Source organism: Camellia sinensis, chromosome 4, assembly GCF_055761805.1.
Source record: "Camellia sinensis isolate YWXY chromosome 4, ASM5576180v1, whole genome shotgun sequence".
In the NCBI taxonomy this organism is placed as follows: domain Eukaryota; kingdom Viridiplantae; phylum Streptophyta; class Magnoliopsida; order Ericales; family Theaceae; genus Camellia; species Camellia sinensis.
The window spans coordinates 65,737,718-65,794,566 of NC_138964.1; the positions used below are offsets into that span (position 1 = coordinate 65,737,718).

Consider the following 56,849-nt stretch of genomic DNA (forward strand, 5'->3'; position numbering starts at 1 on the left):
CGTCGCTTCCACGCTGGTTGAAGGTTCGCTAATGGAATACCTTGTGGAATTAACTCTGTTTATAAGTTGAAGGTAAAATACTTCAAATCTCCATCAATTATTTATTATTTAGTAGGAGAGATCAAGCCTCTACATCAACCAAAAAAAACCCCAAATCTAGAACAAAAATCACAACCTATTTACTCGTTTCCCAAAAATCAAACTCCTACAGCATTAAAAATCTCATTAATGTATTTTTTTTCCAAACATAACACTTCAATCAATATAACACACAAAAAACTCATTAATATACTTTTTCTAAACATAACACTCTAATATAACACTCCAATGTAACATCAGAAAATCACACTGATAGAAATCACTACAAGAAAATGCAGAAAATGGGGACTAAAAAAATTATTTTCGTCGCTGAAAGTGCCATTTTCGGCGACTAAAATGGAATTAGTAGCCAAAAGTGAAGACTTTTGGCGACTAAAACAATTTAGTAGCCAAATGTATAGTTATTGGCGACTAAAAATCAATTTAGTCGCCAATTATATGGGTTTTACCGACTAAAGGTTTTTTAGTAGCCAAAAGTGACGGTTTTTGGCGACTAAAATAATTTAATAGCCAAAAGTATAGGTTTTGGCGACTAAAAAACAGTTTGGTCGCCGATTATACGTGTTTTGGCGACTAAAAACAGTTTGGTCGCTGAAAGTGAAGCTTTTTGGCTATTAAAAAAAATTTAGTAGCTAAAAACAGGCAATTGGCGACTAAAATTCAGTTTAGTAGCCAAAAGGAGACGTTTTTGGCGACTAAAAACAGGTTTAGTCGCCAAAACTGTTTATGTTTAGGCGGAACTTATTTTTTTAGCGACTAATAGATAATTAGTAGCCCAAAATTACAGAATTGGCGACTAAATAATGGATTTAGTCGCCAAAAGTGGCCTCAATTTTTTTTTAGTAAATAATTTATTTTTTACATAAATTATATTGAATAAAAATAATTATATTTTTATATATAGTTTTATATTAATACGGGTCAATATATTATATAAATAATATATATTGCATATATATTCATGTGGTGTTGTAGTGGCATAGTGGAGGGAGTGTGTTGCAAAAGGTTTAGAATGTGGGACAGGTTGGCAGTTCGAGTCTTAGAAAAAGCAAAAAAGTTAGTATTTTTTTTTTTTCACGGAAGCACCTTTGGCAACTAAAATTATTAGTCGCCAAAAGTCTTTATTTTGGCGACTAAACGGTTTAGTCAGCGATTCAGTGAGTATTGGCGACCAAAGGATTAGTCGCTAAATGTATGATTTTCAAAAGTGTAAATCACTATTGGCGACTAAAACTTTGGTCGCTAAAGACCTGTTTTTTGCCGACTAAAAAAGTTTTAGTCGCCAATACCTCTGGCGACCATGTATTCGCGACAAAAGTGGCGACTAAAAATTTTAGTCGGGGAAACTAAAAAGTCGACTTTTGGCGACTAAAAATGAACTTTAAAGGTGATTTTTCAACACTCGACAGTTAATACTTCACTCACCAATCCCTCCAAAAAGAATCTTTTACACCTCATTTTTCCATTCTCATCCCAAAAACGAATCAAATAATTTGATAAATGAATCACAAAAGGACATTTCCTTAAACTCAAATGTCACTAAATCAAATAAATATTGCTTTCTAAAACAAAAACGACTAATTGGTTTATAAGAAAACTCTTAATATTAAATGGATTAACATTCTCCCATATGTGATTTATGGGTAAAATTTTCAATTATTTAACATATATTATTATTATTGATAAATTTTTGTTTTATTTTACACTGAAAATAAAATCTTACAATTCTCAATATAATTTTTATGATTCAATCCAAGGGCCTGTCACAATGATTCGATTTTAACAACGTTGGTCTACCGAGTTAACTAACCAGTGGTGTTACATACACCAATTAATATATCAATTAGTGTATCAACGTATACTAAGACATTGTCATTTTAAAATTATAGATTTCATCCATTATACAAATCATGAAGAATTAAAACCTCTAAAATTATATCAAATCATCTATTAATATACTAATTAATATATCAATTGATATATATAGTTTTGTTATTAACCAAAACGTGCTTCACTCATCAAGGAGCACTTCACCAATAAGGCCGGCATTGAGCAAGATATGACATGTAAAACACATTTGGAAAGATCCTCTTCATACTTTATGAAAAGCTCTATGGTGGAAAGATCCTCTTTAGTCTTCTTTTTATATTGGAGAATGTTATTTGAATATGTGATGTTTGTTACGGATCTAATTTTAATTATTTGGGTGGTTTATCTATTAAGTTATATTTAGTTAACATTTTTTAAATTTTAAATTGACTTGATAATTATAATCATATAATTTCTTTATATTTATCTTAAAAAACAGCTGTCATTCATTTTTTAAAAATAAATAAATATGAAAAAATTATTTAAATATGATCATTGGATTTTTTTTTTTCCAATGAGCGTTTCACACTCCATAATGTGAATAATGGAGAAAACTAGTATATTAGTATTATATTGATTAGGATGGCGTTTACAGTCCCTACTTTTTATTTTATTTTATTTATTTATTTTTTTTTATGGAATTCCATTTGTTTGAATCCGCGTTAATAAAATTTAAACATTGATAAAATTTCTAGGGACCCAACGTAATACCAAAACTATCCCACCTCTAAAACATTACACACTACTTAGCTGCACACCCCATAATAATTTGGACAATCACTAAAATATAATCTAACAAATTCGTTGATTTATAAATAAAGGGGATTTTGCCCTAAAATGTGAATATTTTGATTTAGTAAAGAGGAAATGAAAATGATATTGGGTTTTATGGAATTGGAATGATGATGATGATGAAGATTTTACTTTGAATTTAATGATTTCTACCTGTGAGACCATAAAATATCCTCTCACATGGATGTTGTGGAGATCCAACGAGGAGAAGAGCTTCACCCCTGTAGATCTGCAATGATGAACATAGTCGGTGCCACCCAACCGGGGTTGCCGGCCGGGGACTCTCCGATGATGAAGTCAGTCATTGAATCAAGGAAGAAATAGTATATGCATTTGAAGGGGTGTGTGTTTTGTAGAGAGAGAGGTGAGAAAATACCTTCCACTTGGGATGGCCCCTCCTTTATATAGATGGGGGTGTAATATTTGTTTGAATTGGACCCATTGTAGGCTTTGTTTGGGTTAGGCCCAATAAACTAGTACCTATAATTTTCTAGCTCCCACAATACCCCTTTGGGATGGACTTTCACCAATTTTCTCAATATATATATATATATATATATGGAAAACCAATGTCAAATCGTTTTTTTATAAGGCTTAAAATTGCACTCGAGTTAAGTGTTCAATTCATTCTCTTCCAAACTACAGTTGACAATGTATTAGAAGGAAAAGAAAAAATTACACTTGGCACCTCTTATCTATGCAACCAACGGCATTCAATAAAGTTGTTGAATTGTATATGTTTTTTTTAAACCTTGTTACATGATTATAGGATTAGACACAACTCTTTTACATTAGGTGATATTTAAATATTTTGGGTTTAAATTATAAATTTGGATAAGAATTTGAAAAAGAGAAGGAAAAATGTAAAAATAATGTGAGTAAAATTTAAACTATTTTTTCCCCCATAATATTGTATCTGATTCTATAACTAATTCTATACAGCTAGAAGTTTTCATTTTTATTTGAATCAGTTGAATAGGAAGCAATGTTAAATTTTAAGTTATTAAAATGTGGATTAGTTGGACAAGGAACTTGATGGAAACACCATGTGAAACTTCTTGCCCTTCGACATGGCAATAACTTGACCAATTATTAAGTGTGATAGACTCAACTCAAAATTGTAAATTCATCTAATTAAATTCATTTCAATTTTATTTAAATTCACTTAAAATAATAATTTAATCTAACAAATTGCATCTTATAAATCTAATAAAAAATTTATATCTTACTACTGTTGTATATTTGGTTTTTCTTTATTTATAAATTATGTCCTCTCTATTAAAAAATAAATAAATAATGTAAACCTTTCAATTTTTTGGATTGATTTATACGCAACTTCCATTACATCATAGTGATGTGATCATTCGCTTGGTGTGATTCCAAAAATGGAGTATGGAACTTCTTTTAAACTATTATTTTCGTAGAAATCTCAAAATTTTATTTCACGTGATTCCAAAATTGTAATACAAAATTTCTTTCAAACTATCACTTTATACATCTTAATATTTAAATGAAGGATGTTTATAAATTTTATACATCTTAATATTTAAATTTTAAATTTTTTTTCTGATTTGTATGCAATATTAATAATTAAATTTTTTTATGCAATATTAATAATTATTTTTTTTGTAAATAAATTATTAAGTGAATTAATGATTTTTAGTGATATGAGAAATATTTTTTGATGAACAATTTTGATAATTTTATTGTTGCATAGGAGAGTAGTTAGATTTTTTTTTTTTATACAGTTAAATTAAAAAATTAAACAAAGAGTAGTAATAATGAGAACTTTAAGTGTTTTTAACATTAAAAGCTGAAATTCTTACAGATGAGTATATCATTGCAAAAATATTTATTTTCTTGATATATTTTCATGATTTTTCTTGATTTGAATCTGACAAAGCTATGTGAGTTGATCAAGATTAGAACTGCTTTGTGGATGAAACCGTTATTAAAGGTGTTCAAATTTTCAGTTCCGGACTTTATTTTCAATCTGAGCCAGATTATGATGTGTTTGGGGAGTAGAGTTTTGATCTGAAGTTGGGGTGGTCACAATAGAGTTTTGATCTGAATGTGTGTTCAACCTGTTTCTCCGTTTTCTGTGTTTGTTGGTTTCCCACCAACATTTAAGGGGTGCTAGCATATGATCGAGTAGCCCTCGCGGTGCCAACCTTGTTGGGATAGCGTGGGTCTGCTGTGACGCTTTTTGCATTTTTCCTCTTTATTGATGTATCTTCTCTGGTTGCTTGAATATTCATCAATAAAATTCTTTTTTGGCTGATCAAAAAAAAAAAAAAAAAAAAAATGAGAAGGTAGTGGATGAGACAAATATTGAACAGGTCATGGTAGTGAAATTATTAAAACATCTTCCTCATTAATCAAACCATCGCAAAGTTTAGACCTACAATTGCAAACTCAACGTGCTTGCACCCACTGCTAGTAATAATATAAAATTTACTTGCATTGTTCTAGTAAATCAGATAAAATCAATTGGTTTACAAGAACATGATATATGTATATATATATATATATATATATATATCTTTGTATGATCAAAACCAAAAGATGTATAAATAATATAAATAAAAAAAAGAAAAGAAAAATAGAAAGAGTAGGGTTTGAGGTAGAGATGAGAAAGAAGATAAAACAATACATACTGAAGAACAAATAGAGCTCTGAAGAAGACAAGAGCATGGTGGAGAGTAGATCAACATCTAAAAAAATTAGAATAGTTTATCTGCTGCTGTTAAGGATCATGTAAATTCCATGAGGCTACCGATCCGAAACATCCATGGTATTTGATTAATAGTAGATTGTGGTGTTTCAAGGTGTTTGGTTATTTTAAGGTGTTTGATGTTTGAAAGTGTTTAAATTTTAAAATATGTCTGTGGTTGTCTGTGATTTTATTGATGTTTAATAAATTTAAGAGGGTAATTTTTCTAATTTCAGAATACGTAAAAAGTAAAAAACATGACAATTTGTCACACTTTTATAATAAAATAGACTTCGTATTGTCAAATACTTACGAATAATTACTTTTGTTAAAGATAATTATTAATTAGAAATTAATATAAACAAATGATATACACTGTCTATGTAGGCCGGTGATATAAAAATGTGAAAAAAAAAACAAGTGACATACGACAGTCTTTATTTAAGAATGTTACTTGAATTCACATTGTTTTTAAGAAAATTCTAGCATGTACCCACCTTTATATCATAACAAAAGCTGTACTAAACACCAAGTCTTCCTTGACGAGTGACAAGTTATGGAGTCGAGCTGTGTAAACATCAATGAAGACTGACTAGTCAAACTCACTTTACTTGTTTGTAGGCTTTGCATTTGCCTATAAAAGCATTTGGCCTCTCCCCTGTTAATAGTCAGCAAGCATTACAACCTTTGTTTTTGAATCTAGGAGCAAAGATGGTCTCTAACAATCAACTCTTTCACCTCTTTTTGTTTCTTTGTTTTTTCCAGATTACTTGTTTGCATGCCCAACTCTGCACTCAACAACAGACCTATGCATTGCTCCAATTTAAGCAACAATTTTCCTTCAATAAATTTGCTTCCTACACATTGGTCCGTGACAACGGTGTTTCCGTCACATACGTCGATCTCTGTGATTATTCTTACCCGAAGATGAAGTCGTGGAAGGAGGGTTCTGATTGTTGCTCATGGGATGGGGTCGAGTGTGACAACAACACAAGTCAAGTAATTGGCCTCGACCTCAGTTGCAGCAGGCTCAACGGCACCATCCAACCCAATAGCACCATCTTCTACTACTTTCCTCACCTCCAAAGCCTCAACCTTGCTTTCAATGACTTCGGTATGTCTCCAATCTCATCTGAATTTAGTCGGTTCACCAGACTGACACACCTCAACCTCTCATGGTCTAGTTTTTCTGGCAAAGTCCCTATAGAAGTCTCCTTTCTGAGCAAATTGGTCTCGCTTGATCTCTCTTCCAATGATGGTTTGAGGTTGGAAGAACCTGGATTTGATTTACTTGTTCAAAACGTAACCAAGGTAAGAGAACTTAATCTTCGAGGTGTTTACATATCTTCAGTAGTTTCGAATTCCTTGCTCAATCTGACTTCTTTAACACATCTCGATCTTATTTGGTGTGGATTGCTTGGAAAATTTCCTGACGGAATATTCCATTTACCACATCTGAATGAGCTTCGTATAGGTGAAAATACTGCTCTCACTGGTTATTTTCCCGAGTTTATAAACTCGAGCAGTCCTATCCAGTACTTGTACCTTACAGACACTAATTTCTCTGGAGAACTACCCGACTCAATTGGGAATTGGAAGTCTTTGAATATGTTGGATGCCAGTGGTTGTAAATTTTATGGATCCATCCCTACCTCGCTCGGAAACCTTACGGAAATGGCTTATTTAGACATCGGATATAACAATTTCACTGGCATGCTCCCATCTTCCCTTTCAAACCTTGGAAATCTCGTCTACTTGGGCGTTGGGGGTAATAATTTTGAAGGTAAAATCGCAGATTTTTTACCTAATGTAAAAAGTCTTCTTTATTTATATATTTTTTCAAATAACTTTGGCGGTCCATTCCCATCATTGCTTGCAAACCTAACATCACTTGTTAGCTTAGATTTGTCAAATAATCAGCTAGCGGGACCTGTTCCATTACAAATAATTGGACTTCCAAATCTAACATGGTTAAGTTTAGGTGACAACTTAATCAACGGTGCAATTCCATCTTGGGTCTTCAGCTTGCCAGCATTGGAATACTTTAACCTCAGTAATAACAAATTGACTGGCCATATAAAAGAGTTCAAATCCACTCATTTAACTGTAGTTGATTTGAGCAATAACAACCTACATGGTAGGTTTCCAAGTTCAACCTTCAAACTCGTAAACCTTACTAGTCTCATTCTTTCATCAAATAACTTCAGTGGTGAGCTAGACATGCTCTGTCATGCAGTTTCCCTTCAAGTTCTTCTCTTGTCTAGTAATAGCTTTAATGGTTCTATTCCACAATGTTTAGGAAACTTCAGCAGACATTTCTATGTGCTCGATCTGCAGAAGAATAATTTTTCTGGCACCATTCCTAATACATTTGTAAAGGGAAATTACTTTGAAACTATCAGCCTTTATGGAAATGGATTTGAGGGGGAAGTACCAAAATCTTTAGTCAATTGCAAAATGCTAAAAGTGCTAGATCTTGGATGTAACAAGTTCTCTGCTAAATTTCCATATTGGTTGGAAAAACTACAGTGGTTGCAAGTTCTAATATTGAGATCTAACAAATTCCATGGACACATGCCAACTTCCAAAGCCAAATTTCTCTTCCCTAACTTGCGAGTTATGGATTTGTCAGACAATTATTTTACTGGTCCATTGCCGAAAAATTATTTCAATAATTTCAATGCTATGATGAATGTCAACGAAGCCAGTTATAAATTGCAATACTTAAGCATGGCTGACAGTAATTACTATTGTTTGACTATAGTAATCAAAGGATCAACCATAGAAATGGTAAAAGTCCTAACCATTTTCACTGCAATTGATTTATCGAAAAACAATTTTGAAGGTGAGATTCCAGAGATCATTGGAAGGCTGAATTCAATCCGAGGGCTCAACTTATCCCACAACAACCTTATAGGTTGTATACCGGCATCTCTTGCTAATTTGACAACGCTTGAATGGTTAGATCTCTCTTCCAACAAATTCACTGGGGAGATTCCTCAACAACTAAGGAATTTGATATCCCTTGAAGTCTTGAACCTTTCGCAGAATCAACTAATAGGACCGATACCACAAGGCAACCAATTTGATACATTTTTAAATGATTCCTACATTGGCAACTTGGCATTATGTGGACCTCCATTGCTTAATACATGCAATCCAAGGACACCACAACCACCACCCTTGATGTTTCAACAAGAAGACAATACTTCAAGTGGATTCAATTGGGAAGTCATATTACCGGGTTATATATGTGGGCTTGTATGGGGACTTGTTATGGGATATCTTATGTTCTCTAGAGGAAAACCTCAATGGCTTGTGAGGATCATTGAAGGTGAACGAAATGGAAGCAGAAAGAGATTTAAAAAGCATGCTCACAAGAATAGAGGAAGGTGAAATTAGCCAATCAAATGGTGTCCTTTGGTAAGTATTACAATGAATTTCTACATCCTTTTGCTTGATCATGAAAAATTATGGCCTGGTTATGGTTGTTATCTAGTCTATTTTTAGTTTCTTAGCAGTTTATTTGTATCATACATAATAAAGCGAGTTTATTTCCTTTGATGTTTATACAAAGCACTTGATTGGAAATCATCATGCGAAAAATTAAAAAATAAAATCATGGACGTAATAAATGAATAGTGAAAATAAAGGTTTGTTATTGACTGTAATAGCTGCAATTGACAAAAGGCACAAGACTTGGTCACTTTTTTAATAGTTTTTCATTTTCTTTTTAAATTTACTTTTATACCCTAAACTATAGTCACTTTTTCTACTTCATTTTTATATTATTAATTGCATCTATTTAGTCTTTATTGTTCATGATTTCAGTTCATATGGGAGACAATTTGTCCAAATCATCAATGCTAAAAATCTAATCTAATGGTTAAAAAAATAATTTTACAATTTAGACAACCAAAAACCCAGATTTCTCTCTGCTTCAAATAATGAATAAGAAAATGACTGCTCTCCTAATTATAGTGGGTTAACACTTAGCTTATTTTTATTAGTAATTCATTAGTTATATGAATAAAAAAATAATATGTTTACCTTGTTTGGTTTAATTCACTTTTGAAAAAATTGAGTTTTTTTTTTTCCTTTTTAGTGAATTTTTTTTAAATATTTTACGCAAATTTTTTATTTATTAAATATATCTAATTTAGATACACTTAAAAAGTATAATATTTACAAAATAAAAAATTCACCAAACAACAAAAAAAAATACAAATATATATATATATATATATATATATTAAAATTCAATACATTTTCATATTTTATTATACAGTAAACTATAGTCACGTTTTTTTTACTTAATTCCTAATTTATTAGTTGCATCCATTTATTGTTCATATGGTTTAATTGGATACGATATCCGCAAATCAGCAATAGTGAAAATTTAATCTAATGGGTAAACAAAATAATTTAAGAATTTAGAAAATTTAAATGGTACAACTAACCCCTATTTTTTTCTTATTCACACTTACTAGACAGCTCACCCTTTACAACTAAACACTTATATTCCTCTCTACCTCTGATCTGAAATAATGAATAAAACAAATATGTTTTTGGCTGTACAGTTTAGAGTAAATTACATAGGTCTTTCTTAATATTTGAAGAAAACAAGCCCTCTTTTATGTTTTGCTTTCTTAATATTTGGAAAGAGTTTTGTCTAATTTGCTATTGAATTACAAGTGTGATAATCGGTTCGTAAGATACATTATAGATCTTATTTTGATGATTTGAATCGTACAATTTGTAAAAAAAAAAAAAAAATGTGTAGATCATTTAGGATAAAATTTAGATTAACGCCATATTTATATCCATATAATTTTGTTCATATTGGTCTTTGAAAACATGAATGGACAATTTCAAAATTATACTTGTCATTCATTTTTTTAAACAAATATAATGAAATCATATAGTTATGAATATAATGAATCTTTTTTTTTTTTTTTAAATTATCAAAATAGGATATGCGGCGACTCTATAAATCCCAAGAACACCCCTCTAGTAAAATTGTGGATGGGAGAGAATCCTTCCCCATTAAAATTGAGCAACACCGAAAGTGTTTTCATTTTTTTTTCATTGTTATCATACATTAATTGAAGCTATCTAATTAGCATATACATGGTTTTCAAAATATATTTGGGTGACATGCATGTCAAACCCAATATGCTCAGGGAATTCAGTAACTGTAACAATCTTTGATTTGTGTCATGTAGTTGCGGTACATTTCAATTTGATCCAAGTGACATAGCTTTTTGGAGCCATGATGAATTTTGGTCAAGCTGATGCATTACACAATGCTGGGAAGTTGCAGATACAATATCAAAGATTAGAATGTATATATATGTTAGTGAGCGTGTGTCTACTTGATGAGTGTGCTATTAAATTTGTAAAATATAAATTTTAATTTTGATTTAAAAATGAATATGTTGTGTGTTATTATTAAGTAGTAAAGATATTGTTTCTCATACTGAAGATCTAGGATTGGAACTTTTTGCGTGGTTTGTATTTTCTCATGTTTGGAATAATGGAAAATGAAAATCAATGAAAAATATTTTTTATTATCAACAAAAAAACAAGTCAAGTAATTGGGCTCGATCTCACTCAAAGAAGCATTTTGCAGGTAGAACATTGAGGCTGAAGCACTGACAGTGGTAGAGGATCACTTACCTCAAGTGCTAAAAGAATCCCAAAACTAACTTCAAAATACCACGATCCACTTCAATCTCATAGTCCTAATAAATATAACACCACATAAATAATTATGGAAGGATTACACTCCAGTGTATTTATAAATAAATAAATAAATTATAAATACATTAAAAATCTATAATTTTAATTATTAATATTCATAAACTTTGACTACTAATCTGTAATTATTTTTCTAAATTTACACTGATATATAATTTCCCCAATAATTATCAAAGAAAACATTGCCTAATGTGTGTTCATGCAAAGTCTAGGATTGTTCATTGTCCACAACAGTCATCTATTCCATCTACTTCAGGTCTTGCAAACGCCCTTAACCCATACCCACTTATAATAATCCAATCACCTTTGCCGATTAATATTAATGCCCATACACTCACCAGTTTGATTAAGCAATTTCATTCATAAGTTCTGTGAGACCATGAAATATCCTCTCACATGGATGTTGTAGAGATCCAACGAAGAGAAGAGCTTCACCCCTGTAGATCTGCAATGAGGAACATAGTCGGTGCCACACAACCGGGGTTGCCGGCCGGGAGTACTCCGATGATGAAGTTAGTCCTTGAATCAAGAAATAGTATATATATATATATTAGAAGGGGTGTGTGTTTTGTGGAGGGAGATTAGACATCCCTTCCATTTGGGATGCCCCTCCCTTTATATAGATTGGGGGAGGTGACCTTTGTTTGGACTGGACCCATTGAAGACTTTGTTTGGATTTGGCCCAATAAGCTAGTACCTATAAAATTCTGGCTCCCACAATTGCCCCAAAACTTTCATTGTCTGCAATAGAAGGAATGAAAGTTTTTTCTTGCCAAGTTACGTTGTTCAAATAGCTGTTAGGTTTTTTGATAAAAAACACTTTGGATAAATGAATAAAATGTATGAATGAATGACTGCATGTATGCTTGAATGTATGTATAAATGTAAGTATGTCTTGAATGTATGTATAAATGTATATATGTCGATCATAGGATGAGGGGGGTGAGCTAAAACTCAGTGAGTATCATTATCTCTATAACGATGGGCCACGGTATTATAACCCCTGGGTAAGGGTGTAGGCCGCGGTATTATAACCCCGGGCAAAGGTGTAGTATATTGTCGAGTGCAAAGATTGCTTCCAAATATGGACTTTCGTGCCGAGCTAGAAATATTTCTATATGCCGAGCACGGAAATGATTGCCTGAACCAAATAAGACAGATTAAATAAGGTAGATATATCAGCCAAAAAATGAATCACGGTATTATTACCTCCGGGTGAGGGTGTAGACCTACAGTATTATAACCCCCGAGTGAAGGTGTAGGCCGCGATATTCTAACCTCCGGGCGTAGGTGTAGGCCGCAGTATTCTAACCCCCAGGCAAGGGTGTAGGCCTTTGCTAATGGCGCTCCGTGTCGAGTGCGAAGATTACGCTGTTGTAGACACCCCATTTTTGACCGACCTTAAGACTCAGATGTCACTGATTGAGCGCTTGGTGATGTTGCATAATGTGCTCGTTCAGAAGTTTCAGAGTCGCGGCCGTGAGCCCTGCCTCCGGGCTTCCGAACCCTCTTCTGTGCCTTGTCTCGGTTTGCGAACCAGACTCGGTTTTCTCTATTTCTTTCCCTGAGGGAAGAGAGAGGTCCCGTAGACCATCTCTCAATGTCCGTAGGCTACGTTTGGTGGCCGTAGGCCATTTTGCCCATTTCGGAGCCCGGTTTCCGGTTTTCCGGGACCATCAGGCCGTGTGCCTCGGTTCGGGACCGCCTAACCATCTCCGTTTGCTCTAATTTTTGGCATACTTCCTATTTGCTCCCTTTTGAGGGACACTGGGGTCTGAGAAACCCACTTCGTGGCCAAACGCCACTTTCGGTGTTTAACGGGCAGTTTCCGGGGCCCCGAACTGCGTGTTTTGGCCCCCGAACATTCGTTTTGCATCGGTTTTCGTTCATTTTTGGCAGGTACCTCTATTTTATCACCAGGAAGGTCACTGGAGGGTGGGAGGCTAGTAATTGTTGCAGCAACCAGTTATCTCTCCTCCGGAGCCTCCCGGCGCCCGTTTTTCCAACTTCCGGGCCAATGTTGAACACCTTGGAGTTAGTGTTGCCAACTTTCGACCACATATCTGTGATCTACACACTTGGGAGGCTCCTAAAAGTTTATGGCCGGCCATTAATTTTTCTTTCCATTTTTGCCCCTCCTCTTCCGGGCCAATGTTGAACACCTTGGGCCCACTTTCTTGAACTTTCGACCACATATCTGTGATCTACACACTTGGGAGGACCCTAAAAGTTCATGGCCGGCCACTATTTTTGATCAATCGGCCACTTCTCCTAACCGAGACCTTTTCTTGAGGGAGCTTGACTCTTTTGGACCTTTTTTTTAGCTTCTCCAAGAAGCTTGACCTCTTTTAGCTTCTCCAAGAAGCTTGACCCCTTTTTTTAGCTTCTCCAAGAAGCTTGACCTTTTTGTTTAGCTTCTCCAAGAAGCTTGAACCTTTTGACCCTTTTTTTAAAACTTCTCCAAGAAGCTTGACCCTTTTGAACCTTTTTGTTTAGCTTCTCCAAGAAGCTTGAACCTTTTGACCCTTTTGGCTAGCTTCTCCAAGAAGCTTGAACCTCTTGACCCTTTTTGCCTAGCTTCTCCAAGAAGCTTGGCCCTTTTGCTCCAAGCTTCTAAGAGAAGCTTGGCCCTTTTGGTCAAAGCTTCCAAGAGAAGCTTTGCCCCTTTGGTTTCTCTATATAAAGAGAACCTCTCCTCCCCTTTAGGAGGTTAGAAAATTGGTTCTTCAAGCCTCAAGAGACAAATCCTCCTCCATCTCTCTCATTTTCCTAAAAAGCTTCAAGTACTACACCACCATTTACACTACAACACCAAGCTCTACCACCACCACTCCATTCCAAGAGCAAGGAGAGGAATTCCAGAAGCTAAGAGGCAACAAAGTTGGCCCAAGAAGCAACAAAAGAATTGATCTTCAAGGGTAAGTCCACTTTCTCTCTTTTGAGCTCATTTTTTGCAACATTTCTTAGCCTTTCTTTCTTGTACATTTGAGCTCCGACCAAAACTGGAAAGATCATTATTTTGAGCTCATTTTCATGTCTCATTAAGGGCTCAACCCTGTTTGAGCCCTCCATGTTGCACTTGCTTCAATGTCCTCCTTAAATACCGTTTTCTTGCATGCTTTGGAAGCCCATTATGCTTCCATTTTTGGACGATTTGCAGGCCTATAGATAGTCTTATTTTGACCTTCTTAACATGTTTCATTAAGGGTCTTTGGCCATTTGTGGAATATTTTGCATACCTCATGTTATAGCCACTTTTGAGCCTAATTTTGCATTGCATTTCTAGCATGTTTGTATTCTGTTTTGGCTGTTTTACAGTTCTGGAAATATGCTTATTTTTGGTCCCTCTTCAATGTTGTAGAAGGGAATTTTTCAGTTTGAGCATTGCATATACCACTTGCCTCTTTGGCTACCTTTTGGTTCGTTTTCTTGCGTGTTTAGTTAGCCTACCATGCTTTTGTTTTCGGCCATTTTACAGGCCTAGAGATAGTCTTATTTTGATCTATACTTCATGTTTCATTAACACTTTTTTTCTGTTTGGTGATTATTTTGTATACTTCATGTTATAGCACCTTTTGAGCTTTGTTTTGCATCACATTTTTAGCATATTTGTATACTGATTTTGAGGCTTCCATATACTGTAAATGTTCATATTTTTGGTCCCTCTTCAGTGTTGTAGAAGGAAATTTTTGAGTTTGGGTTTTGCTTATACCACTTGCTTCATTACCCCTCTTTTGCCCCCTTTTCTTGCATACTATTTTTCCCTTACCTATGCTTGCTGTTTGGCCATGTTTATAACTGTGAAAGTGCATCTTTTGGGACTGTCTAGCTTTTGTCTTTGCATTGCATGTCCATATTGTGCATGTTTAGCATAGCTATAGGTCATTTCGGGTGCCTAATGTTGCATTTCGGGACATTTCCTTGCATTTCATGTCATTTCGCCTCATCCCGGGGCTGTTTTCCCCTTGTTTTGTTGCTGGAATTCCATTAGCATGCTTGCATATCATTTTTGCCATGTTGCATCACATTTTATCATTGCCTCGGTTTGCGTGCCCGTGTGCACGCATTTCGAGGCACCTCATTTTTATCCGACGGCATCCTATGTGAGTGTGGCTGAGGCTCACTCATGTTGGTATAAGCCCATATCATGTTTCCATATCATTTCATCGCATTCTGCCATTGCCTCGGTTTGCGTGCCCGTGTGCACGCATCTCGAGGCACTTCGTTTTTCTGCCATCGGCATCTTATGTGAGTGTGGCTGAGGCTCTCTCATGTTAGTATAAGTCCATTTGTCATTTTCCATGTCATTTGCATTGCGTATGCACCGCCTCGGTTTGCGTGCCCGTGTGCACGCATTTCGAGGCACCTCATTTTCTGCCATCGGCATCTCATGTGAGTGCGGCTGAGGCTCACTCATGTTGGTGTAAGCCCATTTGTCATTTCCATGTCATTTGCATTGCGTATGCCATTGCCTCGGTTTGCGTGCCCGTGTGCACGCATTTCGAAGCACTTCATTTTCATCAACCGGCATCTCATGTGAGTGCGGCTGAGGCTCTCTCATGTTAGTATAAGTCCATTTGTCATTTTCCATATCATTTGCATTGCGTATGCATCGCCTCGGTTTGCGTGCCCGTGTGCACGCATTTCGAGGCACCTCATTTTCTGCCATCGGCATCTTATGTGAGTGCGGCTGAGGCTCTCTCATGTTAGTATAAGTCCATATTGCATTCTGTATGTCATTTGCATCGCATTCTGCCATCGCTTCGGTTTGCGTGCCCGTGTGCACGCATTTCGAGGCACCTCATTTTTATCCGACGGCATCCTATGTGAGTGTGGCTGAGGCTCACTCATGTTGGTATAAGCCCATATCATGTTTCTATGTCATTTCATCGCATTCTGCCATCGCCTCGGTTTGCGTGCCCGTGTGCACGCATTTCGAGGCACTCCATTTTTATCCGACGGCATCCTATGCGAGTGTGGCTGAGGCTCACTCATGTTGGTATAAGCCCATATCATGTTTTCATGTCATTTCATCGCATTTTGTCATTGCCTCGGTTTGCGTGCTCGTGTGCACGTATTTCGAGGCATCTCATTTTCATAGCATTCTGTCGTCGCCTCGGTTTGCGTGCCCGTGTGCACGTATTTTGAGGCACCTCATTTTCATAGCATTCTGTCGTCGCCTCGGTTTGCGTGCCCATATGCACGTATTTCGAGGCACCTCATTTTCATGACATATCATCGCCTCGGTTTGCGTGCCCGCGTGCACGTATTTCGAGACGTATATCGGCGCCTCGATTTGCGTGCCCGCGTGCACGTATTTCGAGACGTATATCGGCGCCTCGGTTTGCGTGCCCGCGTGCACGTATTTCGAGACACATATCATCGCCTCGGTTTGCGTGCCCGCGTGCACGTATTTCGAGACACATATCATCGCCTCGGTTTGCGTGCCCATGTGCACGCATTTTGAGACACATATCATCGCCTCAGTTTGCGTACCCGTGTGCACGCATTTCGAGACGCATACCATTGCCTCGGTTGCGTGCCCATGTGCACGCATTTCGAGGCACCTCATTCTCACATCATTCTGCCATTACCTCGGTTTGCGTGCCATCATGCACGCATTTCGAGATATCTCATTTTCATAGCATTGTGTATGTTAGGATTATATCTTAGTTGCATTTCATGCATATCATGCATATTGCATCGTGTCCGGAATAGGAATTAGCCCAGGCACGGGAAACGAGGTACATTTCGTACTCCAAGTGACGGAATGTGTCTCAATTCCCCAGTTACCGACACTCCGGATTATCCATGATGGAGTTAGGTTTTAGCTGTAGTTTCATGTGCATTCATCCTATATTGAGTTGTGCATTTCGACTCCTCGGCCATCATGCCTCGGTATGCGTGATTGGTGGCACGAGGATCGAGACATGCATATATCTGTGCAAATACATTGTTGTGCCCCTTTCCTGCTCTCTGTTGCAGCAAAATGAAGAATCAGCAACTTTTTTGGGGCTTGGCACGCATTTCAAGAACAGGTGTAAACAGAGACTAATTGGGGCATTCCGGTGAATTTCCGCGCAAGACAATCCGGACATGCATCATCCATCAGAAGCAAGGCAGTCCCTGGCTTGCACGCCAGTTTTATTTGCTTTCTTAGTTAATTCTTTAACTAATTAGGATTCTTTAATATTTTGACTGTAATATTCTTTTATTCGGGACTGTAATATTTGGACTGTATATTTATTCGGACCCTCTGCGCGAGGGCACAACTGTAATAAGTGTGCGTGAGTGTGATGTATGTCTTCCAACCCCACGTCTTTCTCCCTTTTATTTATCCGCTTATGAAGATTAGATTAGGGCATGTTTAAATTAGCATACAGTATGACAGCATGTTTGCATCATTCATCTGTATTGCATGCACCGGGCTCGGCGCATCATACTAACTGCATTGTACTTTCAATTCCAAATTGAATACATGGTAGTTATAGCATTCCATATGCCATCTTAGAATAACCGAGCCTGCTATAGTTGCATTTTGCATGTGTTGCATTAGGCATTTCTGTACACTTAGGATCATGCATGATTTCTAATATAGTTTCTATTTTGGCTTGGAGTACTCGGTGAGTTTTATGCTTTAGCATCCTTGCATGCGTGTGAGTGAATGCCATGATAGCATGCTTACCATGAGGCTATGTGCTTATATGATATAACTACCTGAATGCCTGTGGGTGAAGGTTGGGTTACTTGAATTGGGACAATTCATCAAATGTTTGTTTTAAGCCCACTAGATAGTGGCAAAACCATCTTTTCCAAAAGCCCACCTGAGGGTGGCAAATCCGTGTCTTAGCCTACCTACGGGTAGCACCATCAAACCATTTTCAAATAAACAAGCATGAAATGTTTTGTTCCAATTCGAACGACCCAGTCTATATTTATATGCTGCGAGCATCACATAGTAACCTAGGCTAATAACCGGAATAAGAACATACAATGTTTTCAAAAATTGATATCATGGTTAGTAGAGGCCGGTCTATGACCGGGCGAGCGGGGGTGCTCACGAAGTGACCTTCCCCAATCGTACCCAAGTTCCCGAGCCGAGGCAACTTTGGTGATGACGGACACGTGGCCTTTTGGCACCGAGTCAGGGTTTCCTAAATTTCCCAAAATAAAATATTTAGGTGGCGACTCTGTATCTGGCAAAGCAGTCCATGTTTGGCACTTCTTTCAAAAATCTGTTTTCTTAAAACGATTTGCCGGATTTGGACTCTTTGGCTCAGATTTAGAACCGTGACTGCGAAAGTCGAGTCCGAGCTGTAGCGAGGTCCCCCCGCGGGCTTGTTACAGCTGTACTCGGAGACTTTTACTGATTTTAAGTGGCGACCGAGCGCCCATAAGGCAAGGACTTTGAATAATGTATCTTGTACCGAATAAGGTGGATGTGTTAATCACCAATAATATTGCTCCACTTGTATGGAATTGCCAAGTAAATATTGGGCCAACTATTTAATTATCGGGTTTCTCGGTTTGCGTTTAGTCCAAGGTAGACTTGCCCTATTGCTTTCGAATAATAGGTGTTAGTCGGAAGGAATGTAGATTCCCATTGCCCTATGTTGCAGGAAAGATTTGGCTTTGGTAAAATGACGGCGCGCAAAAATATGCAAACTGTCGACTACCAAGTGTGTAATGTATTGCCCCAAAACGGGCGCTTGCTTCAAGCTGTGTGAAAAGGAGTGGGAGTTTGTAACTCTAGTAAACGTCGTTGTAATGTTTGTACCAAGTTGGCCGAGTATGCATGCATATCAAAGGTACCGAGATGATGATCGTCTAATGTGCCCCAATTGAAAAGTGGAAAATTGACTGATGTCCCAGTGGGCAATTGTTTTGCCAAATAATGTTGTTAGGCGAATAAAGTTGCCGAATACTGTGGCCAATGTTGCTGCATAAAGTTTGACAATGCATAAAGTTGACCAATAATGTTGTTTTGCCGAAGAAGGTTGATACACGGCCGAATAATGATCATACATAATGTTGAATGGATAATGGTGCCGAATAATATTGCCGAGTAAAATTGATGCACTGCCGAGTAACTAGTGTCAAAATATAGGTGTCCGTTTACACTTGGGTCAGTGATTGTGCTGATTGTTTGGTCGGCAATTTTTCTTAGCTTCGTGGTGTGTCGGCATCCCTTCGGAGTTGGATTTGCTAAGAACTTGGTTGGCAATGGTTGCCAATTTATTGAAGTTGAGTTTCTTGTCCAACGTATATTTGCCCCATTGCTTTTGAATAAGATTTTTTATTCCGAAGGAATAAAATGGACATGGACCAAAATTGCCGAGTAGGCCGATAAAAATTTGAAACGGATTCTGTGCCCCCATGTTTTCGAGAAATTATGAGATTTTTGCCGAAGACGTAGACTAACAATTGTTGTTGTTCCGAGAATGTCTAATGCTGTGGAGTGAAAGTTGTTATTCGGAAGGAATTCATCCTTTGGTGACAAATGAGTCGAGCTGGGAGATAGGCAGAGAGTCTCCAAATAAGATGTAGTTGGTGAATTCGGCATTGAGCAAACTCCAGGTATGACGGCAAAAATGTTGTTTTTAGCTGCAATATGTGGCATTGCATATAACATCTATGAATGTTTGGTATTGAATTTGCAAAATCAGATCGTACGGATGTGTTCAGAAGGCTCTAAATAGTTGGAAACGGCTATTCGATTGCTGGAATCGGACTCCAAATGGCATAATTATAGCTAAAATGGATCCGACAGCTCAGGTCGGGGGAGAATTAGGCTCCGCAAAGCACTGGATAATTTTTCTGACTTATTCTGCATGTAACGGCTCGGCTTGATTGCTTGCAGCATGGCAAAAAATATAAACAATGTTGTTGCCTAGAAGATTTGAACTCATCTCCTTGTGAAAAATGTTGAACACTTAACCATTTTGCCACCTTAAATCTGTGTGTACATATTTGGCTCATTATAGATTTGAACTTGATTGTTTGGCTATGACATGATGTAACTTAGCCGCAATGCACACAATAATTTCTTTGTTTGCCAACTTCTGGTCGTTCTCTTCGACAAAATAGGTGAATTTTTGGGCAAATTTCGCCTAGCCCGTACGACTTCGTTTTAGCTCCGATTTTGACGCGGTTTGTCGCGTTGGACTCGGCTTAATGTGTACTTCACACTGGTATGGCCAAAACTTGGTTTCGACGATTATGAACATTTTAGTTTTTTGAAAATTTGGTCCGTTTCACAACTATCGGCGAACTTTGGTTAGTTCTTGGCTCCTCAGGTTGGTGGGTTTGGACTCCTTGAGTTGACACAAATTTGCTAGATTTTCAAATGTGGATTTCAACAAGCCGAGATGCTAGTGTTAAGCCGAGAGAGTAGTGACGAGCAAGATTGTGTAGCTTTGTAGTTACTAATACGCTGGATGTCGAAACTGTTGATAATAGGCCGAATAAATGTTATTGAAGCCGAGTGATAATATGCAGAGAATGAAAATTGCCGGATAAGTTGTTGAAGCTTTGTTGATAATTGGCCGGATAAGTTGTTGAAGCTTTGTTGATAATTGGCCGAATAAATGTTGTCGAAGCCGAGTTATAATATGTGGAGAATGAAAATTGCCGGATAAGTTGTCGAAGCTTTGCTGATAATAGGCCGAATAAATGTTGTCGAAACCGAGTTATAATATGCAGAGAATAAAATTGCTGAATAAGTTGTCGAAGCTTTGTTGATAATAGGCCGAATAAATGTTGTCGAAGCCGAGTTATAATATGCAGAGAATAAAATTGCTGAATAAGTTGTTGAAGCTTTGTTGATAATAGGCCGATGAGTGATACTATGCAAAGTGAATGAAAATAAAAGTTGCCGAATAATCCAATAAGTTGCCAACTTGTTCATTGGGCCGGTGGATGTAAGTTGGTTCGTTGGTGGTTGCCGAATAGTGTGTGTTGGTTGTGCCGAGCTGGGCTAGTATGTTTGGGTTACTGAACGCTGGATCAGTAATTCATCTTTGATTGTGCCGAAAATATTTCCTTATACTATTTGGTCTTCGACTTTATTTTGGTATTGCCGAATGATTTAATTGGAGTGGCATCACCGAATTGTGGAGGCAGAGGAACAAGAGTTGATAGGCCAATGGCAACGCCGAGTAAGGCGGGTTCCCAAACTGCTTAAGTGGCCAAGAAGTGCCAATGTAATAACTCTTGATCGGATTGGAACTCGACAAGGGAATGGTTGAACGGTTGCGCGAATTTAACAAGGTGGTGGCCGAAGAACTTATGCTTGGCCGAGTGATGTGATGAAGGAAATGGAAATTTTTGAATAATGTTAACTAAGCAACTTGATAAAGTTGCCGAATTGATATATATATATATATATATATAATGTGTTGACTACGTAATTTTTGAATCTTTGAATAATGTTGACTAAGCAATTTATATATATATATATATAATCCCCAATAGTGTTCTCTGCAAACTGATATATATAAAATTCGTAATCATGGTCTCGGCAAAAAGGTAAGTGTTAGAAGGAAAACAATGTTTTTGGCAAACTTCTAATATCATTATATATATATAATTTATTTTAATAGCCGAATTGATTGTACCACTAGAGTGCTCCATGGAAAGGTAGGTGATAAAAGTTAGTTTCCAATTTTTAGAGAGAGAAAGTAAAGACCCAAGTTTGAAGTCCATAGAAATTGTTAGTATAGATATATATGTATGTATATTCTAAGAAAAGATGAAATGTCATCAATCAACATGAACAGTGTGAAGTGCACTTGCATAAGTTGGTAAAGTGCCGACTAACAGCTTTAACAGATTTAACAAGAAAATTCCATCAGTCAGCTTTAATATGTCGAAAAGATGCTCTCTTCAAGAAAAGTGAAACCCATTTGTAGAGAGAGAAAAAAGAGATACAAAAGATTCACAGTGAACAAAAAGCTCTATTTTGTAAGCATAAACATATGTATATCCAATCCAAGAACCAATCTTAAAATAATTTTCAGAGAGCAAATAAATCAAATTTGTTGTTAAATTTGTACTTACAAGAACATGTTTGTTGTGTTCTTCGTTGATCTTATTCAGTCGTTCCCACAGACGGCGCCAATTGTGAGACCATGAAATATCCTCTCACATGGATGTTGTAGAGATCCAACAAAGAGAAGAGCTTCACCCCTGTAGATCTGCAATGAGGAACATAGTCGGTGCCACCCAACCAGGGTTGTCGGCCAGGAGTACTCCGATGATGAAGTTAGTCCTTGAATCAAGAAATAGTATATATATATATATATATATTAGAAGGGGTGTGTGTTTTGTGGAGGGAGATCAGACATCCCTTCCACTTGGGATGCCCCTCCCTTTATATAGATGGGGGGTGACCTTTGTTTGGGCTGGACCCATTGAAGACTTTGTTTGGATTAGGCCCAATAAGCTAGTACTTATAAAATTTTGGCTCTCACAAGTTCCTATTTCATTTTTTCTTTTTTTTTCCTTTTTTTTTTCAACTATGGTTTCTATGATATCCAACCAGCCATATATATATAGATGCAAGTGATATGAATTCCACACAACACACCTTGGCTCCTTGCTTCTTACACCAACCCAAGCAAAGTACAAATGTTGCCATGCTCTACTACCTCAGGCACTTCTCACGGGTTAATCGCCAAAAACTACCCAAACATCATACATAATCTGTGGGTTCTAGCCAAACCCTAAGGAATTTAACCCCAAATTGAAATACAATAAATAATAGAAAGGAGGAGAGGTTGTACTAGAGTTCTTACCTTAAAGAATAAATAGATTGACCTAGTACCAAGAATTGATTCTTCAACCTTTTTTTGTTGGAACCCTCAAGAGATCCCCTTCTTTGGATTTTTTAAGAATAACTGTAAAACCTAACGAGGTTATTAACCTAATTTTTTTAAAATTACAAAGTTACCCTCTTCATATATTAGTTATATGCATGTCTTGGGTATTACATTAGGTTTTAAGTCTACCATTTCTTTTGAGATCACAAATTAACACTCAAGAGAAAGCTGGTGATGATACTTCTAAGATGGTGTATAATTTTTGAAGAGGCTTCAGCTTAAATATTTTTCTATTTCATGTATACTCTGAATTTAAGTTAAGATGTTCACAATTTATTATTAAACTTTACTGAAAACCAAAAAAAAAAAAAAAAAAGAAAAGAAAATTCATATTAGTGATCATCACAACATGAGCTAAAAATGTGTAGATGCTCAACTTCTAATTGCACTTCGACTTATTTGCTCTGGGTTCTAGGTAGGTTTTCTCTTTCAGTTTACCACCATTTTAATGGAGGTACTAATTAATTGTTAAGAACGTATGGTTACTAGTTACTAGTCAACCCTTCCACTTTAGTCATAAAGTATTTGAGTTACCAATTCTTTTTAGTATATATAAATTATGTTATATGATCAAATCTTATTTTCGTCAAAAATAACTTGCATATCACTCTGGAAGTGGTCATAGGAATCTGTTACTTTGATAATCAGTTTGGTGGCTTACTGATCTTTGAAATTTCAATCTCTTCTCAGTATTGATGACACTGTTGGCTTACTGACTGGAGCTAATTTTGAAGACATAACTATGATCATCCATAATAATAAGACAGGCAAATGGATTTCTTCATTCAGGTATAGTTTTTTGTATGTTGTCATGCTGTTGTGATTAGGTCTGGAACAATCAGCTCACTGTTCTTTGGTGAAACTGATTTACATTTGTGGGTGTTTTCTCATCTAAACTTAAACTGGATTTATGTGCTTTTGAAACTGATTCACTTTGCAAAATCTACCTTGACTCAGAACTTTTAGATTAGACTCAGGATAGACATCAATGTATAGATTATATAATTAGATATGAATCATTCACATTTTTTTTTTATGCTGGTTGTTCATTACCATTTCTATTTAGCCTTACACTTTGGTAATGAAAGAATAAAATGAAAAATGAATCATCATCCTACCCATGCAGACGTATATTATCTCCTAATTGTTTTTAATGTATTCAAGTTCCCACTTTTGTCATGTAGTTGTTAGAATCAACGGTCATGCATAGATGGATGCGAATCTATAAGTGAATCTATTGTGAAATAGAATTTACAATAAATCTTATAATTCACACACTACCACAAAAACAAATATAGATCACATTTTTTTTGTGTGATTTATGTTATTTAATCACACTTTTTAAATTTTATCAAAGTGATCTTTGAGAGTGATTAAAAAGAATCATTTTTAATTACACATTTTAAGTGTGATTAATAACGTTTTTAATCACACCTTTTAAGTGTGATTAATGACATTTAGATCACATCTTTTAAATGTGATTAAAAACTAATCAAACCTGTGATAATTAACATTTAGATCACATCTTTTCAGTATGATAAATAACATTAAATCACATCTTGTAAGTAATTAATAACTAATAAAACCTTGATAATAAATATTTAGATCACATCTTTTAAGTGTAATTAATTACTAATAAAACCTGTGATAATAAATATTTATATCACAAACTTTAAGTGTTATTAATACCTAATAAAACCTATGATTAATAATGAAATAAGATCACACGTTATATACATTTCTCATCACAGTTAATGCATGTGATAAAAAAAGAATTCAACATAATTGAAGAATAATCAATATTATTTTTATACGCGCATTTCAATAATATAATACACACTATATGGTATACTTTGAATCACAACCATATTGAATGGAATAACGTCATATATTTCATAAATGAAAGTTAAATATGTTTAAAAGTATATACAAAGGAATTAAATAAAAAGTTTTAAACTGTGCTTACATATATTAAAAAATGAAAAAGCTTGAAAAATTAAGTTCTTGAATTCTTTGACCATATTTTGCATCTCTCCAAGAAATTTCTAACCTGAAAAATAAAAATATAAATTAATTCAGAAACCACTAAAAGCATATGAATAAACTAACTATGAAGTAAGCAAAAAAATCAAATATCCATACACCAAACAACCTGCATATTAACTTTCATCCTCAACTTCTATCATATCAAACTCATAACAACCTCAAACATACAAACCAAAAAAAGTACCCAAATTATAAGATTCACTAATCTCTAAAATACGACTTTAAACATCCAAAAAGTATAACTACAAATCGTAAATCAATTAGTCTAATATTTAGTCTAAAAGAATGAATTAACTAGGCCATGAAACTATACTTCCTGTTACATCTTGAAGATCACGAATTGACTAGGCCATGGACCTGTATGATTTAAACCTGAGTGTTTCTAATCCTATCACATTAACACACTTATTATTACAGTAAGCCATATTACGCAAAATATGACATGAATGAGGAGCTGGTAACCTATGTTTTACACTAGCAAAAAGAAAAGAAAGTGATACATCATCAGGCTATTCAAATCCCTATCATCCATGAATAGCACTCACAGGCCACAACTCTATTTATATTGACTTAATGTCAAGCACATAAAATGTGCAATATATCAGTACTTCAAGCATGTGTCAGATAGTTCTGTAACTATGAAATGAACTTGCAATTACTTGTACAAGTTAGTTTTAAACCTCATTAACTAGCACCACTACTCCACTCACATTGACTTATTCCCAAGCACATAAAAATGTGTAATATATCAATCAGTACTTTGAGCATGCTATCATATGCTACTGCACAAATTAAAGGAAAAACCTATAATGTGTTGGAGATTTTGCATAAACCTGAGTGTTTCTAATCCTAGGCTACTGCACAAATTAAGGGAAAAAAGGAATTCCAGAAGTAATGTTTCAGAGGCTAAAATAGAAAAAGGTTACACAAAAAATACGCCAAGAGTCTACAACATCAGATGTCACAGACCCAAAACAAAGCTAGCTGGGTATTAAGAGAGCTAAAACACAACCAAAATGACCAAGAGATGTTCACAGAGACCACAGTGCAGCCATGCAGAGCACAAAATGCTAGAAAAGGCAGAGCAAAACTCTCTCTCTCTCTCTCTCTCTCTCTCTCACACACACACACACACACACACACACAAAGACCCAAAAAGAAAAACAAATAAATAAAGAATACAGCAAGACTCTACTTTCAGATAGAAATGGCAGAAGAATTTCCAGAAACAAACCCAAGTGAACACATCAATTTTGAATTCTGTTCTAAGCTGTCTTTCCTATGTTAATTTTCTTTTAGTTTACTGGATGCTTCTTAATGAAATAATCTACATTGATAGTGCTTTTTAAATAATCTTTATAAGCCAAACAATAGAAATGAAAAGGATAACAGAATCCAACAAGTGTTGAATATCCATAGGAGTTGTATATGTGACAAAACACATGCCTACTAGTAGGGGAAAGGAAAACCTGGATGTTATTTGATACAATATTTCTGACAAGTCTAGTTTCTGCTCAAAACTCTGTTACATTGTGGCAAATCCAATAAGAAGAGGTTCGAGAAGCCCAACAAGACAGCTCTTTATCTAAACCCCCTTTTCTGTTTCAGATTTATCTTTGTTAGGTTTGCAAGCAACAATCGATCATTCAATGCACCAAACAGCACTGTACAGAAGTTCATCTTGATGGCTCAGAAAAGCAGTGGTATAGTACAAAGCTGCAATTGTTGATATATAGATCAAACAAGAGTAGAGAAAATAACATGATGCTGAGGAACCTCAAATATGAAAGTAAAAATTTTAACTAACTGAAACAATGTATGATACCTGCATTGGGCATCCTAATAGAAAGAATTGTCCTCACTTTTCCATCCCACCCAAGCACGCTGATTGCAGTGGCAGTTGAAAATAGAAGTGCAGGTCCAACCCAGAGAAGGGATCTAAAGTAATCATAGGTTAAAGACCCAAACAATTTTAATAACTATTAACCATGTCATATAACAAAAAGTGTAACTATCAGAAAAGTAGCCAACATGCAATAAGTTTTCCATCTAAGGATATTAAAGGAAGTTCCTTATCAAATTTTGTAGAACTGCTAGCCAATATATCTAGATCTGCTGAAACAATTAGAGCTCTTTGAGTTGTTAATACTCCTGCGACATAGCCTCATAGAGTTTCTTGCCAGTGAACCTGGAAAAGAGAGTTAGAAGAAACAAGAAACAATTTTCTAATTATTTGTACATTCAATTCCAAGGGAAAAATTAATAGAGAGAGAGAGAGAGAGAGAGAGAGAGAACAACTGATAAGAGTAGATCCACATGGATGGTTAATTAGTTGAAAGCTCACTTTCTGGTCAGAGGTAACTAATTCATGGTATTTGGAAAGCTATATGACCAGCCATAGGAGCTATTTTATATTAATAAGAAAAAAATTATAAGAAAAAATTCTGAGTACCCCATGCTAAAGTTGCTGATATTCTGCAGTGTTAAAATTTGATATAGGTACAAGAATTAGATTTGGAATAGCAAAGCCCAAAAGGCCAACTCTGATCTGAGCTACATGGGACATATTTGATCTTCATTTTCCATTAGAGGGGAACATTATACTCAGCAAATCCACTCTATACAAAATTTCTTTAAAACTAGAACAGGTAAAGGACAAGGACGAGGAATGAGAGCATCCTTTAAAAAACTTACGATTGAAGCAAAGAGCACAAATTATCTGACAGAAGACAGTGTCTACTAAAAGAAAGCAGACAGAACAGAAATGTAAAAACAGGAGCAATTATGAAAGAAAAAGTGATTACATCTAAATAATCTCTGCAACTTTTTTCTAATTCTAAGCCCTAGACAATGGACAACCCCACAATTATGGAACCTTTCAAACCTCATCCTATCCAACATGATAAAGATCATAAGCAACTTTACTTTTTCTTTTTTACAAAAACCAATAGAATTTTTGGGAATATATTATTTCGCAATAATCATTAAAAAACTCTTAATGTCAAAGACGTCATACTCATGTAGGAAGGTGTGTGTGTAAGCATCCATGTTAGAAAACTGTTAAGATGTTTCTAAGCCATAGCTGACCCTATTTCCGCAAGAATGCAAACAATGATTTGGAAGTTCGCATGTATGACCCATCTTCAACCTCACCGGTAAAGACAAGCAAATAATCTTTATAAGCAAGCAATGATTTGGAAGTTTAAATTTTTGAAGAAACACTCACTGTCTTCAATATCACCTGAGAAGTATCTCTCAGATCAGTATCACCTGAGAAGTAAGACTTTTTTTGTGGGTTTGATGATTATGACAATTGATCCAATTACATGAAAATGCCCTGCATCACTATACCACCAACTTGGAATTTTCTATTTCTTCCAAGTTTGAATGGAAAATCCATAACAGCAAAATGGGAAACACCAATTTATAAAATACTTATACAAATCTCAATCACATCCAATCTTTATGGTTTTTAAAATTTTACTAAATTGAACAAAATATAATTCTTAAAATTTAATGATTTGATTCGTTCTTAATTTCATTTAAAAAAAAATATATTTTTTAATTTACCATAAGTTTCAAGAAAAGATATTTTTTTAACTATAAATTTGAATTCAAAGAAAAAAGTTGTGAAGGATTGCTCTTACAAATCAACATCAGAGTAAGGTCATATGCAAATTCTATGGTGGTTCAATCAAAGATGATGTAAACTAGCTTATAATGATAAAACATAGATCAAATCCCCAGTCACCAATTCTCTCGTCTTATCATGTTTAGAGAAACTCATGATGTAGTTAAAATAATTTGAGACATCAGGATAATGGATAATTGGGGTATAATCTGATAGAGCATTATGTGTGAACATAGCAAACCCACTTTGCAATATGCCGCTGTAATTTGCTAAAAATAGATGAATAATACGAAAAGAATAAATAATAAAGTACTATGTTAAGTGGCGTTTGGCAAATGCTTTTTCAATGGCCAAACAGGAGCAGCTTAAAGAGATCCATGTATGTGTGTTATCATTGCTACCACGATTCTCACAATAAAGCAGAGACGGTTGGTAGTTGATTAAGAGGGAGTTAAAGCTTCAAGTCAATTATTGGAATCTCTATATACAAGTCTTAAAGTCAAGCAACTTGCTGAGAGCATCTATGGTAACTTCTGTTTAAAAAAAAAGAAAAAATCAAAGTTGAACAGGTAACAACTGTAGGACAGATATGTCCATGTAAATGTATAGAAAAGATGAGTTGCTACGATTGCCAGTGAAGGTGAAGTCTGATGATGATCTAGCAGCAGCTGCTGCTGAAGCTGCTGATGGAAGGCCAAGCTACTGCAAGAGATAGGTTTTATCATGCATTAGCAGGAGGCCAATTCTGAATATAAAGAGTTATGAAACAGTTTTCCTGGTTTGAAGAATTATATACGAATAAATTGGTCGTATCTTATCTTCTTTTTTTTTTTTTTTTTTAGACTGTGTTGCCTAACAGAATTTGCATCGATTTAGAATAGGTTAGATGTAAAATTAGCATCTTTAACAACCAGAAGCATTCTGATTAGGTTAGTGTGTGCTTTCTAGCTACTCCCTATTGTGATTCGATGTAACTAGGGATTTGATGCTTCCCCAACCAAAAACCTGAGTGATCCAATGTGATGGTTGAGTATAATTGTTAGATACTTCGTGATTTAAGATTATTTTATTTATTGATTTTAAGATTATTTTATTTATTTATTTCTATTTTTTACACGTTAAAGGCTTAAATTATCCAGAAAGATACATTCTTACTTTAGGGAAGGGATAAAGAATCTCTGTTAAATTCCATGTCCTAAGATGAATGCAAAAGTTCAGATTTGGCTTTCATAATATGTAAAACAATTAGAAAGAAATGGCATGATTAAATTGAAAATGCAAAACAATAAAGTTGCTTTTCCATGTCACTTTTTTGATTGTTCAACTTCCACACATACTTTTTATCTTACATTTATTCTTGGATTGTTTTAAAAAATGCACCTTTCCACTTGATTGAAGGTGGTTTTGTTTTGGAAAAACAAATGCTAGATGATAGAAGATTCCCAAAAATGCATCTTGGCTTACAGCAAAAGGTCCCCATAAAGGTAATGTGAGATTTTTTTTTTTTTTTTCCCCTGACAGATTATTAAAAGCAGTAATAAATTGAAAACATTTACACCATTGCAATAAACAATTAGCCCAAATACTTTTTTTGTTGATAAATAACCATTAACTCAAATACAATACTTCCCCACCCCCATTAACCCCAAATCTAGCCACCAAATAGGCCTTATTCCAGCCTTCCTAACAAAGTAGATCCTGCAATCCATCAACAAACTCCAAGGCTGAATCATATCATCAAGAGTAATAGCCACACTCTGGTCCATTTCCCTATTCACATTAAACATATTCACCACACCCTGCAAATCAACTTCTACAATAATCGAAGGAAACCTCAACTCCCCAGCTATCCTTATCTCGTCCCTACTAGCCAGCACTTATATTGAATAAAACTTAAAACAAATGAGGTATAATGTACATTAATTAATTTAACATGTTTACGATTTAAATGTAAAACATACTGCCACAAACACAAATGGTTCTCCAAAGATAGAAATATACATGATAGATGAAAATGTATGAAAATTTTATTTTATTTTATTTATCTATCTATCTATCTATCTATCTATCTATCTATCTCTTCTTGTTTTAATGTTTCTTAAATATGAGCACGAACAAAAGTGATTCTCTAAAAATTGAAAATGCACATGAATAAATTAATGTTCATAGAGGTCATTTTTTCCTCACCTAAATGCACCACATAAAATGGAAAGAAAAATTAGGGCAAAGATGAACTGTCCATCCTCCAATTTCGTTTCTGAGGCATTAATGTGCCCCGCCGCCTGATCTTTCTCATCGCAATCAGCCCGTTCGAGATCGCCATTCTGACGAGTCCGGCGGTAGTCCTTTGTAGACAAAGGTTCTGAAACAGTTGAGGGGAGTGTAGGGTCTGGATTTGAACATATGGCTTGTAGAGGAATTGGAGAAGATCGAATGTAGGGTTAGGGTTTTGGAACCGATGACGAGAGTGGAGAAGACGAAATAGACGACCAGTGAAGATCGGTGAAGATAATAGGAGAAGAGAGAGAGGACGGTGAGAGGAGGTGGTGGCGGCAGCAGTGGTGGTCGCCGGTTGCGCCACCAGAGGCGACGACGTAGGAGGCGGAAGAGATAAAGGCCGCGTTTGGTAGAGCCGTGCGAAATTGATTATACCTTATAATACAATTTAACAGTTTATAACTTATAATTGTGAATATAAGTTAATTTTTTAGCTATAAATTAAGTTTTTTCTCCCTCAGTTAAAGAATAAGTTAATTTTTAACTTACAAAAAATTATAAGCTGTATTATTAAATTAAACTAAACATATCAAAATAACCTAAATTAAGCTAAAAGGTGAAATAAGTTAGAAATAAACCCTACCAAACAGGGCTAAAGAGAGAGAAGAGTGAGAGCGAATGTTAGGTTAGGGTTTATCCTCTGTATAATATATCTGTCTATCTATACTTACTATATATTAAGTAAATGGATTTTTAACTCAAACCTTGTTGGAGTTTCAATCTCTCAATTTAAATTTTTTGATTTTTTTATTTTAAAAAAAAAACAAAAAACTTAGCATTTATTAATTTTTTCCAACCCCCAAGTCTTACCCTCATAATAACACTTTAATGTATTAAGAACAAGCATAAAAAAAAATTTCTTTGAAATCCAACACATATGAATTCTTTGAAAATCTATCTATCTATCTATACTATATATTAAGCAAAATGGGGTTTTTAACTCCAAACCTTATGAGAGCTCCAATCTCCCAATCTAAATTTCCTGATTTTTTGATTTAAAAAATAAATAAAATCTTAACATTTATCAACTTCTCCCAACTCTCAAGTCTTACCCTCATAATAGCACTTTAATGCATTAAGAACAAGCATACAAAAAATTCTTTGAAATCCAACACATATGAATTTTTTGAAAAGTCCCAACACATATGATTATTATCTCTCATAATAACACTTTAATGTATTAAGAACAAACATAAAAAAAAATTCTTGGAAAGTCCAACACATCTATACTATATATTAAGCAAAAATGAGTTTTTAACCCCAAAGCTTGTGGGAGCTCCAATCTCCTAATCCTAATTTTCTAAATTTTTGATTAAAAAAAAAAAAAAAACTCAGCATTTATTGACTTCTCCCAACCTACAATCCCTTTTGACTTCTCTCATAATTATTGCAACACCCTTTTCAATTTCTCCCATACACTATGGTTACACACAAAAATAAAAAAATAAAAAAAGATAAGAATTTAGGTATAGATCTCAAAAAGATATAACATCTAAATTTGAATTATGATTTAATAATATAATTATGTCTTTTTTATTATGTATATCTATCAAAATTTTAAATCACTTAATGGGACAAATTAATCAATTTTTCAAAATTATTGATTTTTAATTTACAAAATAGATTAAAAAAACTATTGACTGATTCATTTATTTAATAACAAAAATATTTCATAATATCTCCCTCCTAATCTCTCCCTCCGAATCTCTCTCACAATTTTTTTTTAAAAAAATATTAAAACTTGCATTCCTTTTCTCTTCTCCAAAAAATCAGATAATATTTTTTATTAAAGTTGTAGATATCCACCTATATTTTATATATTATATTATAACATAACAAAAAAACTAAAAAACTAAAAAAAAAATCTTTAAATAAATAAAACTCACATATCTATCACATATCTAACTCACATCATAATTTACCTAAATAATAATAATTAAAAACAAATGGAAACCACAGATAAATTAAATTAAAAAAAAAAGATACCCACAACTCCATCTTAAATAAATTGAAAAAAAAAATACCCGAATAGAAACTACACAAAAATAAAAATAAAAATAAAAAGATATATCTATCTATCTATCTATATATCTATGCTATATATTAAGCAAAAGGGGGTTTTTTAACCCCAAACCTTGTGAGAGCTTCAATCTCTCAATTTAAATTTCTTGATTTTTTGATTTAAAAAAAAAAAACCTTAGCATTTATTAACTTCTCCCAACCCCCAAGTCTTACCCTCATAATAACACTTTAATGTATTAAGAACAAGCATAAAAAAAAATTCTTTGAAATCCAACACATATGAATTCCTTGAAAAGTCCCAACACATATGATTATTATCCCTCATAATAACACTTTAATGTATTAAGAACAAGCATAAAAAAAAAATTCTTGAAAAGTCCAACACATATGATTATTATCAAAATATTAAACTTTAATATAATATAATAAAAAAAAAGACATTTAATTGCTTGAAAAGTCTAACACATATGATTATTATCAAAATATTAAACTTTAATATAATATAAAAAAAGAAAAAAAGAAGACATTTAAAAAAAAAAAAATTTAAAAATCGCAATTCACATATATAGATAATTGTAAACACAATCCGTGCATAGCACGGGTGATATGCTAGTATGATTATTATCAAAATATTAAACTTTAATATAATATAATAATAATAAAAAGACATTTAATTCCTTGAAAAGTCCAACACATATAATTATTATCAAAATAATAAACTTTAATATAATATAAAAAAGGAAAAAAAGAAGACATTTAAAAAATAAAAAAAAAAACATTTAAAAATCACAATTCACATATATAAATAATTGTAAACACAATCCGTGCATAGCACGGGTGATATGCTAATCTATACTATATATTAAGCAAAATGGGGTTTTTAACCCCAAGGCTTGTGGGAGCTCCAATCTCCTAATCCTAATTTTCTAATTTTTTGATTTTAAAAAAAAAAAACTTCAGCATTTATTGACTTCTCCCAACCCAACCTCAGCACTTATTGACTTCTCCCAACCCACAATCTCTTTTGACTTCTCTCATAATTATTGCAACACCCTTTTCAATTTCTCCCATACACTCTGGTTACACACAAGAATAAAAATAAAAAATATAAGAATTTAGCTATAGATCTCAAAAAGATATAACATCTAAATTTGAATTATAATTTAATAATATAATTATGTATTTTTTTATGTATATCTATCAAAATTTTAAATCACTTAATGAGACAAATTAATCAATTTTCCAAAATGATTGATTTTTAATTTACAAAATAGATTAAAAAAAACTATTGACTAATTTATTTATTTAATAACAAAAATATTTCATAATCTCTCTCTCCTAATCTCTCACACAAATTTTCAAAAAAAAAATATTAAAACTTGCATTCATTTTCCCCAAAAAATCAGATAATATTTTTTTATTAAAGTTGTAGATATCTACCTATATTTTATATACTTATATTATAACATCACAAAAAAAAAAAAAACTATAAAACTAAAAAAAAAATCTTTAAAGTTCATCTAAATAAACATTAAATCAATAAAACTCACATGTCTATCACATATCTAACTCACATCATAACTTATCTAAATAAAAATAATTAAAAACAAATGGAAACCACAGATAAATTAAATTAAAAAAAAAAGATACCCACAACTCCATCTTAAATAAATTAAAAAAAAATATATAAATAAAAAGATATCTGTACTATATATTAAGCAAAATGGGGCTTTTAACCCCAAGCCTTGTGGGAGTTCCAATCTCTTAATCTAAATTTCCTGATTTTTTGATTTAAAAAAAAAAGTCTTAGTATTTATTAACTTCTCCCAACTCCCAAATCTTACCCTCATAATAACACTTTAATGCATTAAGAATAAGCATAAAAAAAATTCTTTAAAATCCAATACATCTGAATTCCTTGAAAAGTCCCAACACATATGATTATTATCCATCATAATAACACTTTAATGCATTAAGAACAAGTATAAAAAAAATTTCTTAAAAAGTCCAACACATATGATTATTATTAAAATATTGAACTTTAATATAATATAATAAAAAAATACATTTAATTCTTTGAAAAGTCTAACACGTATGATTATTATCAAAATATTAAACTTTAATACAATATAAAAAAGGAAAAAAAGAAGACGTTGAAAAAAAAAAGACATTGAAAAGTCCAACACATATGATTATTATCAAAATATTAAACTTTAATATCTATACTATATATTAAGCAAAATGAGGTTTTTAACCCCAAGTCTTGTGGGAGCTCCAATCTCCCAATCTAAATTTCTTGATTTTTTTGATTTAAAAAAAAAATTAGCATTTATTAACTTCTCCCAACTCCCTATTCTTACCATCATAATAATACTTTAATGCATTAAGAATAAGTATAAAAAAGAAATTCTTTGAAATCCAACATATAAATTCATTGAAAAGTCCCAACACATATGATTATTATCCCTCATAATAACATTTTAATGCATTAAGAACGAGCATAAAAAAATTTCTTGAAAAGTCCAACACATATGATTATTATCAAAATATTAAGCTTTAATATAATATAATAATAAAAAAAGACATTTAATTCCTTAAAAAGTCCAACACATATGATTATTATCAAAATATTAAAAAGAAGACATTTAAAAAATAAAATAAAAATTTAAAAATCACAATTCATATATATAGATAATTGTAAACACAATCCGTGCATAGCACGGGTGATATGGTAGTAATATAATAAAAAAAAGAAGATATTTAATTCATTGAAAAGTCCAACACATATGATTATTATCAAAATATCCCAACCCCCAAGTCTTATCCTCATAATAATATTTTAATGCATTAAGAACAAGCATAAAAAAATGGGTAATGCTAGAGACACCAAATTTTCTACCAAACAAATGACCAAATGTCTCACATGAGTGTGGGGTCCGCAATTTTGTGGGCCCCACACCCATGTGAGACATTTGGTCATTTATTTGGTAGAAAATTTGGGACCTCTAGCATTTTCCTAAAAAAATTCTTTGAAATCCAACACAAATGAATTTTTTGAAAAGTCCCAACACATATGATTATTATCCCTCATAATAACACTTTAATGCATTAAGAACAAACATAAAACAAATTTCTTGAAAAGTCCAACACATATGATTATTATCAAAATATTAAACTTTAATATAATATAAAAAAAGAAAAAAAGAAGACATTTTTATAAAAAAAAAAAATATTTAAAAATCACAATTCACATATATAGATAATTGTAAATATATTAACGAAAATAGGGTTTCTAAACTCTAAACCTTGTGGGAGCTCCAATCTCTCAATCTTAATTTTCTAAATTTTTGATTTAAAAAAAAAAAAAAAAACCTCAGCATTTATTGATTTGGTCAAAATCCACTGATCAGCAATTTTTTCCAATCCACATGCATGCATTTATTGATTTGGTCAAAATCTCTGATTAACATTTAAAATCTCCTCATACAAATAATTATAGATACAGCCCGTGTATAGTTACTGCAGTAGCCTTTTTAATTTCTCATGTACACTATGGTTAGTGATAAGATTGTTAAATTATTTTTATAAAAAAATTTTAAAAACATAATTTACATATTAAAAAAATAAAAAATAAATATAAATATTTATAATTATCCCGTGCATAGCACGGGTGATAGGCTAGTACTATATATTAAGCAAATAAGGAGTTTTTAACCCCAAGCCTTGTGGGAGCTCCAATCTCTCAATTTAAATTTCTTGATTTTTTTATTTTAAAAAAAAAAAAAAAAAACTTTAGTAGTTATTAACTTCTCCTAACCCCCAAGTCTTACCCTCATAATAACACTTTAATGCATTAAGAACAAGTATAAAAAATATTCTTTGAAATCCAACACATATGAATTCTTTGAAAAGTCCCAACACATATGATTCTTATCCCTCATAATAACACTTTAATGTATTAAGAACAAGCATAAAAATAATTTCTTGAAAAGTCTAACATATATAATTATTATCAAAATAATAAACTTTAATATAATATAATAAAAAAAAGACATTTAATTCCTTAAAAAGTCTAACACATATGACTATTATTAAAATATTAAACTTTAATATAATATAAAAAAGAAAAAAAGGAAGACATTTAAAAAAGATTAAAAATCACAATTCACATATATAGATAATTGTAAACACAATCTGTGCATAGCATGGGTGATATACTCGTATATATATATAAGGATAGGGTGGTTAAGTTAGAGTTTAGACACGTGTGATTAAAAAAAATATTATCTCACTCATTAAATTAAGTGTACTTAAAAAATTATTTTAATTTTTTTAATCACACTTTTAATAAAAGTAAGATATTTTTAATTTTTTTCGTGTGATCTTTAATCACATGTTAATTAAAATGTGTGATTAAAAAAATATATATATAATCACACTTAATTGAAAAGTGAGATAAAAAATAAATATTATTACACTTAATCAAATCAAATGTGATTAAAATATCAATTTAATTTTTTTTATCACACGTTTAATAAAAGTGAGATATTTTGTCAAAGTATGATCTTTAATTGTTTTTATAGTAGTGACAATTCGATTAACACTACAATTCATATGATTTTTGAACTGTCGAGTTGGATAGATTTTGTACCCCTTTTTCCTTCTTTTTGTGAAAACTTCACAATACAAATTCTAAGAGTATTTAGTGTGAAAATAACCAATACTCGTGCACGATTTGTTGTTCTTTTGGTGATTAAAAGATTTAATCGGATAAATTAATCTCGACCTTTTGGATCTTCATTTTAACGCAAGAAATTTGTATATAAAACTTTGTATCTATCTATATAAGATGGGATTGATCGCTAATAGAGCTTCTTCTTTTTGTTGAAAAAGCAGAGCAATATGGGGTTGGGATGAATCATATCTCTTCATTGGTAATATGAAAAGAGAAGTTCATGTTATCTCCACGGCTAGGAGAGCACGTGTTGCGCCTATACAGAGCCCAAATTTGTCTGCAATTCCATGCCGCTTTGATACACACCCTTACCAGATTGGGATGCTTGCAGGAGCCACAAGTGGAGGCCAGGTTCACACATGGACAACAACAACTTGAGCTTCTCTTTTTCAACCACCATGGTTGTACTTTAACTTAAAATTAACTTGTTGATGAACAATCAATTCAGTTTATATGTGAAAAATCTATAAATCCCTTTGATGTTGATTTGTGATTATGTATCAATTTTAAGCAGAATATAACAATCCCAATCAAACAATCAAGACAAAGAGACTCAACGATTTAACATGGAAAAAACCACAATTGGACACCTCCAACTGTGATCAAAAAACCACGGGCAACAGCCACAAGAACAATCCACTAAGAAGATTTAAAGGAATTACACAGGTATACTCTCAATTACCTAGCGAATCCACAACGCCTAATTGAACCAACCTCTATGTGCCTCTTCCAACCCCATCTTCACCTCGGAATTGTCTTTACGATGAGCCACCCGGAATCCACCAAAGCTTCAGGCTCGAATTCTTCAGAATCCACCGAAGAACAGCTTTCTCTTTTGTATAGCAAACAAAAACCTTTGATGTACTCTCTTTTAAACCATGAGTTGAATACTCAATAAAACATCAAAGAAAACTAGCAAAATCTCTCCAGATATAAACCTTAAGATCCAAAAATAAGATCTGGAGAAGTCCCCCTAGTGTTGGGAGAAAACCAACTATTTATAGAAAACCAAAGCAATCCAAATTTCAGAAGAAAACCAACTCTTTAATCAAATCTGGAAATCTGGGATCGCGCGGTCCGCTGGAGCGTGGGTCTTCCCGCTCGAGCGGAGACTTCAAATTCTGTGATTTCATACAGGCTCCGCGCTCGAGCGTCGGGTTTGCCGCTCGAGCTGCGAATCACATCATCTAGTACTTTTTCAGGCGACTGCAGAGATGCTGAGAGCTTCCAATCCCCGCTCGAGCGCCCGTTTCCCCGCTCGAGCGGACAGGCCAAAACTGGAAAAACTGGAAAAATATAACATGATCGAACAGGCAACTTTGAATGCATTTTCGCATTTTGCTTCGGGGGCGCTGCCCCTCGACCCCGCCGTGGCGTTGCCCCGGACCCGCCAAGGGGCGCTGCCCCCTCGACCCCCGCGAGCTGACCGGGCAGCTCGATCCCCGTCATAATCAGTGAAGTGGCAATCTTGAAAGCTTTATCATCACAAACTTCTCTGAAATGCTTGATTCGGGTTGGATTCGCATCTAACAACTCATAGCCTTACTGAAATAAAAATGCGAAAAAAAATACAACTGAAAGGAGTTTTGTCAAACGGGATTGCCAAGAATAAAACCTAACAATATGTATGCTACTTCATTTGGTAAGTTTTAAATATATTTATGGTTTTGCCTCCAACTCTTTCTTTCTCGGCTATTTTTGCAAAAACTGTTTGTGAACCAGTTTAGATTATTGCTTTGGCACTTGTTCATTTATAACTGAAAAACATTAGTGAGGTGACCCTGTGTGTTTGCCATTCCAATATACCACATTAGCTAAATTACTCTATTTTTTAAAATTTATTACTTATAATCATTATGGGTTTTATATCAGCACTTAAGGTGAGGCTTACTATTATTGTTAGTGTCTCTAAAGTTAGTTAACTCCTTAAATTTGGAGTAATTTGCAGTGAAATTAGAGTGATTGTGCTGGGGGGAGTAATGATTTTGAAATTCCTAGATCTATTGCCACCAAAAAAAAAAAAAAATTGAAAGAAGAAAGAAGAAAAAATTGGTCGATCCATACCGAATATCAAGTGTCCAACTTGAAATTTTTTAGAAGTTTAAGCAATATAAATTTTTATTTTGGTTATGTATGAACAGTAATTTGAACAGCCCAAATTCTGTTATTAATAAATATAAAATATATAACAAACATGAATTTAAGTCATTGTTGAATATTATATATATATATATATATATATTGAGCTAGATTGTTGAATTTAATATAATACAGCTTATTTTCTCACTGTTAAATTTAAGTCATTGTAAATTTGTAATGTAATTAATTCTACTGTTTGATATGTATAATTCAAATTAAATTTTTTCTTGCATTTCATGTTTGAAATTTTATAGGTAATTTTTATTTTTTATTTTTATGAGGTGTAATGCATTGATTCAGAACAAGATAACTTTCTTTTGTCAAATTTGAATACTTCATACCTGATCCTAATTTTGTGATAAACTTGAGCTTTACGGTTGGATAATTCTTAGGTATGCAAGGCATATATGAATCCTCATATATTTTTATTGTTTGGGATACATACATTTGTGTTAAAACTCCTACATTTTTGTGTTAGAAAATTTAGGGTAAACTATCAATATGTCCTAATAGTTGGACTTAATTTCTATCAAGTTCTATTAAAAATAAGTCTTGGTAAAATTGTCACTAAAAATAATTTTTTTTTGTGATAATTTTTTATATATGTCGCTAAAAATTGACAATTATTGATTTTTTTGGTCATGATTTTTATAAATTGACGCTAAAACTTACAATTAGTGACTTTTTTCATGACAACTTTTTCTCATAAGACCTATTAAATAATAAGTCCACTTATTAGAACATACACGTAAGTACTCCTAGAATTTATACATTGTTGACCTGCTAAGTAGGTCAACTTACAAGTAAACATATTAAAATAATATATTACACTATATATGTGTAAGTATTTTCACAAAAATGGGTAAATTTATTCTAAAAAATTTAGAACAATACAAAATACGTAAGTTTTTACAAATCACGTAGGTGACAAAAATGCGTAAGTGAACACAAAAATGCGTAAGTTTGTTCTAAATAATGTAGAACAAGACAAATATGCTTAACTGAACAAAAAAAAAAAGGCATAATTTTGTTTCTAAAAATTTAGAACAACACAAAATGCATAAATTTTTACAAATCACGTAAATGATTTCTAAAAAAATGTGTAAGTTTACATAAAATAGGCAAGTTTATTCCCAAAAATTTAGAATAACACAAATTGCATAAGTTTTTACAAATCACGTAAGTGATTTCACAAAAACGCGTAACTAAACACAAAAACACATAGGTTTGTTCTCAAAAATTTAGAATAACCCAAATTGCATAAATTTTCACAAATCACGTAACTGATTTCACAAAAATATATAACTGAACACAAAAATGTGTAAGTTTGTTGCCAAAAATTTACATTAACACAAAATATACAAGTTTTCACAAATCATGTAAGTGATTTCACAAAAATGCGCAAGTGAACACCAAAATGCATAAGTTTGTTTTAAAAAATTTAGAACAACACAAAATGCGTAAGTTTTCACGAATTCCGTAAGTGATTTCATAAAAATGCGTAAGTTTTCACAAAAATGAGTAAGTTTGTTCGCACAAATTTAGAACAACACAAAAGACAGAAGTTTTCACAAATCACGTAAGTGAATTCACAAAAATATGTAAGTGACTACAAAAATGCATAAATTTGTTCTAAAAATTTTAAAACACAAATATGCATAAGATTTCACAAATCAAGTGAATGATTTCACAAAAATACGTAATTGAACACAAAAATGCGTAAGTTTATTCACAAAAATTTAAAATAACACAAAATGCGTAAGTTTGTTCACAAAAATTTAAAATAACACAAAATGCGTAAGTTTTCATAAATCATGTAACTAATTTCAAAAAAATGTGTAAGTTCACCAAAAAAACGCGTAAGTTTTTTCCCAAAAATTTAGAACACCGTAACGCCCCGAAATAAACACAATATACCCATCTCATAATAACTAATAAATAGCAACATAAATGAAATGATAAGCTTTCATTAATTAGAGTTTGATATACAAAAGATGACACATGCGATATACATTCAGAAACAGTATATCCTGAATCTACAGCATGTGTTACAAGATAGTGAAAAGAAATGAAGGCTAAACAGATAACCATAAGCTCTCGCTCCAAGTCCTCCAAAGCTATTGCCTTGGCGAAGGCATATCATTAGTATCTGAAATGTTTTTCCCACATAGGGTAAGCCAATGTCCAGTAGAAATAATCTATCACAATAAATGAATCTTAACAAAGCTATAAGGTGAATGCATATGTAATGCATGTGTTAAAACATTTTATATCTTTTTCCAAAACCATGTATTACAAAATCAATATCACGGTTCATACATCATTTCTTTTACAATAGAAAACAGGATAGTGAATCACACCTTTGAAATTTCAAAACAATAAAACCTTTCCTAGAAATTTTGTCCGGAGGAAATCGTAAGCCAGGACCCATGTAAACGTAGACTACACAAGCACTACTATTGCCATTTCATGAAAATTTCATCCACGGGATCGGCACCCATGTATATGCGTGGTTTTCGAAACTTTCACCTTGGACACACAAGCCAACTTATTTGATATAACAACAATTCTTTTCCTAGATTTACCCATTTTCTCAAAATAGTAACATTTTGAATGTATAAGTGTGTGATAATGCTCAATGCAAATGAATGAGAAAAATAGTTTCAATTATTCTAATTCACATGCAATTTCTATAACACTCCGATAGCCCAAAATAGTTATTTCTAAACAGACAAACAATCACCAATAAAGATAAACTCTCCAAATTTTCAAAAGGTGGGTAATAATACTGTCACAACCCAAACCCACCCCTATGGGTTTAGCACCGTAACCGCCCAGTAATCCGAGATTACCAAAGGCCTGCTTAACAGTAAAACAGTAATACAGAGTACAGGGGCTGGTGGAAGCCAAAACAGTAATTAAAAGATGTCCAATGAGCTGTGACAGTCTGTATGCAAAAGGACTTTTCATATCATATTCACATTCATAACTGAAACATATTTACATCATATACGGAAGCATTCAGTACAGTATAAGTCTTAAACAGTCGGTACAAAACAGAGACGGATGGGTGAGACTAAACACCCCAAAAGCAGCCTTAGCTTGAACAGATCTGGAACCTCGAAGTGAGGCACAAAGGTTGGCTTGACAAAACAAGAGCTTAGCCTGACGCTTCTAACTCCGGTCCGGTGCCTGAACACCTACATATATATATAAACAGTGAGCTAAAGCCCAGTGAATAACATATGCGTAAAGAGGTTAAGAATGAATGTCCTTTCAGTATTTAAAACGGTCAGTTATAACAGTATATCAGTCATTTAGTTTGTGGCTCATATTTCGTGCCATAACAGTCATTTATAAGCCATAATAGTCATATGTGGTACATCCAATAGCAAACAGTACAGTAAGTCTTATCAGATCGAACAGTCAGTTGATGGCCATCATATCAGTAAACAGTAATGGTTCCAACATGGGAACCGACAGAGATCTCTGTAACAGTAGCAGTAACAGTTCAGTAACAGTAAATTGCTATGGATGCTACGAATACATTTCACAAATAGGACAAACATTCATTCAGTAAATAGTGTCATTTCATAAAGCAGTACGATCATTTATTCGGACGATAATCTTCATTGAACATATCTTTACAACACAGTTACTCACAGAGTTCTGGGCTACTGATAGGCTAGCGAGCGTCCTCGGATACCAACCCTACACAGTTACAGAATAATCACACACTAAGCTACACAGTTGGGAAATAATAACTTAATCCCTAATTTGCCTCAGTGTGGTTCTACATCAATGTCCTCCTTAAGATGCCTTAAACGTGCCCTAGGAATGCCTAGGATGGAAAGAGGATGCAAAGATGTACTTTTAAACACTTTTCCAAAATCTTGTTGAAACAGGGTCCCGCTCGAGCATGTCTTCCTACGCTCAAGCGGACATGCAGACAAAAGATCCCCGCTCGAGCGTCACTTTACACGCTCGAGCGGACTGTAAAATATGACAAAAGTACTGGATGCATGAAATTTACGCTCGACGAGCGCTCGACCCCCGCTCGAGCGTAAGACACAAGTCCTCGCTCAAGCGTGTATCCCCTCGCTCGAGCGGACTGTCAAACACATGAAAGTACTGGATACCCGCATTTCTCGCTCAAGCGTCACTTTACCCGCTCGAGCGGACTGCATGAACTCAGTGTGTACGCTCGAGCGTGGAGTTCCCCGCTCGAGCGTGAGTCCAAAATCTGGAATTTCCAAATTTGAACCTCGAGCTCAAAACTCAACTTTAAGGCATCAAATTCGATCCTTTTGGGTCAATTTTTTGGAAAGCACCTGTAAAGTCTTAGTATAACATGATTCAAAGTTCAATTTGTAAAATCAAGGCCCAAAGGTGAGTCAATTAAACATAATTTCAAACAAAACTTCAAGAACATGAAGTGTATGCAACATGCAAGAATTTAAACAACTTTAAAGCTTTAAATACTTGTTCAAAAGAGTCCTTTTCCTCAAGAACATGATGAATTCATGAGCTATAACATAAACATGAACATGCATGTGGAAATTCATGAAGAACAACCTCCAAATTCAAGAATATGAACATGCATGCAAGGATTAAGCCTCAATTCAACAATTTAAGCCATGTCTTGGCTCTAGACTTCAAAATTAGCATGGACCATGCAAGTCACAGCTTAAAATCATAAACCAAAGGATGAACATCCTACCTTAGGTCCTCAATTACAAGAATGGAAGCTCGATTATGCACTTATCCTTCAAATCTTCTAGGTCTCCAAGCCAAACCTTCAAGTTGAACTTGATTTCTCCCCCTCTCTCTCTCTCTTAGTCGGTTCAAGCTCTCAAAATGGCTGAAGAAGTGTTGTGTCAAAAGTGTATGAGGTGTGATTAAACAAGTCCTAGAGTTGTCCACTAAGTGGCAAAAGGGTAGATAAGTCTAACTTAATTAATCTAGCTCTATTTAATCTAATTTAATCATACCAAATTGCATTTCAATTAAATATACCATAAAATCACATAAATTCCACTTAGCATAAAACATTAATCAATTTCGGATTCAGCCGCCGATAAGGCCTTCAATTTGCAATTTAAACATAAACATATGAACAGATCATTTAACAATCAAACAGATAGACATGCATTTAAACTAACACACTCAATCAATTAGCTCAGAATTTCAATCAATTCAATTACATATCATGATCAGTCTCAATTTAGCAATGATCAGTGGGGTTATCAGTAAACAGTAGTGAGGGTTGTCACAAAAACATATCTAACTCCATCATTCTCATCAACATCAGTCCAATTTCACAATGCCAATATCAATCTCATAATTTATATAAAATCAACATTTGAGGCATGTAGGGAAAAATCCATTTTCTTTCCAAAATCAATTCCAACATTCAAAATCAACGATTCATCCCCAACTCAACATCATTTTCCATAACAAAAATCATTTTCAATGATCCATTTGAAAAACCCCTCTTTTGATTTTTATTTAAAACCCTAGATTGTTCCAAATCTCCCAAAGATCTCAATATGGTTTAGAAATAATAAATAACTAACTTAAAACTCATAGAAACAGCGAAAATATCCCTACCTCAAGCTTAAAAGATAATTGAAAGAGGAATGGAAATTCAAAGATGTCGAAATTCAACTTTGCTTTGATTAGAACGAAGCCCTCATCAAACTCTACCTTTTTCACGTAGGCACACAAGTGAAAAGATCGACGGATTTAGGTGTATTTGAGGGAAATAGAAAAGTTTTAGAGAGAGTGAGAGATATTATGGTTTTGAAATGTCTAAAGAGAGAGAGAGAGAGACAGAGAGAGAGAGAGATGAAAAAGTGACTAAGAAAAGTGTTTTTACGAACTGATATACGCATAGTTTGCTCAAGCGCAACATGTATCGCTCGAGGGACTAGACACAATAAGTTGTTCCGCTTGAGTGCAAGAAGCTTTGCTCGAGTGAAGAATACAAACTCCCAGTAGTTTTGCAAACTTGCAAAAATACTAGATGTTCACAAAGATTGCTCGAGCGAAGGAATGAAAATATGGGCAACAAAAGTTTGAAAAACAAGCTATCAACCTGTTTCAAACGCAATCAATACAACCCAATAGCTCAACTCAAGGAGAAATAGTAGGAAACAAGGCAAGAACAACTATATAAGGAAAAGAAAACTGAATCCAAAAGTCAAATGAGCCGGGCTTAAACCAGAAATGCTATGACCTGCCCCCTTAAGGAATTTTGTCATTGAAATTTAAACCAAACATTTAAAACCATGTTTTAACCAATTACAACGTTGATAATAATTTCAAATCATCACCATGACCCATCCACCGGTCATTTATCCTTATCAACAAGATAAATATCTGTTCATAATTGGATATACGATTCATATTTTTAAAACATATACAATGTTTATATTACATTAACATAATAATGTCTCAATGCATGTTCAAACATCAATAAACAAGTCCGGATATTTCTCACGGACGTCCGCCTCACGTTCCCAAGTGGCCTCCTCAACCTCGTGGTGTCGCCACAACACTTTTAGCAAAGGAATCGTCTTGCCTTGAATGATTTGGTCTCAAGTATCTAAAACTCTAACCAGTCTCTCTTCATACGAGGCATCCTCATCAACCTCTAATTCAGGCTCATACTTCTGAAGCATGCAGATATGGAACATGTCGTACACCCAAAAAGCGATGGCAGCAAGGCCAAACGATAAATTATCTCCCCAATCCGCTCTAGGATCTCAAAAGGCCCAATAAACCTAGGAGACAACTTCCTGCTCTTTTCAAACCTCATCAAACCACATTAGGTGATATCTTCAGGAAGACGTGATCTCCCACCTCAAAGGACAATGTCTCTTCCTACGATCGGCATAGCTTTTCTAACAACTCTAAGCTCTGACCAACCTCTTATGGATAAGTGAAATTTTTTTTGTCATTTTTCGGACTAACTCTGGACCCAACATAGGTGCATCACCCATATCGGCCCAATACACAGGGGACCTATACGGTCGGCCATACAAGGCCTCAAATGGTGCCATGCCAATACTCGACTGGAAGCTGTTGTAGGCAAACTCCACTAAGGGCAAGTGCATCTCCCATGACCCTTTAAAGTCAAGGACACAACCGCGAAGCATATTCTCAAGGATCTGAATAGTACGCTCAGACTGCCCGTCAGTCTGAGGATGATAGGCGGTACTGAAAGTCAACCTAGTGCCCAAGGCATTTTGTAGGCTCGCCCACAATCGAGCTGTAAAACGTGGATCTCTATCCGAAACAATAGTCACAAGGACCCCATGAAGTCGAACTATGTCCTTAATGTAAAGGTTTGCTAGATAATCTAGTAAGTCACTCGTGCGCATAGGTATAAAGTGCGTTGCGCTGACTTGGTCAATTGGTCAACTACCACCCAAATAGCATCATTACCTCGTTGAGTCCTCGAAAGACCCACAACAAAATCCATCGTGATATGTTCCCATTCCAGTTGGCTATAGGCAAGGATTGCAACATACCCGCTGGTCTCTGATGCTTGGTCTTCACTTGTTGACAAGTAAGGCACTTCGATACGAACACGGCTATGTCCTTTTTCATCCCCTTCTACCAAAACTGACGACTAAGATCATAATACATCTTTGTGCCTCCCGAATGCATCGCAAGACATGAATGGTGAAACTCTCGAAGTACCTCCTTTTGAGAAGACTTTGGTACAAAAAGGCGGTCAAGGTACTTAACACTCGAGTCAGAGTACACGTTCAAGCCTTTTTCTACCTTTCCACTGGAGATCTTCTCTCGAAGGGTTTCTACCTCAAGGTCACCCCCATGTGCTTCTATAAGTCAGCTTACAAGTGTAGGTTGTGTAACTACCAAAAACAAGGCTGCTGATTCAACGAACTCCCCAAGATGTAAGTCAAACTCGCCAATAGCACCCAACATCCCCCATTCTCGAATGGCAATACTCGCTACACTGCTAAAGGACTTTCTACTCAAGGCATCAACCACTACATTGGCTTTCCTCGGATGATAATGCAACTCAAAGTTATAATATTCTATAAACCCCATCCACATCCTTTGCTTCATTTTAGATCTTTCTGTGAAAATAAGTACTTTAGACACTTGTGATCAGAAAATATTTCAAACTTCTCACCATAAAGGTAATGCCTCCAAATTTTCAAAACGAAGATCACAGCTGCTAATTCTAAATCATGGGTAGGGTAGTTTTTCTCATGTGTTTTCAACTGATGTAAGCCATAAGCTACTACATTTCCCTCTTGCATCAAAACACAACCCAAACCATCCCGTGAAGCATCACAATACACGGAATAGCCCAAACCCTTCTCTGAAATAATCAACATTGGAGCAGTGGTAAGTCTAGCCTTAAGCTCTTGAAAAGACTTTTCACGAGTCTTATTCCACGTAAACTTGATTCCCTTTCTCGCTAGTCTAGTCAAGGGTGAGGCTAACTTAAAGAAGTCCTTCACAAACCGACGATAATATCCAGCCAACCTCAAGAAACTACGGATCTCAAAAGCATTCTTGGGTTGTTCCCAATCTTGCATTGCATCTATCTTTGAAGAGTCTACAGTCACTCCTTCCCTGGATACTATGTGGCCTAAGAACTTAACTTCTTTCAACCATAATTCATACTTCCCGAACTTAGCATTCAATTTGTGGGCTCTAAGTAACTCAAGCACAACTCGCAAGTACACCTCGTGTTCCTCCTTGAAGGGTGAGTAAATCAGAATGTCATTAACGAAGACGATTATGAAACGATCTAAAAACTCACGGAATATTTGATTCAATAGATCCATAAAACACGGCTGGTGCATTGGTTAGCCCAAAAGGCATCAGTAGGAACTCATAATGGCCATACCACGTACAAAATGTCGCCTTCTGGATATCTTCCTCCCTTACCCTCAACTAATGATAACCCAATCTCAAGTCTATCTTAGAGAAACAATAAGACCCCTTCAACTGGTCAAAGAAATCATCTATGCGAGACATTGCATACTTGTTCTTAACAGTTACCCGGTTCACCTTCTGGTAATCTATACAAAGTCATAACGCACCATCTTTCTTTTTGGGAAAGAGAGCCGGTGCTTCCCAAGGTGAAATACTAAGGCAAATAAAACCCTTATCTAGCAATTCTTGGAGTTGAATCTTCAACTTACTCAACTAAGCGGGTGCAAATCTATATGGTGCCATAGAAATCGGTGTCGTGCCAGGCATTGAGTCAATAGAGAATTCAATCTCACGGTGAGGTGGCAAACTGGTGAGATCCTCGAAAAAAAACATCGGGATATTCGCAAACTACCCTCGGCAACTCAACTCAAACCACATCATATTCACTACCTAAGAAGGTTGCAAGAAGACAACTAAGCTCACTCCGACCACGTAGATCATAAACCGACGACAAAACTCTATCAGCCCGGTCTCCCAAGAAATAAAAACAATCACCACTCGAGGTACATACAGTAACCCTCTGATGGTAACAATCAATAATAGCCCGATACGAAGATAACCAATCCATATTCAATATAGCATCAAAACTCAACATATCAATCAATGCAAATGCAAAAGGAAGTCGGCGACCAGCAACCTCTATCTCACAACCCCGACACCCCTGTTCCAAAACAATCTCACCACCAATGACTCTATACTAAGTGGAGATGCTAACCTAGCCAATTCTAACCCCAATGCTGATGAAAATGCAGACAAGATGAATGAATGGGATGCACCTGTATCAATTAACACATTGGCAATATAATTACTCAACAAGAAGTTACCTCGCATTACAGAAGGTGTTGGCACTAAGTCTGGTGTGGTAACATCATACACACGCCTTGTAAGTCTCTGCTCCACCTGCTCACCCCTTGGAGCATAAGTCTGATACACTGACTGAGCTAAAGAGGCTCCCTAATTAGCCCTCAAGGCCTGTGTTGACTGTGCAGGCTGATGACTCTGTGTCTGTCTCGAACCAAACGCACTAAGTGTGCCACCTGACTGATGGCAAAACCTCCTTACATGCCCTAACTGCCCACACTAGTAACAGGTAGGCAGCTGTCCTCTCCCTTGACTTTGGCTCTAAGAACGAGCCGCTGTCGGTGCGGAGTGTTGCCCTCCTCTCCACGGGCGAGTTAGAGACTTGTGACCCAACTGGCCACACTTGTAACAAGAGAAACCTCTCGGATTACCTCTCCCTGGACCCGAACTCGGCACAAGGAAAGTGGATCTACACTGTGCAACCTGGGACTACTACGGAGTGGGACCTCGCTGCCTTTTACTATCCCTACTCTCCTCCTGAACCTCCTGACTCTTCTTGGAGCCCCTCATTCACTCCTCCTCTACTTGAACTACAATCTCAAGATAAGCCACCGCCTCCACAAGTCGTCCGTAGTCCCTAATCATCGACCCAACTACTTTGAAAAGATGCCCGGTCCTCATTCTCTTTTCGAACTTGATACAACGGCGTTCCTCTGTCGCTACGAGTTCTGGTGCAAATTTAGAGAGGCTTGTGAGAGCTGTCTCAAACTCGGCTACTGGCAAACTAAGCTGCTTGAGCTTCAGAAACTAGTCTCTCAACTGCTTCCTAGCAGTGGAAGGCAAGAACTTGTCCTGGAAGGCGTTGATAAAAGCTTCCCAAGTCACTCTAATGTGCCCACGCGCATACTTCCACCATTGACCCGTATCTCCCTTCAGCTAGAAGGATGCCAAGGTCACTCTCAATCCATCGTCTTCGATGGCAAGCATCTTAAACGTCTTCACCATCTGCTCGAGCCATTCATCCGCTTTCAAAGGCTCTTTAGGATCACCTAAAAACTCATCCGAATTAGATCGAAAGAACTCCCTCTTCAAGAAAGATGGCCTTACTTCAGCTACTTGGGCCTGGACTTGATTCTCAACCCTGAGAATGTCCATGGATTCTGGCAAGACTTCGGCCATCTCACAAGGCAAAGCGCCCATGGCCTGCTGACCATCTAGTTCAGCTACATTGGCCTGACCAATCTTTTCCTCTTGCGCCGAAATCTCATCCGGTAAAGGCACCTCATGCCTTCTAGACCTACCACGTTTACCACGTCCACGTCCACGTCCACATCCTGACATCCTAATAATGGTAACAAAATAGATTAGCACATTTACAAATGTGCCGAAGCTAACTCACTTGCGTCCTAATGCGGTAAACAACAATTATTCACTCTACATAAGCACGTAGTCACATAAACACATACGAATTTCCTTCCCAGATAATGACTGTCTCGCGATATTGCCAGAGTTCCAATTAGAAACAATAGTGATCAAGTGCTCTTCTAATTGGACTTTTAGAAACCCATAGACCCAATCAACATTCTAGAAAATAAATCCCATACCCATATAACCACATAAGCATGTTATCACATACGTGTACCATACCTACAAATATCTCTGTCAAGTGAGACAAACCCATTGTAGTAATAACCACTTCCTACGTACCTAAAGTATTCAAACCCGGTACGTTCAGATATCAAGTTGTAACGCCCCGACATAAACGCAATATATCCATCTCATAACAACTAATAAATAGCAACATAAATGAAATGATGAGCTTTCATTAATTAGAGTTTGATATAAAAAAGATGACAGATGCGATATACATTCATACACAATACATCCTGAATCTACAACATGTGTTGCAAGATAGTGAAAAGAAATGAAGGCTAAACAGATAACCATATGCCCTAATGGCTTGCATCTTTCCAAATCAATGCTTGGTTACAACAAAAGTGAGTCTTAAGCTCAATACAAATAAAGCCCTTGGCTAGTACAAAAGTACACACAATAAATACACAAAAGAAGCTCTCGCTCCAAGTCCTCCCAAGCTATTACCTTGGCGGAGGCATATCATCAGCACCTAAAATGTTTTTCCCACATAAGGTGAGCCAAAGCCCGGTAGAAATAATCCAGCACAATATATGAATCTTGACAAAGCTTTAAGGTGAATGCATATGCAATGCACGTGTCAAAACATTTTATATCTCTTTCCAAAACTATGCAATACCAAGTCAATATCACGGTTCATAAATCATTGCATTTACAATAGAAAATAAGATAATGAATCACAATCTTGGAATTTCAAAACAATACAACCTTTCGAAAATTTCATCCAGAGGAAATAGTAAGCCGGGACCCATGTAAATGTAAGTTATACAAACACTACTATTGCCATTTCACAGAAATTTCGTCTGCGGGATCGGCACCCATGTATACGCGTGGTTTTCGAAGCTTTCACCCTCGATACACAGGCCAACTTATTTAATATAACAACAATTCATTTCTCAGATTCACCCATTTTCTCAAAACAGTAGCATTTCCAATGTATAAATGTGAGATAATGCTCAATGCAAATGAATAAGAAAAATAGTTTTAATTCTCCTAATTCACATGCAATTTCTACAACACTCATAGCTATCCTTCACCGATAGCCAAAGCAGTTATTTCTAAACAGATAAACAATTACCAATAAAGATAAACTCTCTAAATTTTCAAGAGATGAGTGATAATACATATCTAACTCCACTATTCTCATCAACATCAGTCCAATTTCACATTTCCAATATCAATCTCATAATTTATATAAAATCAACATTTGAGACATTTAGGGAAAAATCCTTTTTCTTTCCAAAATTAATTCCAACATTCAAAATCAACGATTCATCCCCAACTCAATATCATCTTCCATAACAAAATCATTTTCAAGGATCCATTTGAAAAACCCCTTTTTTTTATTTTTACTCAAAACCCTAGATAGTTCCAAATCTCCCAAAGATCTCAATATGGTTTAGAAATAACAAATAACTAAGTTACAACTCATAGAAAGAGCGGAAATATCCCTACCTCAAGCTTAGAGGATGATTGAAGGGGGGATGAAAACTCAAAGATGTCGAAATTCAACTTTGCTCTGATTAGGACGAAACCCTCGTCAAGCTCTACCTTTTTAACAAAGGCACATGGGTGAAAAGATCGACGGATCTAGATGTATTTGAGGGAAAGAGATGAGTTTTAGAGAGAGAGAGAGATATTAGTGTTTTGAAATGTTTAGAGAGAGAGAGAGAGGTGAAAAAGTGACTTAGAAAAGTGTTTTTACGAACTGATATACGCACAGTTCGCTCGAGCGCAAGATGTGTCGTTCGAGCGACTAGACACAATAAGTTATTCCACTCGAGTGCAAGAAGCTTTGCTCGAGCGCAGAATACACACTCCCAGTAGTTTTGCAGACAGAGATCGTCACTCGAGCGTAAGAAGTTTCGCTCGAGCGAAAAATACAAACTCCTAGTAGTTTTGCAGACCTGCAAAAATATTGGATGTTCGCAAAGACCACTTGAGCGCAAGAAGCTTCGCTCGAGTGAAGGAACAAAATTTTGGGCAACAAAATTTTGAAAAACAAGCTACTAACTTGTTCCAAACACAATCAACACAACTCAATAGCCCAACTCAAGGAGAAATAGTGGGAAACAAGGCAAGAACAAGTATATAAGGAAAAGAAACCTGAATCCAAAAGTCAAATGGGTCGAGTTTAAACGAGAAACGCTATAAACACAAATTGAATAAGTTTTCACAAATTGTGTAAGTGATTTTACAAAAATAAGTAATTGAACACAAAAACGAGTAAGTAGTTTCACAAAATTTAGAACAACACAAAATGCATAGGTTTTCACAAATCACGTAAGTAGTTTCACAACAATGCGTAAGTTTTTCTCAAAAAACGTGTAAGTTTGTTCTCAAAAATTTAAAACAACCCAAAATGCGTAAGTTTTTTACAAATCACGTAAGTGATTTTAGAAAAATGCGTAGTTTTACATAAAAATGCGTAAGTTATTCTAAAAAATTTAGAACAACCCAAATTGCATAAGCCTTCACAAACTACGTAATTTCACAAAAATGCGTACCTGAACACAAAAACGCGTAAGTTTGTTCCCAAAAACTTAGAACAACACAAAATTGCATAAGTTTTCACAAAAACGTATAAATTTGTTCCCAAAAATTTAGAACAATACAAAATGCATAAGTTTTCACAAATCACATAAGTGATTTCAAAAAATGCACAGCTGAACACAAAAACACATAAGTTTTTTCTCAAAAATTTAGAACATAAAATTCGTAAGATTTCACAAATCACGCAAGTAATTTCACAAAAATGTGTAACTGACCACAAAAATGCATAAGTTTGTTCCAAAAAATGTAGAACAACACAAAATGTGTAAGTTTTCACAAATCACGTAAGTGATTTTACAAAAATGAGTAAGTTTTCACAAAAACGTGTAACTTTGTTCTCAAAATTTTAAAACAACGCAAAATGCATAAGATTTCACAAATCACATAAGAACTACCCTAAACGGAGTCCGGACAAGAGAGATATACCTATTTGAAATTTACAAATCTGTACTGTAAGCATAGTGCGCTCGAGTGTACAATGCAGAATAAGATTTTTAAAAGTCACTTTTTGAATCAAACCCCTCCACTTTGCACTCATTTTTTATTTCTCAAGCTTTTTAGGCTTGATTTCATATATTTCTATACATCTTTGACCCCTAGTTCCATATACCAAAACATAGAGCACGACGAGGGCTTCCATTTAATCTCAATGGATCATCATTTCGTCGCCAGTGATTTTTCCGACTTGTTTCCTTCTTGCTTCAAAAGGTAGGATCTATTTCTTAAACTCAATATGAGTTCGGTAGTGTATTTGTGGTGTATTTTAAATATATAGATTCCATTGTTCTTGGATTCATTTTTGAAAATTTGTTTTGTAAGTGAGGGTTAGTTCCAAATGGGATTGTTGAGCTATGGTTTAGCTACAAAAGCTTATTTTCCACTTACAAAAATGCACATGAGTTTTTAAAAGTGAAAAGCGCTAATTTGGAGAAACCCTAAAATGTTGATCTTTTGGGGAAATTGTTTGATTATTAAATCAAAATATAAATGAGGGATTTTCAAAGGTTTTCTTGAAAAAGGTTGTGATTATGAAATTGCAGTTGATATATGTTAAAATGAGATATTTCTTGCATTGAAATGGATTTTCAAAGAGGAAAGAGATTATGCCCTAAAATGTAAGTGTTGAGATTGTAAAGAGGAAATGAAATAAATGTTGAGAAATGTAAATTGAAATGATGATTAATGATGATGGTGGAGTTTGATATGTATTATCACTCTCATTTGAGATTTTGGAAAAGAGTATCTTTAATGAAATTTATTCATCTGTTTAGAGATATTTGTTTTGGGCTATCAGTGGAGGATAGCTATGATTACTGTAGAAATTGCATGTGGACTAGGCAAACTGGACTGTTTATAAATCATGCAGATCATGGAGCATGTAATTGATTTTGAGAATTTAAACTATATGTTTTTGAAAGAGATTTTGAAAATTCTTGTGTTATGTTTTAAGAGCATTTATTCATTTTGAAAATCATATTTTTTATCATATGTATTGTGCTATTTGGAAAGTGTAAATAAAATGGTAAATCTGGGAGAAGGAAACTAATCTCTTACCCGTTGTCATTGAATATGGTTATGTTTTAATACATTGTAATTGTATGATGTTTGGGAGAAGAAAATGGATGTACTGCATGTTTGAGAGAATAAATGGAATGGACTCAATTGAATTACGTTGGCCTGTGTGTCCAGGGTGAAAGTCCTAAAAAACACGCATATACATGGGTGCCGATTCCCGTGGACGAAAATTCCATAAAATGGTAATGATAGTGCTTGTATAGCCTACGTTTACATGGGTCTCGTTTGAGGGTTTTCCGCGGACAAAATTTCTGTGAAAAGTTGTATTAGTTTTGGAGATTTACCCATTTTATTTATTATCATTTTGGTTTTGGAAAGAAATGATTTTAAAACAGTTTTAGCAATGTATTTGCTATTGGTTAACGATGTGTTCGTATTGGAATTGGCAATGAAATTGTTAGTTGGTATTGAGATACCTGGATTGACTTGTGAAAATGGATTTTATATCAAACTAATATATTAAATTCGGAAAACATTTTGAATAAACGAAAGGTTTTGAAAACTAGGAAGAAAGGGTTTTTATTGAGAAAATAAGTGGATTTGAGAATGCATTGAGCATATTATATTTGTATGTATTGCATTCATGATCATTTGCACTGGTAGAGCATATTTAGTTTTTGAAATATTTCCTACTGAGCTTTATGCTCACCCTACATGGCTGAAAATATTTTTCAGGTATGCTTATGCGGATGTGGACTGAGACGTTAAAATTGTGTTTGGAACCGTGTAGGGTGGTTCCTTTATTTATCGGCCAAGGGCCATTTATGTATTTGTTGGTCGTGTGCTATTCTTGCAAGGGTTACACATTTTGTATATGATGTATGCCTTTGGGCATCTTTATTTGATTATAACATCTTTGTATGTTTTAGTTACAGAGTATCCATTCGACTTAGATGTTGTATCTAAGAATGTATAAAATTGGATGAACAAAATAATTTTGTTCAAATATAAATAATTGAACATTTTATAAATGTTCATTTATGGTTCTCTGAATACATGACGAACGAAAAGTCATCTTCTATATGTACGAGATAAATAAAAAAGTAAACTGACCTTTTCATTGTTATATTGTTCCAAATCAACAATATCATCCATGGTGTGCAAATCTTGAAATCAAAATCGATTGATTTCAATATTCTTAAAATCTTAAATCTTCAAAGGCAGTGATATTTTGAATTGAGAAAATAATAATGAAAATTATAGTGGCAAAGATGATGAGTGTAATGTTAGATTATAATGGTGAGGATGATGAGTGTACTGTGTTAGATTATAATGGTGAAGATAAACAATGTTGAATGAGTGTTGGAAGAGAGATTTGTTCCA

The 56,849-nt window shown here is 34.6% G+C and overlaps 2 long non-coding RNA genes across 2 annotated transcripts; both read right to left on the minus strand.

Moving 5' to 3' along the window:
- Positions 1-24,981: 24,981 nt before the first annotated feature.
- LOC145824696 (uncharacterized) lies at positions 24,982-27,123 on the minus strand. The gene is made up of 3 exons (XR_014366655.1): positions 26,984-27,123; positions 26,628-26,874; positions 24,982-25,162 (listed from the first exon to the last, which is right to left on the minus strand). It is a non-coding gene; the product is annotated as an uncharacterized LOC145824696 (long non-coding RNA).
- Positions 27,124-27,134: 11 nt separating this feature from the next.
- On the minus strand, positions 27,135-31,417 carry LOC145824698 (uncharacterized). The gene is made up of 3 exons (XR_014366659.1): positions 30,977-31,417; positions 29,416-29,491; positions 27,135-27,346 (listed from the first exon to the last, which is right to left on the minus strand). It is a non-coding gene; the product is annotated as an uncharacterized LOC145824698 (long non-coding RNA).
- Between the last annotated feature and the right edge of the window lie 25,432 nt (positions 31,418-56,849).